This window comes from Chenopodium quinoa, unplaced genomic scaffold, assembly GCF_001683475.1.
Source record: "Chenopodium quinoa cultivar QQ74 unplaced genomic scaffold, ASM168347v1, whole genome shotgun sequence".
Lineage (NCBI taxonomy): Eukaryota > Viridiplantae > Streptophyta > Magnoliopsida > Caryophyllales > Amaranthaceae > Chenopodium > Chenopodium quinoa.
Genome location: NW_018742484.1, coordinates 3,110,466 through 3,182,554, shown reverse-complemented (window position 1 = coordinate 3,182,554; position 72,089 = coordinate 3,110,466). Strand labels below are relative to the sequence as shown.

Here is a 72,089-nt window from a genome sequence, read left to right as displayed (position 1 = left end):
ACCTTCAGCTCATTTAGCAGGTACTTGTCTTCTGTCATGCTTTAATAGAAAATGGACCATTGACAGTGGAACTACAAATCATATGTGTTCTTCCTTTGATTTGTTTGATTCTTACATCATATATACAAAGTTTCCTAATACTATAACAATGGCTAATGGGAAGCAAGTTGTTGTTGAGAATGTTGGGATTGTGAAGTTTCAAAATGGTATAGAACTTAGAAATGTATTACATGTGCCTGGTTTTCAGTTCAAACTGATTTCTACATACAAGCTATGCAGAGACCTTGGTTGTGATATAAAATTCACTCATGACACATGTATAATTCAGGATCTTACCAAGAACACTACCCTAGTTCTTGGTAAATTAGAGTCAGGACTCTATGCAGTAGTAGATTCAGCAGGATCTAGGCAAATAAGCAAGCCAGCAAGGATAGGTAATGTCTGCTTGGCCAGTTCAGATGAAGCCAAATTCTGGCACTTGAACATATACCTTTCAATAAAATGCATCATATCAATGAAGTTTTTTCTTCTAAAATTGATTGTGATAGCATATGTCAAGTTTGTCTCCTAAGAGTAGCATTAAGACTGTTAGAAGCTTTGAATTGTTACATGTTGATACTTGGGGACCTTATAAAGTTCCTACTCATGATGGCTATAGTTGGTTTTTAAGCATGGTTGATGATTTCTCAAGAAATACTTGGACATTCTTGATGAAACACAAAAATGATGCTGTAAAAATAATAGAAAACTTTGCTGTTTTTGTTTAAACTCAGTTCAATGCAAGAATTAAATGTATTAGAATTGATAATGCAAAAGAGTTGTGTGAAGGTGATATAATTATTTTCTATCAGTCTCAAGGCATAGTCCATGAAAAGAGTTGTGTAGATACACCACAGCCAAATGGTGTTGTAGAGAGAAAACATAGGCACTTGCTTGAAACTGCTAGAGCCTTATACTTTCAATCTAAGGTTCCAGTCTATCTTTGGGGTGAGTGTCTTTTGTGTGCTTGAGTAGTATTGACTTCATTTCACCCAATGAGAATGCCCTTGAGTAGTGTTGACTTCATTTCACCCAATGAGAAGCTGATGGGAATTAAACCTAAGCTTGAGCATCTCAGAGTGTTTGGTTGCCTTTGCTATGCCTCTACTTTGAAGACTAACATAAGCAAGTTTGATTCCAGAGCAATTCCTTGTATACTTATTGGTTATCCACCAGATCAAAAAGCTTATAAGCTTTATGATCTAGATAACAAGAAGGTCATCATTTCTAGAGATGTCATATTTAATGAAAAACATCTCCCATTTCACCTTTCTCATTCAAATCCTAAACCATGCCCTATCTTTACACCCTTAACTTTTGATGATTCCTTTGATATTCCAGAACCTCTGATTTTGGATTCTGACAGTACTGATATTAGTATTTCAGAAACTAATTCAACACCTCATTCAGATTTTTCAGCCACCCAAACACCACAAAATTCTCCACTATCCCAAAATTCACAACCCACTCATAATCCTGCACCTGTTAGACACTCAGATAGACCTCATAAACCTCCCTTTTGGATGACTAATTATGTTGGTGTTGCCATTAACTCTCAACATTGGTGCAACATAGTAAAATTTGATGAGATGCCTTTTCCTTTCAGAGCTCTTGTCTGTCATGATAGTCAAATTACAGAACCCAACAGTTACTTGGAAGCTTCATAGGATGAAGCATGGGTTGAGGCTATGAGAAAGGAGATTGATGTCTTAGTCTCAAATGGCACTTGGGAGCTAGTACAGTTTCCTAAATGGAAGAAAGCCATTGGATGCAAATGGGTGTTCAAAGTTAAACTGAAAGCAGATGGTTCAGTTGAGAGGTTCAAGGCCAGATTAGTTGCTAAGGGGTTTACACAAAGATATGGCATAGACTTTGAAGAAACCTTCTCTCCAGTTGTTAAAATGGCAACTGTTAGATGTCTTCTGTCACTTGTAGCAAGTAAGCAATGGCTTCTACATCAACTTGACATTAATAATGCATTTTTTCATGGGAATCTTGTATGCAAGCTTAAGAGATCCTTATAAGGGTTAAAACAGGCTTCAAGACAATGGCTTGCTAAATTGAATGTTGAGTTGCTTGTTAAAGGGTTCTCTCAATCCAAGAATGATTACTCTTTATTCATCAACAAAACTGCACATGACATTACTATTGAAGCAGTTTATGTGGATGATATCATCCTTACTGGTTCAAATACAGACACTATTTTGGATTTGAAAGCTCATTTGCACAAGGCTTTCAGCATAAAGACTTGGGGCAATTACACTTCTTTCTTGGGATTGAAGTCTGTTATATCAGTCAAGGAATTGTTCTGTCTCACAGAAAATTCACTAGAGAGCTCTTGGTTGAATGCAACATGGATCTATCCAAGTAAGCTAAGACTACTTTACCACCTAGTCTCAAATTGTTGAGTGTTAGTGGCATTTTTTTTGTATCCTAATCTTGTATTCTACAGATGTCTAGTTGGGAAGTTGAACTTCCTCACACACATTATGTAATACCCCGTATTTTTAAAACGTATTTTCTAATTAGTTAATTAATTAATATTTTCTAAAAAGGGTATTTTAGTAATTTATTTTACTATTTGATATTTTGGAGCCAAAATGATATTTGAATTTTGGCGCCAAAAGCATTTTAAAACTTAATTATTATTTTTGGATTTTGGATAAGATTTATTATCCATTTATTTTATTTTAAAAACCGGATTATATATACATATATATTTTGGATATTTTAATTAAGAAAAATTATACTTTATTATTTAATTAAAAGAGCCAAATTTCCTAATTAATTAACTAGGAATTTTCTGATTTTCTTAGTGAAATTAATTAGTGAATAATCGGTATTTTCCTAATTAATTTTTTTATACAAAATATATTATTTACACAATTATTTTTAATCCTTAAAATTTAACAAAATAATGCCTAAATACTAAGAGGGAGGTCCAAAAATATGAGCTTAGGAAAGCTCAAATTTTTGGCTACCACATTGTATTTTTGAGCAAATTATTTTGGTAATTTTTGTATTTTAATTATCTTCCTTAATTCTTACTATTTTCCTTAATTCTTATTTCCTATCTCATAGAGATTAAGCCTTCTTATTTATTTACGTTAAACCATTCTTGATTATTCGCCAAATAAAGCCATTTTCCATATGTAGACACCTGATTGTGTCTCCCCAAAAACCAGACTTAGTGATGAGTCCCTTTCACGTCTTTGATTAACGAGTTTGGTGAAGAGTTGAAGAGTCTCGTGAAGACCCCTTTAGCCTCGACCAAATTCCTAACCTTTCTTAAAATGTTTAAACCAAAATCATTTATTTCGTGTCCTTGAAAATCATTCATTTCGTGTCCAATCCATAAAAACGTCCAAGCCAGATTATTTTGGTCCATAATACTGGTTCAATTATTGTTTAGTTGGATGGGGCTTGAAAAGAGCTGTCCAACGATATATTATAATTAAAAATAATAAGTTATGGCCAAAATATTAAATTCAGCCCAAACTGGACTTAGGTCCATCTTACCTACGACCCAATGATCATGTGGAGGGTCCAAAAACCTTAATCCCAATCCTAAACCAATTATGATTCATTAGGAGCTTCTAGAATCCTTTAGACGGTTCTAATTTATCCTTTCCCCGAAATATAAGGATTAAAGAATTCGAAGCTGAATAAAACATCTCTTTTTTAATCCTAATCCCGGTCAAAATAGAATACATACGGGTATTTGATTAAACCAATTCTATTGGAAGTCGGACTCCGTACGGATTCCAATCTTTAGGAAACCATCACAGAACGACAAGACCATCGTGCAGCGATACTCCTATCGCGCCGTGATGGAACCTGTTTTATTCCGTTCCAAATTCTGACTCTAATCTGATGCTTCGACTCTCTTTTTTCCCTATAAATAGAGGTCGTATCACCCCGTTTTCAATCACCAACAATCATCATCAATACCCTTTCTAATATTCTCTCTCCCTTGCTTCTTCATGTTCTAAGCCTAGCCTAAACACATCCTTGATACTTTCCCCAATCAAACACCGTACCTCCTTTGCGAGATTCGAATACTCCTAGCCATCCTCGACGTTGCCTTCAACCTCGACGTGAAAGTTGATAATTATGAAGGTTTGGTCCCAAATCTATATTTAAATTATTATTTAATTTATTTACTTTGTTGATTTAATCTTTCTTGAAGTTACTAACGTGTTATTGTTTTTAATAGCAAGAAGGGAGGAACATCAACATAAGTAATTCAATTACTTAGTCCTTGATTTTTTGGAGTAGAAATCATGTTTAGAATTTTATTTTAATTCCCAGTATCATGTTAGGATGTTCTTATGATTTCTAGTATCATGTTGTGATGGTATTATAATTTCTAGTATCATGTTTAGGATGTTATTTTAATTCCTAGTATCATGTTTAGGTTAAAGGTTTGTTACTAATGTTTAGTGACATGCTAGGATATGTTATTAATCTGTTTAGTGTCATGCCTAGGATCTTACTAATGTTTTGATGATGATTGTTACATCAATTAATTATATGTTGCTTGATTATTCATGATTTATTGTTATTGTTTTATCACGCCCCTTTCTGCAGGTTTAAAGGGAATTTGTACTTGAAATCACGCCTAATAAGATAATTAATAATTTGATTTAGGATAATATGATTTTAATTCAAGTGATCACCAATAATAGATTTGATTGTGCATTAATAATCAACCAACGTAGATTAAACAGGTTTAGGGCTAACTTGATGTATGTATGTTGATCGGAAAGCGCACATGCATGAATATCATAAGAATTAAGTAGAGGCCGAATTAGGGCTGGTTCAATCTCTTTTCGGTTGGATTTGTACCATCATCCTCGAATATCCAGTCATGGTTTCGGACCACTTTGGAGTTAGCGATCTTCGTGATCGTGAATGGGGTGTAACCTTCGCAAACGGTTTACAAGTTCCTAAAACTTGTTGGGGACTCTTCTATCTCTAGCTTCCTTCCCTTGGAGCGCCGCCATGCCTAAAAGCATGAACACAATGGGGCTCAAAAGGTTGAGTTTGAAAAATTCCCAATAGTTTTTGGCGACTTCATTTGGGAGGATTTCTAGATTGATTCCTAAAATTTATTTTGGCAATTGATTTAGAATGAGTGAATGAGACTTGAAAGATTCTAGATATTCATTGTGCATAATTTTTATTAACATTGTGGCATAAGCATAAAAAGGTTCGCATTGGAATGACCATCCGTAATGCGTCAAAAATATAGGATTTTATGCACGTAGGAAAAGCCGGAAATATCTTTCACAACTAGAATCGAAAAAATACTACGAAAAATCGGAAAAATTTCGAACATAGAAACTGCCTCAGAACGTCAGAATCGGCGCAGGATGCCAGGAACCATTGCAAGAAGATAGTTTCATCGCGCCACGATAGAGCTATCGCTGCGGGATGGTTCCTGTCTTCCATCGATGGATCTGGCGATTCTGCGCCAGAATTTTATCTTCCTATTTTGCCCAATTCTAGTACTGTTTCAACGATTCTACTTCCTGATTGTGCTCTCCTGACTTTTCTGAAACCATATGTGTTCCACATATGGTTTTAGCCCTTGGGAATTCACGCTCCATCCACCCTAATGAACGCTCCGTGCAACAATGGGTGCATCCGAGTTTGGGAATTCACTAAACCATGGAAGCGAGTTTAACTTGCGGGGTCCCATCCATCGTGCCAACCCTTCTAAGGTAAGGTTTCCGTGCGATGCATCTAGACTCATAACCGTGGACTCTCTTGGACACCATAATCCTTGACCTTAGAGAACTAGAGCCATGGTTAGGTGGCAAACTCATTGCATCATATTGTGACTACTTGTGCATCTTTTACTCGTGCTTACCTTACTTGTGATTAAACTAACCCTTTGTGCTGACTTGTTTCTTGTAAATAAAGTCTAATGAACTAAGCAAGGACTAAAAGGACTTTGCGTTATTAAATTGGCTAATTAATATGAACTTATTAAGTCTAACTATACTCGACCTAGCAGTCTCTAGGCTTGAACTTTTGAGAGAATCACCGAAAATAGATTTTTTGACAATCCAGTAATGGCGCGTTAATCTGATCTGTGGCACAGAACACTGGAATCCATTGCGTCGCGATAGTCTTGTCGCGCTGCGATGGTTCGACTATTTCTTTCCGAGTCTTCGCGTCGAGTCTAAACTTCATGATTAACCGGTTTAATGAATAAACGAGGTCTTAACTTGGTATTTGTTTGAGTCTAATCACATGTCTAGTCTCATGGTTATCACACGAGTCTTGAACATATCACTCTCACTCACGAGTCTTTGCACACACTTTATACATGTCCCTTTTCACCATGACCATGCTTAGATCTTGTGGGCGTTTTTTCCGTCATTTTTTAAGGGGGGTAAGTCGGATATTATCCTCCCAACATAAACTATGTTGCTTGAAAACTTGTCTCCCATACTTGTTTCCCTTACTCGATCCCCATAAAAATATGCACCCATTTTTTGCTTTTTCAACCCAATAGAAGTACGAGTCGATTTGAGTCTAATCATTAAAAGAGTCAATGGTTTAATTTTACAATGTTTCGTCAAGGAGATAAGGACTTAATCAAAGATAACACTTTCATACAAGTACTTCTTTTCTAAAGCCCAGTTCGAACCAGAAGAAAGAAAACAATGTCGGCCAAACAAGAAGATGTTGACAGAATTCAAAAGACCGTAGAAAATCTTGCTGAAATGCTCAAAGGACTCACCACTCGAATAGAGAAGGCCGAGGACCCTAATAAGCATGTACCAGTTGAGAAAATCAAGCGCATCGAAGACAGCTTAAGTCAAATCTCCAATGACTACAAGTACCTTGGAATAAGCTCTAAGGGGATCTCAGTGGATAAGAACCTTCTTGCACAGAAGTTCATTGCCAATGACATCCCTAAATTCAAGGCTACCGACAATCCTTATTTTCACTTGAAGGCTTTTGAGACAATCATGGAAATCAAGGGCATCGACAAGAAAGTCTTCCCTTCACTTTTCTCTCTTTCACTTGAATCAATATGTCGATAATGTTTCTTTTTCATAGGTGCTTAGAAAATTGCTGATTGGGAAAATATTACACATGCTTTTATTAATAGATACAAATGTAATATTCATGTAGAAACTGATCATAGGGAACTTGAAATTCTTAAGCAAAAAGAAAATGATGGCTTTACTGTATTTTATAATAGATGGAAGGAAACTTCCGCTAGAATGATTGAAGTCCCAAATGAAAGAGAAATATGTGAGAATGTTTATTCGAAACCTTCAAGAAAAATATCAAAAGCATCTAAATTATCAATGCAATCTGAGCACCTTCAAGGCCGTTTATAAAGTAGGCATTGAAATTGAAGATGACCTTATAAAATCAAAAGTCGCTAACAATAATAACAACAGTGGCCGGAAAGGAAAGAAGAATGATCATCCTTATTCTTACAAGAACACCCACTCTAGTAACAATGTTAGTACCTTTAATCTCAACGTTGTCTTAGCCATGGATAATCAAGGGCCAAGAAGGCAATTAAGAAAGGAGTTCACCCCTATTGGGATGAGCTATGATATCGCCTTCGATCGTCTCCATTCCAAAGGATTCATTACTCCCATTGGACCCATTCAAGATCCTGCACATGAAAAGAGGTTATCTAATTGGAATCCTAATGCCTATTGTAAATAACATAAATGCCTATTGTAAATAATAGTTGTTGGAAACTAAAAGAAGCTATTCAGTATTTAATTGATAATAATAAACTTCCCGTGCCTCCTACTGGTAAGAGGTCAAGCATCAACAATTCTCCACTTTCTGATGCCTTGGATATTTCTAATGATCAAATCTTGCTCGATCCATCATCCTTATCAAGCCTATTGAAGATGTTCCCATTAAAGAAGAAGAAGAGGTCTTCTTCGATGCCATGATTGATTTCCAAAGGGAAACTACCAATGAGGGCGCTACCAGTCCCTCCCGAAAGTCTATCAAGGAAGACATTGGTAATCTTTGTGAAGCTCTTCAAACAACTCATCAAATTCTTCTTAGGAGGGTAGATAAACTTGAAAGGAGGCCTATTCTCAAGAGAAAGTGTGACACTTCTTCTTCCTCTCATGGACCAAATACCGTTGGAAGAAAACCATTTATCTTCAACGTTATTGAGCCCTAAGGAAAAAGGAACAAGAAGGCTTACACACCCATAGGCACCACTTATGAAAAAGCCTTTGATATGCTTCTTGACAGGGGTATGGTCAAGCATCTTGAACTAAAACCATTTGAATCCCTTATAAAAGTAGATGGCCTCTATTGCAAATATCATCAATCTGGAGGACACACAATCGAAAGTTGTTTCCGGTTCAAAGATTATGTCCAAGAGCTCATAGATAATGGGGATCTTTTCATCTTAAGAAAGAAGAACACCCCAAAAGAAGATAACACTATCCTAACCTCCAACGATACCATTTTCAATGGAATATGGGACAGTGATGATGAAGATGTATACCTCAAGGACATGATTGAATCACCCCTTGCTGCACTTTACCCATACAATGACGATGACGATATATGGGATGAACGTTCCCCAATTACAGTACTTACAAGGTCCGGAAGGTTACAACAACCAATCACAACTATGCCTCTACCTACAACTCAACAAGCTCCAACATCCATCATAGAAGACAATGATATAGTCAAGCAACTTAAGAAGACTAAAGTAGAAATGAATGTATGGAAGCTTTTAGCTTCATCTCATGAGCATAGAGTTGCAGTGATGGACGCTTTAGAAAAAGTAGGAGTATATTTCGAAACTACTCTAGAAGGGTTGGCCAATTCCTCACAATTGAACTCCCTAGTCCAGATAATTTGATCACTTTCTCTGACAAAGACTTACCGCAGGAGGATGATAAGCACAATAAAGCCTTAAACCTCACAGTGGTATGCAAAAGGATGAACGTGCCAATGACCCTTGTAGACAATGGTTCAACAATTAATGTACCCATTTCGCACTCCTAGAATGTTGGGAATAAAGGATGAGGACTTGACTCCATCCACACAAGGCATAAGGGCTTATGACAACTCTTGTCGCCAAGCCCTTGACACCATTACTATGAATGTCACTGCAGGAGTCATTGAACATAGCACTACTTTTCAAGTAGTGGATATTAAGGCTTCATTCAACTTATTGTTGGGACGCCCATGACTCCATGAACTCTAGGTCGTTCCTTCATCTCACCACCAACAAGTAAAGGATATAGTTGGAGGAATCCCTATCACAATTGACACTTCCCCCATGAGAATCAAAGCGATTGACAGACCAATCATTCATGTGGAGCACGATGAGTATGACGTGGGGCTTTAACGCTGAAGAGGTCTCTTTTATCGAAGAATATGAAAAGACCCATCTTGATTATAACCCCCACTCAAATCTCGTCGTCAATGCTATTCTTAAAAGACAAGAACACTTTCCCGGAATCACTCTAGGAAAGAAGAGAGAAATGGCTAAGCGCATGGGACTACCTAGCCTCCCTAAGAGGGATACTTTTGGACTTGGATTTGACCCAACTCCGGAAGACCTTAGCGAGCCTTGGAAAAGTCCAATACACGAAGAAGAGCTTATATCCAGAAAGATGTGATACCAATAGATCCATATCCCCTCACTTTGAATGGACAATTTATAAAAGATGGAAAAGACTACCCATGCTATGAATTCCCTGAACCACTTTTCAAGAATGGGATACGCCGACCCGGGTTCAAGATCTTCTTGGATTGCAACTTTCTAGATGAAATTCCCAATCTAACCTATAAGGAACAAGCACCTCCATGCTTTGACTTTAATGTCATAGGTCTCCTCTTAGGGTACAAGAAAAACGAGCCTAAGTGTGTCGACGAAAACTCCACACTTATACAGACTGCCTTACAAAATGAAGACTTCGACCCCTCCAAACTCATCACTCCAGCGGAAGGATTACTCCAGGGATGGCGCAAGACCGTGAAAGTGACTACGTCAAGTGGAAGGAAGATATCCATAACTACGGGAATAGGCCCCATGTTTGATGAGTCTGAGTCAGAGTTTAAGTCTTCTTTAGAGTCTTCCACCTCGAGTCTTCTAAGTCTCTTATAGTTGCACCTCATACCATCAAACGTAGCTTAGAATCTACTCCTAGAATAGTTAGTAGCCAGGTCCCCGCAAACCTTTCTCTTTTTGGTGTAATGGTTTAAGAATTTAATAATATGACTTCTTTCGCTTACTCTTCGTGTTATTCCCTTACCCAAGATGACGAGTATTGCTTTCCTAATAATGAAAATGACAAAGAAATAATTAAAGCAATGGAAGCACTTGAGAATAAAACGGCAGTAATTGAAGAAACTGAAACTATTTACATCTCAAAAGATCCCACCATTAAAAGAGAAGTTAAAATTGGACTAACTCTAAATCAAGAGGAAAGAGTTAAATTAATAAATCTACTTGCTGAGTTTATCGATGTCTTTGCTTGGTCAAACGAAGATATGCCAGGTATAAGCAGAGAAATTGATCAACATACTATACCACTAATTCCGAGAATGAAACCTATTAAACAAAAGTTATGTCGAATAAAACCCGACGTAACACTTAAAATTAAAGAAGAAATTCAAAAACAAATAACTGCAGGTTTTATCAAGGTATCCAAGTATCCAAAATGGGTCGCTAATGTGGTACCAGTTCCCAAGAAGGATGGTAGAGTAAGAATGTGTGTCGACTATTGGGATCACAACAAGGCTAGCCCAAAGGACGATTTCCCTCTAACTCACATTGACATTCTAGTAGATAACACGGCAAATCACCCACTTCTTTCATTTATGGATGGATACGCAGGCTACAATCAGATTATCTCAGATTACCATCGCAGAAGAAGAAATGGAAAAGACTACCTTTATAACACCATTGGGCACTTACTGCTATACGGTGATGCCATTGGGTTGAAAAACGCAGGTGCCACATACCAAAGAGCAGCAACTGCTTTACTCCATGACATGATGCATAAAGAAGTCGAGGTGTACGTGGACGACATGATTGTGAAGTCTAAAGATCACTCTGGTCACTAAATAGCCTTGAGAAATTCTTTGGAAGCTTCGCAAGTACAACCCGAGGTAAAATCCAGCCACGTACGCATTTGGGGTCACTTCAGGAAAACTTCTAGGCTATGTCATTAGCTCTAGATGAATTAAAATAGACCCCACCGAGATCAAGGCTATCATGTCCATGCCACCGCCCAAAACCGAGAAACAAATTCGAGGGTTCATTGGCCGGTTGCAATACATAAGTAGGTTCATATCGAAACTCACAACAGTATGTGAACCAATATTCAAGAAACTCAAGAAGAATGTAATGGTAGTATGGGACGATGAGTGCCAAGAAGCCTTTGATAAGATCAAATCCTACCTCGCAAATCCTCCTGTACTGGCATCATAACTACCAGACATTCCTCTTCGTCTATACTTGACAGGCACCAAGGAAACTATGGGGGCTATGCTTGCATAAGAAGTAGAAGGCAAAGAAAATGGCATTTACTATCTAAGTAAAAAGATGCTTAAATATGAAGTTCGCTATACACCACTTGAAAAATTGTGCCTCGCACTTGTGCAGGCCATAAAGAAGCTAAGACATTACATGCTTGTTCACACGGTCCATTTAGGGTATCTCGAATGGATCCTCTCAAGTACCTTTTCGAGAAATCCACACTTAATGAAAGGATATAAAGATAGATAGTCACCTTGGCTCAATTCAATCTAAGGTTCATGCCTCAAATGTCTATCAAAGGATCCGCATTTTCTGACTTCTTGGCTAATTTTCCACTTGAAGACTCGATGCCAGTACAAGAGAATGAGTTCCTAGATGAAGAATTACAAGTCACCAAGGACGACACTTGGGTACTATATTTTGATGGTGCATCCAATCGAAAGGGATGTGGAGTAGGAGTCTTATTAGTATAACCTAATGAAGAGCACATCCCAATCTCAATAAATCTTGACTTCGACATTACCAACAATGCCGCAGAATATGAAGCGTGTGTAGTAGTCCTCGAGACAGCATTAACATTGGAGTAAAAAAGCTTCGAATATTTGGGGACTCATCTCTTATCATCAACCAGATTTCCAAGAGATGGAAGGTGAGGAGTGAAAGTCTAGCTCTATACCAAACTTACTTGGAAACTCTTACAGATCAACTCGAAAAGGTAGAATACACGTACTTACCAAGAGAAGAAAATCAATTCGTCGATGCCTTAGCAAGACTAGCCTCAATGGTTAGGATTCCTAAGGAAATTGAGCAAATGCCTCTAAACATAGAAAAAAGACATGAGCCCGCCTATGTTCAAGCTCTTGAGGATGGAGAAGAAGTCCTAGAGGACGAAGAAGAACCATGGTACACAGACATCCTCAACTATGTCACCAAAGAAGAATATCCACCTAATGCTGACAAAAGAGCGAAACGCGCTTTGAGGCTCTTAGCCTCACGGTTCATACTTATAGATGGTGAACTTCATAAAAGAGTATCTAAAGGTAGAGCTCTCCTATGTGTAGGCATAAAGGAGGCTCGAAAGGCGATGAGAGATATCAACGAAGGAGCTTGTGGAACACACATGAATGGTAAAATGCTAGTTTATAAGGTCATGCGCCAAGGCTATTATTGGACTACCATGGAAAGAGATTGCCATCAATATGTAAAAAGGTGTGCAAAATTCCAAATATATGCCAATTTACAACACGTTCCACCTTCTCTTCTTTACACTTACACATCTGCATGGCCATTCTCAACTTGGGGAGTAGATATCATTGGAAAAATTAACCCACCCGAATTAGGAGGCCATGAGTACATACTCGTTGCCATCGATTATTTTACCAAATGGGTTGAAGCGACATCCTACGCAAAACTCATTTCAAAGCATGTTGCACTCTTCATCCAAAGAAACACCATATGTTGGTATGGAGTCTCACATGAAATGATAAGTGATAATGGTACTCACTTTCAAGCGGAGTGTGAAGACCTACTTAAAAAGTACGGTATTCGGCATCATCACTCTTCTCCATATAGACCTCAAGCAAATGGTGTAGTAGAAGTGGCAAATAAGAATTTAAAGACAATCATCGAAAAGATGACGAAGAATTACAAAGATTGGTAACAAACTCCACTTTGCTCTTTGGGGTTATCGCACATTAATCCGCTCATCCACATGAACTACGCCGTTTTCTCTAGTCTATGGAATGGACGTCGTACAACCTGTAGAGTTAGAAACACCTTCCTTGCGCATAGAGTTGGAAAATAAACTTGATGAGGTTGAATGGACAAGAGCACAATACGAAGAGCTAATTCTACTCGATGAAAGGCGACTATAAGCCTTACATCATGTCCAATGCTACCAAAATCGCATGGCTAGACACTTCAAAAAAAAGGTCAAGACAAGAAACATCAAGGAAGGAGACTTGGTGCTGAAAGCCCATAGAAAGAATGTTCTAGATCCAAGGGGCAAGTTTAGGCCTAATTGTTCTGGACCATACATCGTTAAAACCATTCTATTTGGAGGCGCAGCTGAGTTAACAGATATGGACGACAATGAGTTTTCAAATATGACAAACCTTGACCAACTCAAAACCCATGATCCAATGAGTTCCGTACTCAAAAGAGCTACGTTTGGCCTGATTCCTTGATAAGGATACGTAGGCAACCATTCCGTAGGGTGCGGCCACTTTAAAAAAATTTAAAACTCTGCCTTTGAACGTAATAAATCGATGCAAAATTACAAAATCGAGTCGAAGCTCCAGCATTGCAGCAAATCAGGTTCTAGCGCACCGTGATAGGACCATCGCACCGCATCAGCACCATCGCGCCGCGATGAACCTATCGTGCCACAATGGAATTTTGATTTCCGACGATTAAAACTGCGATTAATTAGGGTGCAAATTATTTCAAATATTTTTCGAATTCCGTACTCGGATTATTTTGAAATTATTCAAATTATTTCCATTGTTTAGGAATTAATTATATGGATAAAGTTAAAATTAAAAGCTAGAAATTGCATTAATAATTAAAATTATAATTACATTATTGATGACTTAAAGCTTTAAAACAAAATTAACTTTTGATTAAAATTTGTCTAATAAAATTAAAGGCAAAGCAATACTCTAAATCTAATCTTCCTTTTCCTTTTGAGCCCTCTTCCCGTTCTTGTCAGCATCTTCCTCATCAGATAATTCCTTTACTAGAAGTGAGCCCTTAGATAAGCGAACTGAAACCTTAGAGAAAGAAGTTTCCCCCTTAGCAAAGACCCCCACCTTTTTCTCAACCCAAGCCTTCTTTTCCTTCTCTATAGGAGTAGCCTTCCTTTTTCCTTTGCCCTCCATGACACCCTTTTTCTTAGGCATGATAGGAGTCTTGAATTCAACTCTTGAACCCAGACGATCTTTAGGAGGAGCCTTCTTGTCCCCTAGGCAGTCTTTTATGTTACTCTTCCCTACACCCTTAGAATTTGAATTTCGAGCCTTGTTCTTGTCCTTTTGATTTTGAGCAAGTAGCCATAGTCTATATTTGCGAGACAATGGAGGAGGAACCCTATCAGATTACAACAGTCCATAATGGTCTACCATACCAATAATCGTCGAACCTCTCAACATTCTTTGATACTGAGTACTCATGAGGACGACGATCATCACCAGAAGGGATAGTTTGAGCAAGTCCATACTGCCTCATCACTCTAGAAGGGAAGTAAAAAGTCAACTTTGATAAGCTTGGGATGCAACAGAAAACTTGAGTATTGACTCCATTCATCTTCTCAATTTTCCACCGGGGTACAACCCACTTGATGGAGAAATCGCGAGTTTTAAATATTTTGCTCCACTCCCGACGTCCCATCTTTATGGAAAAGCGTTTCTTCCTTCTCACAAGGCAATTAGGGGTGTATTTGTCAACATCATCTGGAGGAATAATTAATCGTAGTCTCTCCATTAGCCAGATCTTCAAGCATGAATATTAACTGTTATTACATTACAAAATTAAATATTTTTTATTTCTGTAATTAAAAGTATTAATTTTCTACCTGTAATAATATAGGAGATCCTGAATTGGTGCTTTTGGATCCTTTTTCAATTCATCTAAACTCATCATTGTTTCTCCAATAATTAAAGGCATGGGATTTCTTCCTACATCAATTTGCTTCATAACTGATGCTAGTATAGCTTGACCCGTATGGCTACTACCACTAGTGAGCAAGAATTGACTAAACATGCAGAATAGAAAAGCTCTTCTTCTATATATGTGAAAAGAATTAGACTTAGATCTGTTAAAGAAAAAAGATGCAAATTTTCTTAGATATACTTCTTTTCCATGAACTATAGATTTTAGATCGGTTTCCCTAAGATTATAAAAACGCTCAAAATCCTTATAATAATATTCACATATTGAGGGGATTACGGCAAGATGCAAAGAGGGAAAGCCAAAAATAGCACCAAATTCTTCTGGCAGGGGGCTAATCTCATTGTTTGCTAGCCTAAAACAGTGAGTGTTAGGGTCCCAATATTCTAAGGCAGTATGAATATAATCGTTATTGAAATCTACACCCTTAATACCCAATAGGCCATTCATGTTGAGATATTCAAGCTCTTTTCTCTCACTGTTGGTCAAAGACCAACACCACTCACGAGTGATCTCACAAAAGCTGTTAGACATGATTGCTAGAATATGAAAGCTAGAGAAATATGAAAGCTAATGACACGAATTAAGCCGGATGTAATGAACTCGGAGGTTTTTTATAAGCAAAATTGAAGCAGGAATTGATTTTTATTCGGAGTCGATTTTCCCGAAACCATCGCGTCGCGATAAAGCTATCGCGCTGCGATGGTTCCTGGTGTCTGCAGTATTGTTGTCGCGATTCAGAACTCTTTGATTTGACTTCTAATAAAACTCGTACTTTGATAAATTCGATTAAGCCCCAAATTCGTTTTCCTACCTTAACCAAACAATATTCACCTTTTCCTATGATAATTCAACCTTTTCGATTTAATCCTTTTTTTATTTGGAATTTCTTTGTAGGAATTTTGAATTAATTGATTATACACTTATTTTTTCCTCATTTCATTTTTTCATTTTTCTTTTTTTTTTGGTGAGAAAGTCTGATACCCTTCGATGATAATAAAAATGACGGAATTTTTTCGCAAAATTTATCACAAAATCACACACTCATACGCATATAAAAATAGTGTAAAAATGAATAGAGTCTAAACAGAAAGTACATAATATATACATGAGTCTGAATAATGTACATAAATGTCATAAAATTCGATAAAGTGTATAATACAAAAGCAAGTCCAAATAGTCCAGAATAAAAGGATAATGCAGGAACAGCTAGGGCGCTGGCTGACAAGGCTCCCGAGAAATGCCCATCACATCATTTAAATATGGGGATTGAGGAGTCACCACCTAAGTAGAACCAGCACCACCTGTCGTAGGGATCACGATCGTGGGACTAGTCCACTGAGTAAACTGTGGACCCCCTTGAGGGCCATACTGGTGGAAGCTCCTACCAGCAAAAGGAGAAGGTGCAGGCTGCTGCGACGACGAGCCAACATCGTATGTCCCACCAACAAACTAGGATGATGCACTGGCCTCGAAAAAATCCGGAAGCACGTGAGGTCGTACCACCTCGGGACCATAGCCAGGTGGAAACACCTCAGTCGACGAAGACCCATGACTCCGACTTTCACCATCATCGCCCACCCTCTGGTCTTCCCGGGATCTCCAACGAGGTGCGGCGACGCCTCGCTCCTGTCTCTCTCGAGCACTTTGGCCTCGAACGAGTACGCGACCGAGGACCAGGATGAAACAAAATACAAAGAAATATGAGTTAGTAATCAAAGCGAATAAATAAGAATACATAAATGCATAAACACGTAACGGCTCAACGCCATCCGAACGATGACTGGACATTCGGTGGCTCCACCTCGCCAGCTGATACCGATAAGGCGACAAGAACAACTACCATCCGCACCATGCTCTCTCGAGAGAACTGCAACGACCAAAGAGGGTTAGAAAACAAAGTGATATGCACAGGAAATTAAAGAAAAGATGAACACTCACCCATCCTGTCGACCGAGGGATGGATCGCTCAACCAACTGGCACTCCGTGGGAGTTGTCGGGATCATATCCTCGATGAGGCCATGAAACCCCTGATAACGAATGGGCATACGTAGGGGATCAAACACCACAGGCTACCTCTCCTCCTACAAGATGATCCAATAATTAGCGCCGCTAGGGGCTACGGAAAAGACGAAATGAGTGATAATGATATACAAACCTCTTCGCAATAAGGTGGGCGAGCCAGTCAAGGAAGCAGATCCTCCTCATAAGAGCGATCGAGGTAGACGTGCACCCAAAAATCTGTAGCCACGACCTGATCTATGGCATATACCCTAAGCGTCTCCTGACTCATCATCGAAGAAGGCGGATCCTCGGGAACCAAAGGAACGTCAAAGGAGTGCTGACGGGCCACCTTCTCGCCTAGGTACCACACTGCCTGGGGAGTACCCCAGAAGACGTTTCTCTCAGCAGTCATCTTAGAAGCCTGTCGAAAATCGCCCAAGCCGAGCATGGACGGTAGAGGACTTCTAGGCGCTGAAATAATAGAGAAAGATATGTCAAAACTTATGAAGAAACCTAGAGAAATAAGAAGAAAGAAATATCTTCACCTCAAGAATAGCTGCTCTAACAGCTGGCAGCCAAGCCCTCTGGCCATAGGTCTCCTTGGAGCCAGTGAAGGAAAGTACACGTAGAGCCAGACCTGCGAAGAATCCAAGAACTCTAAGAAATGATAAACATCGGGACTTGAGTTAAAATCATAAGTTTGAAAGAAGTTATACCTCTACGACCTTCTAAAGACCGCAGATGGAGATCTCCACTCCACCATGCTGCTGACGGCATCCCTGCCGTAAACTTGTAAGAAGGTCAGTGTAACCGAGACTCACCCAATCAAAAGTGCCGACTCGTGCAAGATCGTGCAAGGCGGGAAAATAACGCAGCAAAGCACGACTCCCCCTGTCAGGAGAGATGGTCCCCACCAGGAGGACGAGAACAAAAATGCGAACCCGCTACTCTGGTGTAGTCGCATCGTCGTCGAAAGCGCGAGCTAGCAGTCGAGTACCAACAAATCTCATACTCGAGTTCTTCTCCCTCGCATCAGCAGCGGCCCTATGTACGATAGGACCCAAAAGAACTGTCGTCTCTGGAGACATCAGTGATAGTGGCTTAGTCAAAGGAACCAGAGTCAGGCGGAACTCGAGTCCGCTGATAACTAAAAAGTCGAGTGGGGTGATAGTTATCCCACCCCACAAAAAATGAAAAAAGTTCGTGGTATCCCAGAAGAACTCCAAGGCACCACGAACAATGAAACAGCTCTCCCAGAAAGTCTGGAAGGCCTCAGCGGTGCGTAGTAAGGAAGTCAGTCCACATGACTCCCAGAGAGATCTCACCACATCATTCCTAACAATTTGGTGGTGGTACAAAGACAAGATCGTATTGCTGCCCGAGCCATGGCAACGCATGTTCTCCTCAGTCGAACCCAGCAAAACTGCTTAGAAATGTGGTGAACAGGCTTAAAGACCAGAGTGTGCTCAACCCAAGCTAGAAAGGACCACGTCCGGCTAGTAGAGGCATGTCCCTCAACACCTTCCCCATCTCGAATAGGCTCGTCCTCTCAGTGGGAAGATCGAGAACGTTAATCGAAACCGCGACGTCGAGGCATGCTATTTTTGGCAAAAACAGTAAATTAATTGTTCTGAAGTATCTAAGTTCGCCTAGCCGCATGATACTATGTTCGTCAAAAACAGAGTACAAAAATGCAAAACAGAGCATGATTTTGATTCGCACAACAACAAAGATTTTGAGTACCAAAACAATTTCTTGCAAGTCTATGACAAGATATTGCAACAAATTAAACACAAAGAGCAAGAGAATTCGTGCAGAACAAGCTACATTGTACTCGCAAACTTAGAGTGTTCAACAATGGCAGATTGTTCGTTTCATCACCAAATCAAGCAATTATAGTCTCAAATTGCTTACAAACTAACATACAAACATATACAAGCAAATTCATGACAAGAATTTCAACAAAAATGGAGCAAACAAGGAAAACCCGTTTCGGATTTTTGAAAAATTCACAAAAGACATGCTCAAAATTCAGCAAAATTGAGAAGTGATTGAGGGAAACTTACATAGATCGTTGTAGGTTATTGTAAATGCGAAAATTTGAAGCAAATTTGAGAGGATTTGGTCAAGAAACGAAGGAGATTGAACGATTTGAAGTTTTGGCGGCGAACAAACGAAAACAAGGAGCAATGAAATGAGGAAGAAGAACTTAAAAAGCCATATTCACAATTTCATTATCATGGCGCGACAGATTTATCACGGCGCAATACTTCTGTCGTCGTACAATGACCTTGACTTTGCCTGCGTCAGCACTTTGAGGCTCCCACAAGTCAAAATGTTGGACCCTAATATCCACTCGAGCCTCTTGATGAGCAATTGGTCCTTTTGAGCCTCGTGATGAGCAATTAATAGATAAATAAATTGATTTGATTGATAATTAGCCCAATTACGGTCACATTTGATTGATGATTGGCCTGATAGCGATTACTTTATTGATTGATTGAGCGCATTTGAGTATAGATTGAGCGTATTGATCGAGAAGTGATTGATTATGGTCACAATTTCCAAAGATGGTTTGATAGGACTTTCTAGGAGAGATATAACCATTAGAGGAAGATTTCTACAAAAATCAATTTGAATTCGGTAAGATCTTGAAGAGTAAGGTTTTACTATAGATTTTCTGAAGCATGAGAAGCTATCTCTTCCAAGGCATAAAGACGAGAAGATTTTGAAGACAGCTCAAGGCGTAGTGGTCTTTGACGGTGCTCCCTGAGAATGAGGAGATTGTCACCCAATTTTCGAAGACGGCTCGAAGCGAAGTGGTATTCGACAACGCTCCCTGAGAATGTGGAGGTTGTCCCTCTTGATTTTTGAGAAGATGGCTCGAAGCGTAGCGGTCTTCGACAGTTTCCCTGAGAATGTGGAGGTTGTCAAACAACACAACTTTGATTCGACAAGATGTCACCCTAAGACGTGTGCTCGGCAAATCCAGATACGCGTTTCTTAACTCCTTTATTTGAAGAACCGACGCTTTCTGCAGATATCAGCGTAGAAAAGGATGGTTTAGGATCGCAAAACGCTCTGAATCGTTCTCTGTCCCTATCGATCTACTTTTAATTTTGTTTTCGAAACTTGCGTTTCTCCAAACTCAGTCAAAGTGGGGGCTTCTGTAGACACCTGATTGTGTCTCCCCAAAAACCAGACCCGGTGATAAGTACCTTTCACGTCTTTGATTAACGAGTTTGGTGAAGAGTTGAAGAGTCTAGTGAAGTTCCCTTTAGCCTCGACCATATTCCTAACCTTTTCTAAAATGTTTTAAACCAAAATCATTAATTTCGTGTCTTTAAACCCTAAATCATTCATTTCGTGTCCTTAAAAAGATGTTTAGTTGGATGGGGCTTGAAAAGAGTTTTCCAACGATGTATTATAAGCTCAAATCCGACTTAAAACAAATAAGTTATGGCCAAAATACTAAACTAAGCCCAAACCGGACTTAGGTCCATCTTACCTACGACCCAAATGATCATGTGGAGGGTCCAAATACCTAAATCCCAATCCTAAACCAATTAGGATTCATTAGGAGCTTCTAGAATCCTTTAGAAGGTTCTAATTAATCCTTTCCCCGAAAGATAAGGACTAAAGAATTCGAAGCCAAATAAAACATTCATTTTTTTTAATCCTAATCTCGGTTAAAATAGAATACGTATGGGTATTTGATTAACCCAATTTTATTAGAAGTCGTACTCCGTACGGATTCCAATTTTTAGAAAACCATCGTAGAACGACAGGACCATCGCGCCGCGATGGAACCTGTTTTTATTCCGTTCCAAATTCTGACTCTTTTCTGATGCTTCGACTCACTTTTTTCCCCATAAATAGAGGTCGTATCACCTCGTTTTCAATCACCAACAATCATCATCAATACCCTTTCTAATATTCACTCTCTCTCTCTCTTGATTCTTCATGTTCTTAGCCTAGCCTAAACACATCATTAATACTTTCCTCAACCAAACACCATACCTCTTTTGCGATATTCAAATACTCCTAGCCATCCTCGACGTTGCTTTCGCCCTCGACGTGAAAGGTTAATAGTTCTGAGGGTTTGGTCCCAAATCTATATTTCAATTATTATTTGATTTATTTACTTTGTTGATTTAATCTTTCTTGAAGTTACTAACGTGTTTATTGTTTTTAGTAGAAATCATGTTTAGAATTTTATTTTAATTCCTAGTATCATGTTAGGATGTTCTTATGATTTCTAGTATCATGTTAGGATGATATTATAATTTCTAGTATCATTTTTAGGATGTTATTTTAATTCCTAGTATCATGTTTAGGTTAAATCTTTGATCTTGATTATTAGTGACCTGCTAGGATTTGTTATTAATCCGTTTAGTATCATGCCCAGGATCTTACTCATGTATTTGATGATTTTGATTATGATGATGATTGTTGTGTCAATTAATTATATGTTGCTTGATTATTCAAGATTTATTGTTATTGCTTGATCACGCCCCTTTTTGCAGGTTTAAAGGGAATTTGTACTTGAAATCACGCCTAATAAGATAATTAATAATTTGATTTTGGATAATATGATTTCAATTCAAGTGATCACCAATAATAGATTTGATTGTGCATTAATAATCAACCAAAGTAGATTAAACAGGTTTAGGGCTAATTTGATATATGTATGTTGATCGAAAAGCGCACATGAATATCATAAGAATTTAGTAGAGGCCGATTTAGGGCAGGTTCAATCTCTTTTAGATTGGATTCGTACCATCATCCCCGAATATCCAGTCATGATTTCGGACCACTATGGAGTTAGCGATCTCCGTGATCGTGAATGGGGTGTAACCTTCACACCTGGGAACGGTTTACAAGTTTCTAAAACTTGTTGGAGACTCTTCTATCTCTAGCTTCCTTCCCTTGGAGTGCCGCCATGCCTAAAAGCATGAACACAGTGGAGCTCAAAAGGTTGAGTTTGAAAAATTCCTTACACCATATTATTTTTCATGACAACATAATTTCCATAATTAATTATTCCTATATCACCATAAAACTAAACTTTCCTTAATTCTTTAGCTCACCTTTCCAAGTAATTCCTTAAACCAAATTTGCCATAATTATTCCTACATTTTCTTACCATAATTCTTGCATGAGCTAGCCTATAAATACCCCTTGAATCATAGATAAAAACTCACACCAAAACTCTCTTCTTTCTTTCTTATTCTCTTCTCTCTTTTTCTTCTCTTCTTGCGCAAACCACCACAAATCACCACCTTCCTTCGACCAGCCCCCACGCTGACCACCAGCAGCAGCACAGCAGCCACCTGCCGGCGTGCTGCTGCTCCTTGTCGTGCCCCTCGTTCCTCTACTTCCTTGTTTTCTACATTTGCTTTTCTTCTCCTAATTAATTCTATTATTATTATTATTAGGGGGGTTTATAAAAAAATTATTATGAGTGTTTTTAATTAAATAAAATCAGTTTATTATTCAAGTTTATGAAAAAGAATTTTATAAGGTTCATGTACATATAGTTGGGGGTTTTATTTTAATTGTTGTGATTATTTGATGAACTTATATTGATTAAGGTTATATTTAATTGTAGGGTGTTTTTGACAAGAGTTCTTGAGGTTCCTTTTTGTGTGTTTCTAAGCAAGGATCAAGGTACGTTTAGGTGCTAGATACCTTCGAAATTGATTGAATGAATAAGCATGTTTGTGTGATATTAATTAAATTGATTTGAATTATGATTTATTAAATAAAGTATGTTTTAAAGAAATTGGTTTTAATAAATAAATTGAAGGATTGATTTTAACATCATGTTTTGAATTAGTTATCATGTTTTAAAAGGTTTGATTTTGAAAGCATGTTGAATTAAATAAAAAGGGGTTTTGAATTGTTTTATTATAAAGATTGGAATTATTGATTTTAAAAGGATTTATTGAATTATTTATTAAAAGCTTTACAAGCATGATTATTATATTACTCTCGCTATACGGATTCATTGAAAACTATGGACTTTGTATGACCTAGTCTTTCCTCAAAGATAGTCTTTCAACATAAAAATACTAGCTTGGGGGGTGTGCACACTTAGAGAGGAATTGAGTTTTTGAAAAGAATTGATTTTAATAATCACTATTATTGAATTATTGAGTTATTGGAATTATTTTTGAGAATCTTGAGAATTGGTTTTGAACCATCAGTTTGGAATTATTGAATTAATTATTGGAATTGGTTTAAAAGCATGTTTGCTAATAAATTGAATTTATTTATCTTGCACTTATCGTACTTAGCATATTTTGCTAATCCGTATTTCCTATTTGTTTTGGTTCGCCTTGTTTACCTTAATGGTAAGCAGTGTTAACTATTTTCAGGTGGAATCAATAAATGAGCATTTGGTAGTGCCGGGATATTCTTCACCTAGTTTAGGAGTATTGGCTGTTGTTTCTATTTTTGAGTACTCATGACATTGGTTATTAATTTATATTAAGTATTAATAAAGAAAGAGTTGAGTCTCTGCTGCGAAGTTGTGGTTTTAATTAGTAGTTTGAGTAGCCTTGCGTAATCACGCGGCTGTAATACACCTAATTCTATCTCTACGATATAATTGTACGTATTATACTGGTATTTCCGTAGAGGGAGATTTGGGGGTGTTACACACTAGACTAGATATTTCTTTTGCTATTCAAACCCTCAGTCAGTTTTTACAGCAACCTCGAGTCCCTCACTTTCAAGCCCTTCAACATGTATTGAGATACATTGCTCGCACTATAGGTCATGGTATTCTACTTCATGCTATAGACCAGTTGATTCTCCAAGCCTACTCAAACTCAGATTGGGCATCCTGTCCTAATTCTAGAAGATCTGTAACTGGATATGCAATGTTATGTTGCTTGGTCATTCTCCCATTTCTTGGAAGTCAAAGATCGAAACAAAGCACTGTTTCTAAGTCTTCATCTGAGGCTAAGTACAGAGCCATGGCAGCTGCAACATCAGAGATAACATGGCTTGTTAGATTATTGCAGGAACTTGGTGTTCAGAATTTAAATCCTGTCAAGCTTAATTGTGATAATCAGGATGTAATTCATATAGGGAAGAATCTTGTCTTCCATGAACATACAAAACATATTGAGTTGGGCTGCCATTTCACCAGAGAAAGAGTCTTGGAAGGTCTCATTGAACTCAGTTTTGTGCCAAGCAACAACCAGCTAGCTAATATTTTCACTAAGTCTTTGTGCTCTCCTCAGCATATTGAACTCAGTTCCAAGCTAGGACTGATTGATGCTCAATCACCCTCTAGCTTGAGGGGGGTATTGGTGATTGTTCTGCTTCCAGCTCAGCAAAGCAATGCAAGCAGCTCACATCAACAGCTTTGGCTGATTTAGCAAAATCAGTATTTGAAGATTCTGATGACTCAGATGCTAAGAATGAGAAGCTTCTGGAATAATCTGGATAGAAGTTAGTTATAACTAACTTCTTGAAATTACAGAATGACGTGGCAAAGAGTTTGTTATTAGTTCTTTTGTAATAACAGACTATATATAGCTGTAATATAGCTTATGCTCAATGTATTGAATCACAACTTTTGTGTGATCAATCTTAGTCTCATTTTCTCTCTAATTTTTCATCATCTTTCTCCCTCTAAATCTTCTTCTATAATTCTCACAAAATGTACAAAAAAGTTTGATTCAATGAATGAAATACTGCTGAAGTTCAAATTACTGTTTGATTGAAGTTCTTCACCAATTTCTTTACAACCCAACCCCAAAACCCCCTTCGAAAAATCGAAACCCCACCAAACCAGATCCCAAAAAACGGGGTGGGGAGATCAGCGCGGACAAAATCGGGGGGCAGGGGAGGTCGGCGCGGCCGGAATCGGAGGGCAGGGGAGGTCGGTGCGGTCAGAATCGGGGGGCAGGGGGGGTCGGCGCGGTGAGGTTGGTGGTTTGGCGGGTGGTTGGTTTTTTATATTAATTAATTTTTTTTTAAGAAATTAATTGATAACTTTTAAATTTTTCTTTAAAAATATTTTTTTTACTTTCTTAATTTTATTTGAACCAATCGGGTTTTGACACGTGTCAAGTAACTTGCTATAACAAGTTAGCTGATCGGTTGGGACCATTTGAAGCGGATTGGCATTAAAGGTGGAATTATTTTGGACGGATGAGGCAAAGGTCGGATTATTGCGGACAATTTTTCCTAAAAAAAAAACTGTTTTTAATACAAATTTATTTTCATTATCATCATTTATTACAGAGTATGGTGTATCATTACTAGATGAGTCGTTTACATTAATGACACCCAATAAATTATTGTCTACGTGACGCAACACTTACATAGTTGTGGCCTTGTGGGCATTGTAGTATAATGGCGCCCATTATTATATTTTGAGAATTAAAGAATTAATGGTTGGTCGAGAGACTTTGGTTCTTGGATTTGGCTGCGCTGATTTTTGTGGTGAGACAGAAAAACTTCCAAAAAGGAAGAAAGCTGTAAATTTTGTCTTCAATTGTCTAATAATATTAGAGTGAATTCCCAAGTTGCCTTTGATTTGAGGCTTCTCTTATCTTTAATTTTCTAGTTTGTGGATACTCTTCTAAGTTCTAATATGATTATGTAAATAAACGTGAAGGAACCTATAAATGAATGAGTATTTTGTCTGTGCACATGCATATACCAAGCATGGACAATAATATAAGGTGTCAACGACAGTGACAAATACAAGCAATTAGTACTACGGAGTACTCCGTAGTTATTTTATTTTTAGTTTTTTTTTTCAACTTTTTAAATGATTAAAGACTTCTCTCAATAACTTTTAAGAAAATGATGAATCTAGCAGGCTACATATAAGATTTTTTTTTTTAAAAAGTTAACAATAAAGAAAAATTAATTACACTAGTTCACATATATTCATGAATTCTCAAATTTATACAATTTTAAAAAATCCATTTAATAATTAGAAATAAAAACAATATAGAGATCAATTAAGGGACTATTAATGATTTTTTCATATTTGTCCTTAATTCACAACTAGTTTAGCTCTCCAGCACGTTTTATGTGCGGTTGGCCACACCATGTGATTGCTTATAAAAGAACAAAGTAACCCTTATAACACTGACCGAGTAACCATTGTAATACTAACCGAATAACTAAAACACTAATCAAGTAACCCCTATAACACTAACGAAGTAACCTTTGTAACACTAACCAATCGAGTAATTAACCCCTAAAACACTAACGAAATAACCCCATGATGGCGGTGTATGTGGCCAGTTTTAGTCATTGTTAGTTCATTACCTTCATATTCATAAATATTTAACACAATTTGGCTACATACACTTTAAAAGACAACGACATGATAATTAATTTGTTTCTTGTTTAATACAAGTAGGTGATCTCATGATAGAGCGAGTGTGATTATGTGTGTTATCTTCTTCCTGTTATGAATATGACATGTTCCTTGCAAATAAAATTATGATGACATATGATACCACTAAAAGGATTGATTCCTTAGATTACATATATACAAGAGCCGTGAATTTTCATTACTAATCTATTAACTATTTCTAAAATAAAACGTGTTGATATCACCAATTCCTTAAATTGTTTTATGTGTCAAACTCTCAATAATAATTTTCCCTCCAAACTTCAATATGATGTCAATTTTTTTATTTTTTTTTGCCCTTTCATTTTACTTACTAGAAATTAGGACAAAGTAGGTATGAAACTAAAAATCTGAAACTTGAATTTTGTATCAATATTGTATTATTGTTGTATACTCTGTACTAATTTAGGATATTCCTAATACAACAATTATAAGCTCAATAGATAATGCAACATTAAATATATTTTGTCTAACCATCATTTTAATATATTTTGAAGAACATAGTAAATATTATGATGTAGCATAAACAAAATAACCACTAAAAAAAGGATTATGTACATGTTTTTTTATATTTATAAAAAACATCTTTATATAAAATTTTTTTTAAAAAATAAAAAGTTATCAACAACAAAAGGTATAAAAAAAATATGGATTAATTACTTATCACCACCGTGTAATACGCGAGTACTAATCTAGTGAATAGCCTAAAATATAAAAACTGTTTTCATTACATCTTATTAGGTACGAAGTATATTGAAGTTTTGTGTCACGTTAGGAATTTCAATCACAAGGGGTATTTCCTAAATACTATAATTAATCACAAGGGGTATATTCTATCGTTTCCAAAAAAAAAAAAAAAAAATAAATAAATTTATGATGGATAGAATGCATCCTTAAGTTGAACTAATGTGAGAAGCTTTTGAGCTAAACTATATCAAACTTATTGCAAACATGGTTTTATTAATGAACTCAAAATTGAGCCCAATTCCTAAAATGGTATCTAGCAAAGCCATTTTATAAAGGCATGGATCTATTTAGAGCCATAAAAGACAATAATGTAGATATGTATGTGTTAATTCGTCTAATTGTAGCTCTTAAATCTTAAATATACTCCGTATTTCCTCTACTTTAATAACACAATTAATAAAATTCATTAATTCCACAATCGATGTCTTTTGAGTATGTTTAGAAATATTGTATATATGAAATATGTGCATACTATAGTTGCTTTATACATTGTACTTTTAATTGAGTTGTTTTCAATTATTTATATATATCCTTCATTATTACGGAATATCAAACAATTAAGACCCACCACTTACATTGATCAACAACTAACGGAAACTGATAGTATGTCTCATCCACAATACAAACCACAAAAACAAACCCAAATATTGAGGCTGCACTTAGTAGGGAGGACCGTGTGTTCGATCCCCCGCATTAATATTTGGAAGGGCACTAAAACCTAATCACACAAAATTAAGCCCCAAATCCAAATTAGCCCAAAGGGTGATTCAGGTGGGAATCCCAAATTTTAAAAATAGTGTCGCTATAGTTTCAACGAGCTTTACGCCTAACCCGTGCTCAGATTCGACCATTACCAACCTAAGTCCGAGCCGAGACGAGTTGGTTTAGACTACACTTAACCACATATGACATGCCTAGGTCCTATAACCAAGCTTGTCACATCCAAAATATCCCTAAGAATTGGATCTTGCATCTTGACACTCAGAAAATTCAATTTCCCTAAGTTTCTCTCTCCTCACCATTCGTCCAAATAAGCACATCCTCCTTTCACCCCCCGCAATCCAAGACACATACTACGTAACATACACGATTCACTCCTAAAAAAATGATTTATTTCATAATAAAATTCATAAATACACACAAACTTTACTCAAATATTTGCTTACACATACAACTTGTATAAACAATCCAAAAATTCCTCCCTCTTTTTCTCTCTCCTTTCTCACGCTAACTCTCAAACCACCACAAAATACCATGATTTCTCCTCCTCATCATCATCACTATAAACTATGACCCTTTTCTCCGCCACCGAAGAACCCACCGTAAAACCCAAACCCGCTGGAAAATCCGCCGGCTCCGGCGGAGGGACAGCGATGAGGATAATCGTCCCTTTACAAGGGGTTGCTCAAGGAAGAGGGGGTCTCTTCTTTGGCTCTGTAATACCCTGTGCTCTGTTTTTCTTTCTTCAGCTTTATCTTCGTAGAAATCGTTCTGATAACAAAGATACTACTAGTGATGATACTGATAATAATTCTTCTCCATCGCCGGAGATTGTGCCTCCGGCGCCGGTGTTGGAGAGGTCTCTGTCGCGGTCACTTCTCTCTCCTCGAAGCCCGGCTGGCCCGGCCCATTTATCTTCGAGAGCGGTTAAATCGGTTGACAGTTCGCCGTATTTTGTTGGGTTGAGTCGGGTTGATGATGACCCGTTTGATCGGTTGGGTAATCCTGATGGTGTTATTCAGCTTGGCTTGCCCAAAAATCATGTGGGTTAATATTTTACTTAAGGTTATGAATTATGATGCGTGTGTATAAGCATTAAATACATTTTCGTCGGAACAATGTGATTGGTGTTTGATTTAATTTTGTATGTCAAAGGTTAAGACTATTATTTTGCTCATTTGGATTGTCCGTGCCTCTAGGGTGCACGCGGAAAGTGTTTTTGAATTAATGAAAATTAATCGTGATGTTTTATTTTAATGTTGCAGGTGTGTGTAGATTTGGTGAGAGAGTGGATGGTGGAAAATGGGAGGAATTCAATAATGTTAAGTACAAGAAATGAGTACTGTGGTGGAGCAAAAGAAATGAGTATAAGTGGGACTGCAACTTACCAACCTTTTGATGGAATCATGGAATTGAAAATGGTATATACTTTACTACTTATCAGTACTTTACTAGCTTCAAACCTAGTTTATGAAATGATTTCTAACTTTTCAGCTTCTAAAAAAGGACAATCTACATTTGCTTATGATTGATTTTTTCTTTTTGCTGAGCTTTTTGTGATTTTGTTTTCATGTTTATATTTCCTCATTTAGTCATTATCCTAATCACAATTCTGAATTGCTAATGGGTCTGAGTATCTGAGAATACGCGGGTTCATCCCTATATACGAAATTTCAAGACATTACTCAGATTGTTGCTCCAGATCCCATAATGCTATCTTTAACCTTGTTGTCACCTTTTGAAGAATTTTGTAGGTTGTGTTTGTATGGTGGTGGTTAGAGCGTTTCTAAAAGTTTGCGTGAATGAAAATACTGCATATGTACTCAAAATTTTCATCTTTTCCAACTGGTGCATTATGCTACTGGACATTGTTCTAGATATATCGTGCACACTAGTCATCTACCGAATTGAATGAGTGGCCTTTTGGCATCCTTAAGGTCATCATTGGGGAAGGTGTTATTTATATAGCTCATCAGTCCTAGATATTCTACTTTCTCGCAATTGAACTTGTAATAAAATTAGCCTACTATTGTAGCAAATCATTTTTGGCATGGCATTAATCACTGACACTACTGCTCAAGCACGCTTTGAATCACAATTTCTTAAGCTATGCTTACTAGTGAGTTAATATATCATAACAGGCAGTAGCTGGATTCATGTCTGAAAACACAGAAAGAAAGGTTCATTTTAATCCGTCCCAAATAGTTTTGACAGCCAGTGCAGCCTCAGCGATTGAGATCCTCTGCTTCTGCTTGGCAGATCCTGGAAACGCATTTCTTGTTCCTTCCCCATACTATCCTGGGTATTATGCTTTCTCTCTCAGTAGTCAGTACTCCAAACCCTCTTTTTTTTTTTTTTTTTTGTGCATGTCGAAATTTCAGAGGATTTGACTTAAATGCCTGCAGATTTGATAGGGATGTAAAGTGGCGAACTGGGGTTGAAATAATTCCTGTTCCTTGCCGTAGTGCTGATAATTTCAATCCAAGCATTACAGCCCTTGATCGTGCTTTTCACCTGGCAAAGAAGCGAGGCATGAAAGTTCGTGGAGTGATCATTTCGAATCCCTCAAATTCTGTTGGCAATCTGCTTGGTAGAGAAGCACTCTATAATCTTATAGATTTTGCTACAGAGAAAAACATCCACATAATATCCAATGAAATTTTTGTGGGATCTACTCATGACGGAGAAGAATTCATCAGCATGGCTGAAATGATCGAATCAGAAGATCTTGAGCGCAATAGGGTTCATGTAGTCTACAGTCTATCAGAAGATCTTTCTCTTTACAGTTTTAGAGCAGGAGTAATTTATTCTTTTAACCATAATCTTTTGGCTGCTGCCACAAAAATGGTGCGGTTTTCTCCATTATCATCTATAATCCAACGATTGCTATTCTCAATGCTTTCCGATACAAGATTCATTCAGACGTTGATACAGACTAATAGAGAGAGACTACAAAGATTATGTACAAAATTTGTGTCAGGGCTGAAAGAATTGGGCATTGAATCCACAAAAAGCAGCGGAGGTTTCTGCTGTTGGGTTGATATGAGCGGATTAATTCGGTCTTACAGCGAGAAAGGAGAACTTGAGCTTTGGGATAAGTTGTTAAATGTCGCCAAGATCAACGTAATTCCTGGATCTTCATGCCATTGCATAGAGCCTGGATGGTTTCAATGCTGCTTTGCAACTTTAGGCGAAAAGGATATTCCTGTAGTTATGGGCAGAATACAAAGAGTAATGGAAACTTGTAAATCTCGTAGTTAAGTTGCTATTCATTTATTATATTTAAAGTGTATAGTCTAGTTCAAAAAGAAATTATATTGGTAGGATAAGCTCCTGAAAAGAAGATGAAATTGCAGTTGCAGATTAATTTGTTTAATCTCCTAGTACTGGCATCTGGATATCATGTTGGAGATGAAAGAATTTAAATTCTGAAAGATTACTTCATATGAAATGAATGATGAATGATGAATGATACTGATTACTGGAAGATTGCAGTACCGAAACTGAAAGAAGTCTGGTATGTGTAATGTCTGAGATGGTGATTCTCTGACCTGATGGTGCCTTCTGAGTTAGAAAATGCTGTAACAAATGCTTTCACGGTCAAATAACTCTAAACCGAGGCCATCGAGCAGAGGCAAACGGATTGTATGGGATATACAAAAAATCAATGAATTTATTTCATAATATAGGGTGTGTACAACAATGGGAGAGATTGAAAACAAAGAAAAAGAATACAAAAGAATCACTGCTGTTTCCCCTAAAGCCCTACCTTTTCCTTCGGAAAGTATCTCAACTTCCCTCTCTGCTAAACTACGTTACTTCACTGCACAATGAACATACACAAAAAGATCCCACATTAAAAAGAACCACCCTTTGCTTCAATTTCAAGTATTGTGATTCCTAATTGACTCAAGAAATTGGACAACTTCAGCCATACTAGGTCTCTTGGAAGGAACCTGAGAAGTACAATAAAGCCCCAGTTTCATAACTTGAATCAGCTCATCTTCAGCAAAATTCCTCAGCCTTCTATCAAAGCAATCGGATGCTGATCCTCTCTCCAACAGTTCTCTTACATAATCACACAAAACAACAATCTCGCTTGATGAAGGGCTCTCCACAGGCTTCCTCCCTGTGACCAGCTCCAGCAACACAACCCCATAGCTATATACATCACACTTGTCACTTCTTTTTGAAGTTTGAGCTAACTCAGGAGCAATATACCCAACTGCATTGTGATACTTTGTCAGGCCATAATTATCAAACATAGGAAGCAGCTTTGACAACCCATAATCAGATAACCTGGGCTCATAATTTTCATCCAGGAGTATATTTGTGGACTTTATGTTAAGATGAAGAATTGCAGGTCTACAATCATGATGAAGATAAGCTAGTGCTCTAGCAGTTCCCAGGGCAATCTGAAACCTTCGTCCCCAATACAATTCACTATATCCACCACGACTACTGGAGCTAGCAAGGTTTAAGCCATGCAGATTTTCGTACAGGTTACCATTAGGAATAAACTCTGAAAGAATCAGCTGCATTGTTGAAGACCAGTAATAACCTTGAAATGTTGCCAAATGGGGGTGCTGAATATTTCCTAATTTTCCAATTTCTTGCTCAAATTCATCTTGACTTTTGATCCTTCCCAAAGTCTCGAGCTTCTTCACAGCTATTGAGATCCCACCTTCAAAACTGGTTCTGTAGACTGTACCTAGGGACCCTCCACCGACAAGACGCTCTTTGTCAAGCAAAGCTCGGGTACCAGCTTCCCAATCTTCATATTTGGACGGCAAACTTTTGCTGAACAAAACCAACTTCCCAATGATGATATTTGTTTCAGTGGAAGCCAAAGGAGTGCTTTCTAGAACCATGGTCTCCACTTCTTCCCTACTCTTGCGTGCCCCTTTATTTAATATGGTAACTATGCAAACCCCAAAAAGAATAAGAGCAGCAGCAACAATTGCAACAATGGCAGAAACTGTAAGTGCCTTTGCCCTTTTTGACATTGCCCCTGAGCAGCTGTCCAGAGGATGGCCACACAGCCGAGGGTTATGATAAAATGATGTATACCCGAAGTTTGTGATAGTTGAAAGTTGAGGTATTTCCCCAGAGAGAGAATTGTATGAAACATTAAAATGGGTTCGCTTTCCTAGATTACCTAATGAAGTAGGGATTGATCCAGATAGTAAATTTTCCGAAAGATCAAGATACTTAATCCCTGAGAGGTCTCCAATATTTATCGGGATGTTACCCCAGAGTTTGTTCCTATGGAGATCGAGAATTAAAAGGTATGTCATGTTATATATGGTCTGAGGTATTTCCCCTTCTAATACATTGCCAGAAACATCCCTGCAGGAGCAAAACATCATAGAATATGTTTCAACTTTCATGTTCAAATCAAAAGAAAGCTTAAGTTAAAACTATAAAGCAGTTGTGAATACTTGTAATAAGGTGACTCACAGCTCAAGGAGAAATCGACAACGAGCAAGTTCGTCAGGAATTGGTCCGTGAAGATTGAGGTTGTGTAAATTGAGAACTTGCAACAGCTCAATATCTCCAATCTCTCCAGGGATTGTCCCGTCTATCGAGTTATTCCCCAACCTTACGCTTGAAAGGATCTTCAAAGTCCCAATGCCCTTTGGGATATTCCCAGTTAGCCTATTGCTCTCCAAGTCCAAATTTTTCAGGTTTGCACAGTTTGTGATCCATGAAGGAATCACCCCATCAAAGTTGTTCCATGAAGCATCAAAATACCTCATCCTCTGGCTGCATGTAATCGTATCTGGAATCTGCCCTTGGAATCCATTATTAGAAACATTGAAATAAGTCATATTTACCAATCCTAATCGATCAAATGGCGCCTTCCCATTGAACATATTGCTACTAAGATCCAAAAACTCTAAGCTGTTGCAACCTGCTAGCTTCCCTTCAATACTCCCAGCAAACACATTTCTCCTCAATGACAAGAAAGACAAACTAGGCAACTCGCAAAGTCGAGAAGATACACTACCACCAAGCACATTGTAAGAAACATCAAAACCCATAAGACTTGTGCAATTGATCACAGAATCAGGAATTGAACCAGTAAGATTGTTGCTAGATAAAGAAACAAACTTCATTTTCTCACAATTTGCAAACAAATTGGGTGGAATTTCCCCTGAAAACCCATTTTTAGACAAATCCAAAAGCCTCATATTCTCCAATTTCCCAATAAATTCTGGGATTGGCCCAGAAAGAGCATTGGAACTCAAATTCAACTTCCACAATGACTTAATGCTTCCATATTCTTCCGGGATGTTCCCAGTAAACCTATTGCCAAACAAAGTGATTGACCGAAGCGATGGCAACCCAGATAATACAGGTGCCAAAACCCCAGAAAGGCTAGTATTCCACAATACAATTCTAGCAACATTTTGGTTAGCATCACAAACAATACCAGTATAATTTCTGCACGGATCGGCCGCCGCAACCCAGGAACTTAACACATTAAGCGGGTCATTCGACACATTGCCCTTAAACTGCAGCAAAATCTGCTTCTCTTTCTCAGTAGCTGGGCAAACAAAAACAAATTCCAGAAACAAGAAAAACAGTAACACAAGAACCAGTTTAAATTTCTGCTTCTGGAATTTTCTCATGCTCACAATGCTAGTAATACACAAAACCTAGCTCCTCTAATCCACATTATAGTCGCTAATCATCAAATTAACCTAGAAAAAAAATTAAATTTCTGGGATATTAGGAATCTGCAAAAAGAAAGAGCAAGACAAATATGACAACCATATAATAGCAACATAACAAATACTGACATTCTTTCTTTTAATAAAGAAAAGAGTATTTACTAGTCAATTTGAAGGTGGTCCTAATATCATTAAGAATTAACAGCAACAACAGCAACTGCACAATAATGTGTACCTAGTTGGGTACATTAATGAGATACACAAATTGGGTATTGAGCTTAAACTTGTTTAGTGGGGTCGAATCAAGTCGGGTCGCATGAACCAAGAATTTATCTCCTATATTCGTCTACAAAGATCGAACTTAAATTAGGGTGATAACAAAAAAGATAGGAGCTTTATTAAGAACAAGAAGTGGGATTTGTGTGAGAAATGGCTGGAAAGTGAAGTGAAGCATAAAAAGCTCAAAAATACAACAATGGTGGCCACAAGCTGATGAATGCCCACGTGCCCTCCTCAAATTCTCTCTCTTACTCTGTCACTTTCTCTCTCTAGAATACTGTGAAAACGAAGTACAGTAGTAATAATAAAGAAAGAAAAGAGTCAAGCTGTAAAATTTGGTGCTTTTGCTCACTTTCATAGTTGTTTTAGTGAGTGAGGAAGATAAGAGTAGCATTTATTTAAATGGGAACAATATTGCCAACAACTATGCCAAACGCATTTATATTTTGATAGGAACTGGGTAACTCACTGTCACATTAACTGCTTCACCACCAACCACTTTTATTCATTGTGACTGTGAAATTGAGTGAAGAAGATCTAATCCCTCCATCCCATGATAGTCCCTTTTGGTTAAATTTTATTTTCAAAATATTTACCTTATTTGCTTTTTTTCAACCATCATTAATGTTAATTTTTTATCAAAATTTCCTCCAATTTACAATAATATTTATGCAAATTTAGTGTTTTTTATGTAAATTTTGCTTTTCCATATACTTTTATTTTCTCTCTCTACTGTTTTGCATATCCCTAAATTTACTTTTCCAATGTACATTTACTAAGGCTGAGCAAAATTATTCGAAAACCCGAAAATCCGAACCGTAACCGAACCGAAAATTGGGGTACCCGTTCCGATAACCATAATGGTTCGAGTACCCGATCCGATAACTTGTTATCGATTACGGTTATTGAGTATTATTTAGAATTAACGGTTACTCGATCCGATCCGATAAGCAAATTTTTCTTAATCTATTTATCCAAAATCTAAACTCTTACTATACTTCATAATCACTTCATAATTTAAATGATTAGTAATATTATTAGTAATTTAGTCATAATCATGTGGTATTATTGTTAATTAGTGTTGAATAATATCATAATTACTAAATTATAAAGTCTAAATTTTCATTATTGGATATCATATTGGATACCCAATAACCGATCCGAAAATCCAGGTACTCGAACTTATCCGTTCGGTTAATGGATATTATTTTTAGTGTTATTGGTTATCGGGTACCCGAACCGATAGTGTTAACGGTACAGGTACCCGACTCATGCTCACCCATGTCATTTACTACTTCTTATTTATGTTTATTATTTTTTTTGTGAAAATTGCCCATAAGGAGCAATCATTAAGGGACGGAGGGAGTATATTACTTGAGGGGAAAAAAAATGGAGTGGAATTGGACTTTTGATTCTAAAACAGTGATTTTCTTGTTTGATTTTTACTCCCTTTACTTTCTCTAGCTCTGTCAAAGGTGGGACAAAGACATAGGGGTTTTAACTTTTATATGACACTTTGTGTTTTGTTGAATCTTCAATTCATGTAAAATTATGTATTGAATATTGATGAGAATTCGTTTGCTGACATATCTCATGACAAACTTGTAAATAAGCTAACTTTTTTTTGTTAACTAAAACTCAAGCATTACAATATCAGCTTTTATATTTGCCAAAAGGGGAGAAAAAGTGGTGCTTGCTTACCCTTGGGGTTTTATTAAAATGTGAAGAAATATCAAAAAAATGTACCTAATAAGATTTTTGGATCAATAATAGGCCTAACAATCCTTACTACTACTTAGACAAAGTTTTCACCACAGGTTATTATACTAAAGAATAGAATCTGTTAGCACAAGGGACTTCTAGATTCTATTGGATTATCCCTGGGATAAAGAGTCATAGCTTTAGATTGCCACTATTATTTGTAATATTATTGATGAAACATACTTTATACTACCTCTATTACATATTATGTGCAAATTTGGAATTTTTTTATCTCTCACAAATAATACCCAAAAGTTGCACATAACATTAGGCCTGTACAAAACTATCCAAAAATCCGATCCGCAACCGATTCGAATTTCTGGATATCCGATCCGAAAAAGCGGATATCAGATGCGGATTTGGATAATGATTTTCAAACTTTCGGATATCCGATATCCAAAATATAAAAGCTGAAATAGTGAAATATATATATATATATAAATTTAAATTGTTCATATAAAACTGACCCTGTATTATTAACTTATTATAATATTCTTAATATATTTGATGATAATTTTTATTGCAAATAGGCTACTATTTTGTTAAAATATGTTGTACAACTTAGCGATAAAAAAGCGGTAAAATTAGTGAAATTTAGAAAGTAATCGTAATCAATTTTACTTAATATTGGATAATGGATATTTGAAGCATCCGATCCGAAAATTTTGGATATCCGAAATTTTTGGATCGCATTTGGATATCAGTTTCTGATATCCGAGTATTCAGATATCCGATCTGTGAACAGGCCTACATAACATGTAATGGAGGTAGTTTATGAAAAATATTTCTCCAATTTAGAACATACTTCATATTTTGTAAACAGAATATATATATATATATATATATGTATATATATATATATGTATATATATATATATGTATATATATATATGTATGTATGTATATGTATATATATATATGTATATGTATATATATTCCGTTCCAATAATATTGCAACAAGGAGGAAATTACGCATCCTAAAATATATTTTATATGTTAATTACCTATAATTATATAAGAGTAAAAATTATAAAAAGTTGATATTGTGAAAGTATTTTATGAGACGAATCTAACAAGATCCCACATGACTATATTTTACTTAATGTATGAATCATATTTACACGGTCAAACAAGAGTAATAAATAGTGCAAAAATCAAGTTGTTGCAATATTATTAAAACGGATGAAGTTTATCTTTTGTGATTAGCCTCTTAAAATAATTAGAACTTTCACGATTAATCAAATTAAATACAATAAAATTACTTTAATCACAATTCTTTATCAAATATTTATATACTACAGAGTTTTTATATAAAAAATACAATTAAAGCTGAGTTAAACTTTAATCAGTAAACCAAATTTTCGATTATAGTACGTATTGATTGACTACTCAATATATACAAGCTTCTATCTATATTCTTTATAAAATGATATTCTTTTTGTCCATAATTATCCATAAATACGGAGTACAATTCAAAATTAATGAATGAGTTTCATTAATATTATTCTTCATTTCTTCATTTATGTTTATTGTTATTACTAGCTCTTAGCTTAGTTAAGATCAATTTTGTTTTTGGACCATCTTAGAGGACATCTAATAAATCTTATCAATTTATTTTTTGTAAGGAAAAATAAAAGTCGGTCAATGTCCTTCCTCAGATCCACTTCAATTCAATAAGGGTATCTTCCTAATCACCTAAAATGTGCTCCAACTGACTTTCATTAATTTAATCATTTTTAAAAGAGAGAGAGAGATTTTATGTTTGTATTTGTCGCTGACTTGGTTTGGATGATTCTGATTTCATATACTCTGAGTCTCTGATCATTTCTCAAATTATTTTATTACATATACTCGTACTTTTTCCTTTTTATTTTCAGTTTTTCTATAAAGCCAGGAAGTTTCTCCGTTACTATACGACGATGACATAAATTGTGTAGGTCATCTTGAAACTAACGTATTGCTGTTTTGACGATTATGAGTTAAGGCTTACGCGTAATAATAATTGTAATATTACGTATGTCTGAAGTAGCTAGGTGCAAGTTTATTTAGTTTGGTTAACAAGTTTTGAGGTGATACACAAAATTTAGAATTGAGTTTATGAATCCCATTTACCTCAAGTGACAATCATCATTTGGTTGTCGGTTGTACTATTTGGCTAGTTTGATCAATAATTTTTAGGCCAAATGAGAAAATAACACCTGCTAAAAACCCCGATTTTGTTTTTAACACCTGTTAAAAAAAAAAAAATTATTATAACACCTCTAAAAATCCCAAAATTTTGGTTTCACCACCTACTAACGGATTTTTGGATGGAAACCGTTAGTGAGGACCACCATGTACACGTGTCAGTTGTTAATTGGTTTTTAAAAAAAATTAAAAAAAAAAAAAAAAAAAATCTAACCCCCTAACCCAGCTAGCCACCGCACCGGCACCACCTGCGGCCAGCCACAAACGGTGGCCTTCTCCCCTGCCTACCCCAGAATCAACCAACCACCGACCACCAGCCATCGATTTTCGCTGTCGAACCACCTCCAACACCGGAAATCGGCTCCCCCACCCTTAACCCACCTCGAAAACCGCCATCATCCTTCACAAAGCCGCCAAAGTACCGTTCCCCTCCCCAACGCAACCCCCTTAAATGGACCTCCTCCCTTCCCGCACCGCCGAAACCGGCGCCCCCTCCCTTCCCACACCACTGAAACCGCCCCCCCCCCCCCCTCCTTTCCCTCAACCCAGAAACCGACCTCTTCCCTTCCCACCTTCGAAAACGGTCCCAAGCTCCCGACGACTAAGGTTTCTGGGCTAGGTTGGGGTGGGGGAAGCAAGGGAGGTGTCGGAAATTGGTGATTGGTGCCGGAAATTGGGAATCAGGGTAGGAAATAGGGAAGAGGCGGCTGGCCGCAGGTGGTGCCGGTGCGGTGGCTGGCTGGGTTAGGGGGTTAGTTTTTTTTTTTAAAATTTTCTTTTTTTCTTAAGCCAATAAACAACTGACACGTGTACATGGCGGGCCCCACTAACGGTTTCCATCCAAAAATCCGTTAGTGGGTGGTGAAACCAAAATGGGATTTTTGGAGGTGTTATAATAAAACTTTTTTTAACAGGTGTTAAAAACAAAATCGGGGTGTTTAGCAAGTGTTATTTTCTAATTTGGCCTAATTTTTATTTACTTTTTGAACAGCTCGTGACAGAAGTTATTTGTAAATGTTATGTATGTTAAAACTTAAAAGTAGTTGTTGCAAGAGAAATTAAAACCATATTTGTAAAAGACAGTAGGCTAACCTGTTGGGTTTGAGAAGTGTGGAGAACGGTTCAAGAAGGCTAAAGGGGTGTATAGATTAGGAGTTTAAGCTATGGGCTATTGCTTGGTGTTAAGCAATGGTAAATATCAAAGGGGTGACTTCAAATGAGCATATCTCAAGATATAGAAATGATATTGAGATAATTCAAGTTGCAAGTGATAGCTCTTTTCAAGAGCTTTCCAACGACTGGTCATAAGCTTGATTTGGTCAAGAATCAAGGGAGTTATGCCTGTTTAAGGAAGAGATGTCCGCGCAGTGCAGGGGTTCGATCGAACTATTTAAAAGTTCGGTCAAACCATGTTTTTTGAGGCAGACCCTGCAGCTCTTTGATTTCTAAATCAGGTTCGGTCGGACCAAGTAAGAAGTTCGACCAAACCACCCCAGCTTCCGACCGAACTCTGGGTAGGTTCGGTCGAACCTTCGAGCCCCTATTTCAGTGAAACGATTTTTTTTATTTCACTCGAGATGTAATCTTAGCTATTGATCTTCCTTGTACTTTTGCACTATATATACTCTTGGTTTGTCATTGTTAGGAGTAATAAAATGAAGGGAAAGATGTCGAGAGAGAAAGCCTTATGTAAAACCCAAAACACTTAGGGTTTGAGTGTTTGAGAGGGTGAGTTTGGGGTGGGAGCTTTCATAGTGATTGAAAGCTTGTAATTCACATTGTTCTTCATCAAATTGTTACTTCATAGTGGATTGGTGGGTTTTTTTTCCCGTTTCTCGGGATTTCCACAATAAATTCTCTTTATCTCGTTTATTGCTTGTTTTTCCGTCTTCGTTATTGTTAATTGTCGTTAATCGCAAACTTAGATAGCACATTTGTTAATCCCTTTCATAACCCCTTTGATAGGACCAACCTAACTCATCCTTCGGGTGGTCAGAGGCAGGAAGGGTCAGTCGAAAATCAGAATAGCATAGTAGGAGCTCACTTTTGCAGCCAAGAAATATGTCCTTGGTTATTAGCCTTCTGAAAGCAAGGATTGATCAAGAATTATCAAATTTTACACTTGACTTTGTATTGTCAAGTGTTAAAAGCACAGAACTTGTTAGTGAACACTACTTCCTCTGTTCTAAATAGTTTACACGTTTTAACTTTTGACACTATTCATAAACTTTACTTTGATTAACATTTGTAATTTATAAATGTGAAAACACATAGTTAGTGTGGATCTTCTTAGATTGATTTCAATGTGTACTTTATTAAAATTCAAATTTTAATATTTTTTTATAATAGTTAATTAAAGATATTTGCATTGGCAAATATGATACTCCGTAAAAGAAATGTGTCAACTAATTTGGAGCGGTGAAAGTATATTACGTAGTAAATTTACAAATTTAAATCATGTTTGAACTTGGTTGGGAACATATTGGAGATATTCTAGCATATTATTATTATACTAGAATATTATTGTGACATATTTTGGGGGAATATCTTACGTGAAAATATGGTAGGGTAATGTCAACCGTATTGTTATATATACTTGTATGGTGGCCATGAAGTGGAAGGAGAAATGATAGTGAATATTATGCAGAGTTTTTGATTAGTTTAACATGGTATCAAGTAGAGGTGTTCAAAAATTGGTTCGGACCGAAAAAATGGACCGGCCCAGACCAAATTAATCGGTCCGGTCTTTGGGTCGAGAATTTTATTTTTCCGATCTTCGGTTCGGTTCAGTCCAAAATCCTATAAAAATCGGGCTTGGACCAAACCGGTTTTTTGATTAAAATTACATATAAAACCTTTAATAATGATTAAGATTATCCTTAACAAGGTTGGAAAACTTTAGTCGTATGAGTTTTTTGTACTAAACATACAAAAAAAAGACGTTAAAATATTGTTTTTCCTTTATTTTTTTGAGTTTTCCATAAATTATTTAAAATTTAGAAAAAAATTTATAAATATTCTAAAATTGGTCCAAACCGGTCCGGTTCGAGTTTTAGACCGAATTTTTCAGTCCAGTCCGGGTTCAGTCCTAGCTTAATCGGTCCAGTCTTCGATTCTTGAAATTCAAATTTTCGGTCTACGGTCCGGTCTTGGACCGATGAACAGCCCTAATATCAAGAGCCTAGTTAAGATCTAAATTTTTTTTCGTCCGTTAATTTTCATAATTTGTGTACGTATTTTGTGAGTTTCTGAAAAAAAAAAAAATAAAAAAAAAAAAATCCTTGCTTGAGTTTCTGAGAGATGACCGGTGGCTCAGGTGGTGATGGAGGAAAACCTAAAATCGACATGACCTATCACCTAGGATCAAGCGATGGTTCTAGGAATATCATTACTCTAATTCCACTTCGGGGTGAGAATTATGATGAGTGGGCGAGGGCTATTCAGACCTCGTTAAAGGCTAAGCACAAATACGGCTTCATTGATGGATCTGTTAAGAAGCCGACGAATGATGACAAATTAGAAGATTGGGTGGTCGTTCATGCGATGTTGGTTATTGCTTGGATTACTAACACCTTGGACCCATCTATGAGGGCTACCATTGGCGAATAAGATAATGCTCAATTATTGTGGAATAACCTTAAAAATCGTTTATGCATAGTTAGCGGAACACGTATTTGTCAATTGAAACTGTCTTTGGGTGAATGCAAGCAAGCCAAAACCGATACTGTAGCTACATACTTTGGTCGAATTTCCAGAATATGGGGTGAGTTGAACACCTACATTAACGTACCTGCTTGTTCTTGTGGTGCGTGTAAATGTAACATTCTGGCGCAAGTGGAAGGTTGCGTAAAAAAGACTTCGTTCATCGTTTTTTTATTAGAATTAATGGTGCATATGGCTCGATCAGGGGTCAACTTTTGGCCCAAGACCCCTTACCAACTGTTGATAAGGCATACCAACAACTTATTCAAGCAGAACGCTTGCGGGGAGGAGTTGAAACGCCTCAAAAAAATGGGCGTGTAGAGCATAAGCATCAACATATCCTAAATGTGGCTCGTGCTTTGAGATTTCAAGCAAATTTGCCACTTAAATTTTAGGGGGAATGTGTGCAAACGGCTTGTCATTTGATAAACTGTACTCCATCTAGATTGCTTGAATTTAAGACTCCGTTTGAGGTTTTGTTTGGAAAACAACCTTCGTATGAATAGATAAAGGTGTTTGGGTGCTTGTGTTATGCTCACAATCAACAAAGTAAGAGTGATAAATTCGCTAGTAAAAGCTGAAAGTATGTTTTTTTGGGATATCCATTCGGGAAGAAAGGATGGTGAGTGTATGACTTGGAGACTAAGGAGAGCTTTGTATCTCGTGACGTGAATTTTGTGGAATATGAATTGTCGTTTAATACTCTAGCTATTGGTGTGGTTCGGAGTTCTAAATATGTGCAGTCTTTGTGTGATGATGGGAGTGATGATGAGTGGAGTATTGATGAAGAGAGTGGAGATAGGCGGCTTGAGGATGTGAATGTGGGGAGTGAAGAGAAACACCTGGAAGTAGGTGTCACGGGCAGCCCGTGGCAAGAGGCAGAACACCACGATCAGCCCGTGGTTGGGACTGGCAGCAGCACTGATCAACTCACCAAGTCCCCAGCGCGCGCTGGTGCAGCGGCATTCGAGGCTAGCGAGACTGATTAGTCCGCTGGTTCTTCACCAGGTGCTGGTTTCCCACATACCAGCATCAACCAGGGGGATGTGCAGCAGCCTCAGAACGCGCTTGGAGACCGTGAACAAACTGAAAATGCTAGCGACATGGGTAAAGGGAAACGACCAAAAATTCCCTCCGTCAAACTTCGTGATTATGTGACTCATACTATTCAGAATAAAAGTCCATCCACGCCTCAACGTTCATCCGCGACATCTTCCTCAAGTCCTGTTTACCCCATAACACATTTTGTTGATTCTCACCGTTGTTCTGTGAAACATAGAAAATACATTGCAGCAATTACAGGTGGTAATGAGCCGAAATTTTTTAAAGAAGCTATGAAGCATGAAGGTTGGAGAAAGGCAATGGTCGATGAAATTCAAGCACTCGAAGAACAAGGTACGTGGGTGCTAGAAGATTTACCACCAGGCAAAAAGGCGCTCGGGAGTAAGTGGGTCTATAAAGAGAAGTACGATGAGCATGGAAACTTGCATAGATTGAAAGCTAGACTAGTGATTTTTGGCCATCATCAAGTCGAAGTTCTAGACTACAATGAGACATTTGCTGCTGTGGCAAAGATGATGACAGTTCGGACATTCCTTGCAGTCGCAGCAGTGAAGAATTGGGAAGTCCATCAAATGAATGTTCACAATGCATTTCTATATGGGTATTTGGAGGAAGAGGTATACATAAAATTTCCCCCTGGCTTTGACAAAATTAATTCTGGAAAAGTGTGCAGGATGAAGAAATCATTGTATGGCTTGAAACAAGCTCCTCGTTGTTAGTTTGCTAAATTGGCAACGGCATTGAAGAATTATGGTTTTAAACAATCATACTCCGACTATTCCCTATTCACTCTGATGAAAGGGAAAATGCAGTTAAATGTGCTAGTTTATGTTGATGATTTAATTGTTGCAGCCTTGCAGGTAATGATAAGTCTGCTATGATTAATTTTAAGGCATATTTGGGGAATTGTTTTAAGATGAAAGACTTGGGAGTCCTAAAATATTCTTTGGGGCTAGAGGTAGACCGAAACAAACAGGGATTTTCATGTGTCGGAAAAAGTATGCATTGGATATTATTACAGAAACAGGTTTGCTTGATGCGAAACCCACAGACTAGCCCATGGAGCAGAATCATAGGTTGGCTCTTGCGGATGGTGCTTTTTTCGTTGATGTGGAGAAGTATCGACGTCTTATAGGGCGTCAGATATATTTGTCTGTCACTAGGCCTGACTTGGCTTATTATGTTCATATTTTATCATAATTTATGCAGAGTCCGAGAGTTGAGCATCGAGATGCCGCATTGAGGGATGTCAGATATTTGAAGAAAAATCCAGGTTAGGGGATCTTGTTCAGATCAGATAGTGCTTTGCAGCTGGAGGGGTGGTGTGACTCTGATTGGGCGAATTACCTGATAAGGATCACAAGCCAACAAAATAATATGATATTATCCTTCCATAATATGATATAGTTGCTGCCTACATTCTAGGAATAAGCTACGCCTCTTGCTTCTATCCTCTGCTATTTATGCGTGTATAGCTATATCTTAGTCATGTTTATCTTTGTGTAGTTTACGTACTCTGTTGCTAGCTATGTGTATAAATATATTGTACAGCATACTTTATTAATTAATTAAATACATTTACCTTAGAAACCTCCATCTCTCCGCTAGTATCCCGTGCTACCACCACCAAGGAGGCTTGGGATATTCTTGCACACACCTTTGCCCGTCACACTCGTGGTCATACCAAGCTCCTGAAAACTAACCTCCGTTCTATTACCAAAGGTACCCAAACCATAACCGAATACATGAACGTTATTCGTGTTTGTGTTGATCAATTGGCCGTCTTAGGTGACCCTTGTAAACCTGATGATCTCATTGAAAAGGTCTTGGAAGGCCTTCAGGATCCCGAATACCAATCTGTTATCGATGCCACAAACAACCGAGATACACTCATCTCGTTTGATGAACTTCACAAAAAACTCCTTATTAAGGAGGTCAGTCTTCGCAATGCCTCCACTACCTCCCCCTTACCTATCTCGGCTCACGCAACAACCACACGCCAATCCTCCAATCAGTCCACACACACTCCAACCCATTACCGTAAGCCTTACAATGCACCTCATCCTACCATTTCATCTCGCAAATCCTACTCCAATGACAAACCCTCTGGTTACAAAGGAAAATGTCAGTGGTGTCACACAATTGGTCACTCCCTATATCGTTGCCCCTCCTTTCATCAAATGTATCCTGACGCCAAACCCACGTTAACCCCACTGCCTAGCTCTACGCCTCCGCCTCAAGCCCATGTCGCAACTACTTCCCCCTTCACTACGCCCCCTTCCTGGCTCTTAGACACAGGAGCTTCTTACCATGTTACTCATGATTTGTCTACCCTTTCACTTCACCATCCGTATGATGGAACTGAAGAAGTTGTCATAGGTAATGGTTTAGGTGTTCCAATCACTCATATTGACTCTCTTTCTCTTCCTCTTTCCCCCTCCAAATCTATTAATTTATCCAATATTTTATGTGCCCCTAATATGACTCGTAATATTATTTCCATTTCTCGTTTATGTTCTGAAAATAATCTTCTAATAGAATTCTCATCTGATTCTTTTCTTTTGAAGGATCGCCTCACGGGGGCACATCTCCTAAAGGGTCCAGTTAAGCATGGGATTTATGAAATGCCCTCCCCTTCGGCAATTTTAGCTCTTTCCACCACCAAAGCTCTGGCAATAAATTGGCACCATAGACTTGGCCATCCCTCCCTTTCTACTTTCAAATACATTGTTTCGGATTTTCGTCTTAATCTCTCTAGTTCATTTAACTTCAATTGTAATGCTTGTCATTGTAATAAAAGTCATAAATTATCGTTTGCTCAGTCTACACTAGTCTCTCATGCACCTCTAGAAATTATTTATACAGATTTATGGACATCTCCCGTTTATTCCCTCGATGGCTTAAAATACTATGTCATATTTGTAGATCACTTCACCAAGTATATCTGGTTCTACCCTCTCAAACATAAATCTGATACTAAGTCTGTTTTTATTCGTTACAAGGCTCTAATCGAGAAATTTTTCTCCAAACCCATTAAAATATTGTATTCAGATAATGGGGGTGAATATGACGCCCTGCAAGCCTTTCTAACCATTGACGGGGTTTCTCATCTCACAACCCCCCCCCCCCACACACCTGAACACAATGGCTATGCCGAACGTCGGCATCTCCACATTGTCGAAACCGGCTTATCTCTACTCACTCATGCAAATTTACCAATCACGTACTGGTCATTTGCCTTTTCCACCGCTTCTTACCTCATTAATCGTCTACCCACTCCTACTTTATCCATGAAGTCCCCGTATCATTGTCTCTTTCAATCACCCCCCAATTACCTCAAGCTACGTTGCTTTGGTTTCTTGTTCTACCCTTGGTTAAAACCATACACCTCACATAAATTACAACCCAAATCCAAGCCCTGTATCTTTATTGGGTATTCTAAAACCCAAAGTGCATACCACTGTATTGATCCCATCACAAAGCGCATCTATACCTCGCGCCATGTACGCTTTGTGGAAACTGAATTCCCGTACTCCTCCTTGCTGCCACCTAACCCCGCCACATCTCAACATAATCCTAGTGCCCGGTGCAACCTATCATTACAAATTGTCCAACCTCCTACAAATCCTATACCCACTGCCACTCACGACTCCTACACTCCTACCTCCATTTCTACTACTTCCTCGCCCATGCCTTCACCTACTGCGTCTCCTACTGCCTCACCATCCCCATCCCAAGAGCCTACCGTTCTACACACCCTCAACCACCTTCTGGTATCATTACACGCTCCAAGAACAATATTTCCAAACCTAACCTAAAATATGCCAACCTCACCACAACACAGCCCAAGCCAGAAGTACCGCGAACTGTTGTCCAAGCCTTGAAAGACCCCAACTGGAAGCATGCGATGGAAGAGGAGCTTGCTTCTCTACATCGCCTAGGCACCTGGGTGCTCACTCCATCCATTGCGGCATCCAACATTGTCACATGCAAATGGGTCTTCAGAATAAAATACCGTAAGGATGGCACTCTAGACAGATACAAAGCTAGGCTCGTTGCAAAAGGCTTGGAAATATTAAGTCTTGCTGTCTCTAATGGTTGGTATCTTCGCCAACTTGACATCAATAACGCTTTTCTTCAAGGATCACTTAATGAAGAGGTCTACATGACCCACCCTCCAGGGTTTACGGATGTTCAGCATCCCACCCATGTTTGCAAATTAAAGAAGGCCATTTATGGCCTCAAGCAAGCCCCATGGGCCTGGTACACAGAACTAGCAAACTACCTCCTTGGAGTCGATTTTCGTCGTTATGTTACCGACACCTCCCTTTTTATTTATCATCACTCCAGTACACCTATTTATCTAATTGTGTATGTTGATGACATTATAGTCAGCTGCCCAAATGATGACTTTCTTAATGTCTTTGTTCAGAAATTTTCTCGCAGGTTCTCCTTGAAAGATTTAGGTGACCTCTCATACTTCCTTGGTGTGGAAGTCATGCCTACACCTCACGGCTTATTCCTGAACCAAAGGCGTTATATACTTGATATGCTGGAAAAGATGGGAATGCTAAACTCGAAGCCAGCTTCTACGCCCATGGTCCTAACTGAGCACCTCACCGCTACAACTGGCACGCCACTAGCAGCTCCCAAAGACTACAGGGCAGCTCTTGGTAGTTTACAGTACCTCACTCTCACAAGACCAAATGTTGCCTTCGCCGTCAACAAATTATCCCAGTTCATGCATTGCCCAACAACAGCCCATTGGACTGCTCTTAAGCGTCTACTTCGGTATTTGAGTGGGACAATTGACAAGGGTTTTACAATCTTTCGTGATGCATCACCTGTTCTCCACGCCTTCTCAGATGCTGATTGGGCTGGAAACCATGATGATTACACATCCACCATGGGTCATGTCATCTTCCTCGGCCGCACTCCCATCACTTGGTGCTCCAAGAAGCAACGCTCCCTAACTACTTCCTCAACTGAAGCCAAGTACAGGTCAGTTGCTGCAACAACAATGGAGATTATGTGGGTTCATAATTTGCTCACTGAATTGGGTATCAAACTACCCTGCACTCCTGTGATTTTCTATGATAATCTCAGTGCTACCTATCTTAGTGCCAATCCAGTATTCAAATCGAAGATGAAGCATCTAGCTGTGTCATATCATTTTATTCGGGAACAGGTGCAACAAGGTTCCTTGCGAGTGGTTCATGTTCCGACAAGAGATCAGCTTGCAGATTTCTAACAAAGCCTCTGTCACGGCCGCGCCTAGACATCCTCCTCACCAAGATTGGACTCACTGATCTGCCGTCAATCTTGCGGGGGCATGATAAGGATCACAAGCCAACAAAATAATCTAATATTATCCTTCCATAATATGATATAGTTGCTGCCTACATTCTAGGAATAAGCTACGCCTCTTGCTTCTATCCTCTGCTATTTATGCGTGTATAGCTGTATCTTAGTCATGTTTATTTTTGTGTAGTTTACGTACTCTGTTGCTAGCTATGTATATAAATATATTGTACAGCATACTTTATTAATTAATTAAATACATTTACCCTTACATTACCCTCTTTCGAGACGCTCTTTGAGTGGTTGGTTCGTGCTTCTAGGTTTGTCCCAGTGTCGTGGAAAACCAAAAGGCAACACACAGTTTCTCAATCCTCTGTAGAGGCGGAGTATCGTTAGATGGCAACAGTGACTTATGAATTGAAGTGGCTGAAGTAGCTTCTGGGAGACTTAGGTGTGCGACATGAGAGTGGCATGCACCTATATTGTGATAGTTAGTCGGCATTGTATATTGCGCAGAACCCCGTTTTTCATGAACAAACGAAGCACATTGAAGCTGACTGTCACTTTGTGAGAGATGCGATTACAACAGGCACCGTCAAACCTTCCTATGTGTCTGCAACAGTTCAGTTGGCCGACATTTTCACCAAGGCTTTGGGAAAAGTCAAGTTTGAATTTTTACTCTGCAAATTGGGCATCTATAACCCGTATGCTCCAACTTGAGGGGGGTATTGGAGATGTTCTAGGATATTATTGTTATACTAGGATATTATTGTGATATATTTTGGGGGAATATCTTATGTAAAAATATGGTAGAATATTGTGGAATATTAGGGTAATGTCAACCCTATTGTTATATATACTTGTATTGTGGTCATGAAGTGGAAGGAGAAATGACAGTGAATATTTTGCAGAGTTTGTGATTAATTTAACAGAAAACCGTCTATGTTCTGCCTTACATCTGAGGAAGAATAGAATCGGCTTGATTTGGCTCATTTACATCTTTGTACCATCTCCCGCAATAATCCATGACAATTGTAAATTACAATAGTAAGTCATATTATAAAAATCTCAGACTTTACTGATCAAGGCCATCAAGCACTATTAAATTTTTATATTCATACACTGTGAAAGCCTATACTGTATCTTTTTGGCCGTTATGCTGTGTTTGACATTTTATATAACATGAAGGATAATAGTAATTTTATCAGCTGTAGTACATTTAAAAGGGGTTGTTCACTTGTTCCTTCTTTTAACAATAGATTTATAAGGGGTAGGAAACTAGAAATACATATAACATATTCAACCATTCTACCCTGGAAAACGTTTCCCAACATCAACAAATCAAGAAAACTAGACAATTTCTAATCACTTTTTAACGGATAGAACTGAAAAGTTTGTGTAGTTGGAGCAATTTTTTTATTTTAACGTTAGAGCATGTTGTGTCTGATGAATGACATGTTTGCTTAGGTTTGGGTTCGGACTTTTTCTAGTGATGATAATGGTTCGTGATCCAACCCATTCGAGCATCATGCCAAATGAAAGAACAGTAGGGTTTGCAACGTCTGCTAAAATCTGACTGCTTAAAAATCATTTCTAAGCTCACGCTGAAGTCTATCTACTCCTTATGGCACGTTTAGCCACCGCGTCTTTGGATTTGTAGCTTATATTGCAGTCTTTGGATTAGAATTATATTGTTCATGTCTTTATTCTTTCATTTTAATATAAACTCACCATCCTTGGAATAAATCACTAGATTTATGCCATGACTTGCATATAGTACGTCAATAATATTCATATCCCCTTGTTTTTTTACCTGTCGCAGAATCTCTTATATAGCTTTGCTGCTACCACAAACGGCTACAAATATAAGGCTAAGCAGCGCATGATCTGCCTTTGACATGTCATTGCAAAACCTGCAACATGGGAAATGTTTATTTGTACCATACATCAAATCCAAATTATATAACCCAGAATTATACTTGGTACCATTTTAGTGTTTGTTGTACCAATATACGCACATCAAGCTATACTTGGATTTATACACACTGCCTCCCATCCCCACCAGCTTTGGATCGAAATCCAGGTCTAAGTCGATCAGTGACTAATCACACCGCATTTCATGAATGTGATGCCACCTACATCACTAAAAAGTCACACAAGTTGCTTAAAAGGCTAACCAACATATTAAGTAACCCGAGTCTTATCATACAGCCATACAGTCATAAATTCATAATAAACATCACTGTTGTAGTTTCTCAGAAAACTCGTATTTTATATATACCTTCTTCCGATAGTAATATTAGATTTTTAACAACATATGAGCAGCTGCAAACAAAGATGGGCTCCAAACCTTGGACACGTGATAAAAAAATATATAGAATTGACAAGGAGTGGTTGATACAGAAGATAGAAACATGATCAATATGCTGCAACTCCATAGCAGAGGTGCTGTTATGTACAATATTAGTTTTTGAGGTGCAGCATACGAAGATCAAAACACAAAGACACTGGCAGAACAACAAAGAATACCATCTCCGGCAAAAGAATCTATAACAGATAGTGTAGTTGGTCAACTATGTTGTTCAGAGTCTTCTCTTTCGTGACTCCATCCTCTGTATGTCATCCTCCAGAATCAAATCTCCCTCGACTGTACAATACCAATTAAATGCTGGCACATGGAATCTCTCAAACCCTTTGTTAGAATAAGTTAATTACTGCAGAAGCGGCTCATCTTCAATTGGCATTGTCTTGAGCCGTCTCTTTGCAAGAATCGTGCAGATGATTGTGGTAGCAACTGTGGCAGCAAACCCAACAACGTTCATAATAATTTCTTGTGCTGAGAGTGAATGTTTTGTGTCAGATGCATCTGCCAATGTCTTGATCAAGATACCGCTGCAAAAATATAAAGAAATACAAGTCTCATTAGTCTCATTCTGCTACTTGGTGCATGAACTGACCTGGAATAATCGAATAAAGACTATAAAGAAAAAAAGAATTCAGGACAAAGAAAAACAGAAGGTCAAAGAAGGCATAAGATGACATTCACCAAATCGGCAGCAAGCTCATCTGTAAAGCTGGATTTAGCAGAGTCAAAAGGCTGTAAAACTAAAATCTACCCATCAATTTCAAAATCCTCTAGACAATTTCTTTTCTATCAATCTGATAAGAACTTCACATCTCCCTTCATTCCCAGACCCATCTTCATGAGATGATAGAAGTCCTTTTTAACAAACAGGTAAAAGCTGAATTTACTATTTCTTTCACTGGAAGACTGTGAAACCAATTACAAGAAGATGAGTCACTCAAAGACTATGAAACCATTTCTAGACTATGAAACCAATTCCAGCCTTTGAGAGTGACTCATCTTCTTGAGCATTGTCTATTTTATCCAGCCTTTTAGCAGTGTCTATTATAATTCCAGTGTCTATTAAATCGCACACCACATTTAATAATTCCAGCCTTGAGCAGTCTTGCAAGCTATAATATCCACATGATTGCTACACTGAAGTACATATATGCAGCAGTGTCTAAGCCCACAATAAACATATGCTGAGCTCACATAAGATAATGGTGAACTCATGACAACCTCACAATAAAAAGTAGGCTTATTTTGCATACTGGTTCATGGACTTAAAGGGCCATATAGCCTGGCCACCTTAGAGGATAAAGATCACCAACAATATCTCAATCAGATCATTTGGACATGGAGTAGAGTTTGAAAGATCTACTTTCCTCTGGAGTGGACTCGTTCGAAAGATATGAATATTAGACTCTATACAAGTGTTGCCAAGTGCCAACACCACATACGCTAGCATTCAAATACATCTGACTAAAATATTCTGCAATCTTACTTTAAAAAAGAGAAATGTAACTAAAAAAGAGCAAGCATAACATATTGTTTATGCACCTAAACACATGACAACAAGCACCTAGATAATCAATGTGTTCCTCCTAAAGTACACCCCCACTCAACTCTTACCCTCATAAAATCAGGGCAAAGTAACACCTTGAATATAATCTCACCCATGTGACACACAAATCATCTTTTTAACAATCTGACACAGTATAGTGAATCTATTGATGTTTGTTTACAGTAAAATCATTTTTTCCTACAAGAATTTCCATATAAAGGTTTTAACATAAAAGGTAACAGTAGGTTTAAACATAAAATTACTACAATTGAAGATAACAGGTAATGATAACCATAAAAGGTTAAACATAAAATTACTGCATGACATAAATCATCTAATAATAGTCAATAAATTTGCAAGTTAGTGTCTTAAATACTACAAGTATCTCAAACACATTTAACATCAGTCAAAAAGCCAGATGTAAGTAAGATCAACCATGCCCTTTTGTTTAATGAATAGCTTGAGGATAGACTTTCCCATGGATACAGTACACCATCCCAAACACTTTTATGCTTTATGCATTCAAACATACATGACAGTAATTCCAATCAAATCTGTTGAGATTGGAGCAATACACAATAAGAATTATCTCTGCATCAAAGGGACTAAATATGTTTGTATGCTGGCATTAAAAATGGCAAACCATTCAATAAATGAACATTGGCATCAAAATTAAGCAGACGGCTATGCCAGATAGCCATATACTGGCCTGGTATTGGTACCAAAACATTATTCACGTAAGGAAGCCATTAATTTGCACTTCTATTCATACGGGTTACAAACCACAATATAGTGGTCTAAAATGGTTACTAGTAAGGTTGCCTACATCATGACCTCCCTAAACTGTGACAGCAGAACCATTGTTATTAACCCCAAATTTTCTGACTTGGTACTTGCTACCATGGAATCATCATCAAATTCTAAAAAATGCTGAAAGCTATTCTAGGGCAAGTTTGCAAGGAGATAAATGATTGAAAATTATCATGTTTTCGGAAGAGTAGTTCCTTAAATTTTGACGGCCCACAATAGACTTATTATGAGTACTACATTCCTGTAACATGACAGCCGAAATTGATACAAACCTTAAAAACCTTCCCACTTAACTTGAGACTTGGGGAATAACTAGTCCAATGTTAAGTATGCTAGTTAGTCATCAAAGTGTTGGATCTGTTAGCAACTGAAGCAAGTGTCATGATATCAGCTAAGGTTACTATTACCCCAAAAAAAAAACACACACACACGCAAATTGTGTCCCTTAGCTCTCTTTGCCAAATGCACTGAGGTTTACCATTTTTCTATACAATCATTTATTTGAAAATCCAATAACTGAAACAAATAGAAAGAAGTCCTGCAAATAGAGAGACATAATTCATGGAGATGAAGCAGCATACAAAAACATAATACAGTGAAACAAAGATGCAAGAATGATTTCCAAGGAAAATGACCTCTTTATACAACCAAAACAAAGCAAAATTCCTAGACAGCCAAAGAAATAACTTACGTGTAGATTGCAACCAAAACATCAGGCACCATTCCCAGCACTGACCCCAAAATATATGGCCCATATTTGACATTTGTTGCTACAGCACAGTAATTGTATATGATGTAGGGAAAAGGAGAAATTCTTATCAACGACACAGCACGAAATTGATCAAGCCATTCTCCTTCACCAGCTAGTCTTATGATAGAAGCTCTCTTTGGATACTTTTCCATCCAACTCTGTTCAAGCATGAGAAAGCATTAGATACAAAAATGACATACAATGATACAAGAAAAGTTCCATTTTTAAGTATATTTTGGATTTATATCCAATGTTACAGCCAATACTTACTTGAATTTTGTGGTAGAAGAGGGAACCAATAAGGTATGGCAGAGAAACACCAATGAACACAGCTGGCATAATTAATAGGAAGCCGAATCCATAACCAAAAGTCATCCCAGCCACCCACATGGAAGGGGATGATGGCAAGAGAATGGTAGGAAACAATGCTACAGAAGTAAAGATTATAAGTGCCAGAACAGGGGTACTGAATGAAGTTCTCTCCCAGTTTAGAATAGGAATTATTCCCTGCAGAGGAAAATATTTATCTTTGTGAGAACATAAGGTGCAAGAACTCAAACAATAAGGAATGTACAGTAATTTCCACATCAATGATCGAAAACATGTTGTAACGCTACTAGGAAAAAGAATGTCACCAAGGCTTTTCCTAATTGTAACATTTTTTATAATTATTATCACCAAGTTTATGCAATTATTGTAAATGTTCAATACACATACCAGAGAATATCTGTTCAAAAAGAAAAAAAAACTATAGCTGAAGAATATGAAAGCAGCCCTTCTTGTTCCTTATTTTTCCAGCCTGTGGTGCTGTCTCCCCCCCCCCCCCCCCTCTCTCTCTCTCTTTTCAGCCGTAAACACCAACCAACATGATCGATATCCAAATTCATTCCAAACACTGTAGCGCCTTGAGTATGTATCTTGTATCTTATCAACTACTTACTTCCAGGGGCCTCTTCTCCTACTGCAAGCCCTGACACTTCACTTGCTAATAAAATTGACGATTCATCAACATGATCATGGAACAAACAACATTCAAAATCGCAGCTATGGCACTATGCTGCTATCTTTGTATTTAACTCACACACGTAATTATTATTCCTTTCGTACAAATCCTAGTCTGAATCTCCTTTCCAGTTCTATACTTCTAGAACCTCTCCCCAAAATCAATTCATCATCTTGTTTACACGCTCTTCGGTTTGCAGATCAAAAAGTTATGAACAATCAGTCACACACTAGTGCGAGAACAAATCACAACACTACCCAATATAAATCCACCTCTTTTGTTCATCCATTACCTTTCGAAACCGCCTCTCTACTATGATTGAGCTGACTAAGCCGCTAAGGTTAAGTTTGTGTACATATAGACCCATAAACTCGAATTCAGGTTGTTTTCTTCCTTTTGAAACCGCCTCTCTACTATTGTTGAGCTGACTAAGCCGCTAAGGTTAAGTTTGTGTACATATAGACCTCATAAACTCGGATTAAGGTTTTTTTCTTTCCAACAATTAAAGAACAAAACTCCAAAGTACGGATATAATTAAACTATAATTGCAACAATAATCATACCACATAAAAAGTACGGAGTAATATAATAATCTTAGCACATAAAAAATTATAAAAATTACACCCAGAATTCCCAGAGATGAAAATCTTATCTTAAAGAAAAGGAGCAAAGAAAGAAAAAAGTAAATCAGCTAAATCTTCTGTTGAGCTGACAAATTTAGCAACAAATCGAATCAAACAACAACAATAAATTGTAAGCAAATTCTTACACAGAATTCCAATAATCTAATAAAAAATACCCAATTTGACATATAAAATAAAAAATAAAAAAAAATAAAAAAAAAAAAACAAAAATCAGAGGAAAAAATAAAAGAAAAATCGTATACCTTATCCATTGCAAAGGGTCCAAGCCATTTGAAAACAACAAGAGCAAGACCACCCAAAAAAACGAACAATAAGAAAAATTTAATCCATTTACAGATGAAACAACACCGTATTCTGGGTGTTGAAGGCTCCGACAAACAATGATCCTCCACCATTGAATCACCCTCTTCTTCCTCCTCCTCGTACTGAACTAAATTAACGTAAAACTCATCCTTGTCGGAGACTCTTAACGTTGTCAGCTCCGGTACTGCGATGACGTCGTTGTTGTCATCATTGCCGACAAAAGTCATCACCTCTGCCGGCGATCGTCCGGTTAATTCGGTTTCCACTTGTAATCAATTGAAGAATCTCCGATGAATTTGAAACCCTAATTGAGGAGAGAAATTGATTGAGATTGGAATTGAATTGGGGAAAATCAGCCGTTGGGTGAATGAAGGAGGAGAGAGAATCAATGAATATTGAGGAAATACTTTTGGGATGAATGAAAGAATTCGTTAAAACAAAAAATTTAGCAATTTATGCCCCCACCTTTTCTCCCTCTTCTTTTTGTTGCAATTTGCATTTTTGTATATTTGTGAAATTTTGTGTTTGTTTTTTTCTTTTTAATTGAAGAGAAAAAAAAAGTGAATTTGTGTTTATTATAAAATTAATGATTTTTTTTTTTTTGATAAAAATTATTATTTAGTGATGTTGATAATAAGGAGAATAATATTCAACCTTTTAGTTTTATTTTTATTTTTTGAATGGTGAGAGAAAAGAAAAACGTTAAAAAGATAGTTTTTGCAAGTGAAACTCCTTTTTAATAGGGGTAAATGTGAATGAATCCGAGTTTTACTCAGATTTTCTCTTTTTTTTGGTTAAGGAATTGCTTAGATTTTATATTGATTTAGTTTTTTGCTACTCCTTTATCATTATTAGATAGTTCTAGAATACTCTTTTGTCATATTGTGATATTGGGGCTAATGATAGATTGATTGCTTTTTTGCACAAATTACAAGAATAGAGTCGAATATTATACAATTTTAAAATGTGGAAAGAACACTTGATAAAATTATATGAGAGTAAATTTTATTTGGATTGACCTAAATAAAGATTGTGAATCTAACAAGGGGTAGATGAAATATGCATAGCTACATGCAATCAATAAGTGTTTTTATTGAAAACAAAATTAGAATAATCAAATCATTTCATCTTTGTTAGTTATATGCTTAATTTAATTCACCTTTAGATTGGATAATTTTGTTTCGAGTTATCAAGGTTTTCATGTTAAATTGTATGGTTGTGACATGAACTTTTAAATTTAAGGCAATACATTCATTGAAGGTAGTTATTTTGTTCGTTTATGCTCAATAATGCTTGTGATATGAGTGGAGAGAGGTGTTTGATATGTATTATTTTGTTGTGAATTTATAAACTTATATTGTATGTATATATGTTCTTAAATTTTTGAAATATTTGACTCTCTTCTATCCATTTATGAATATAATTTGAAATCACTATTAGTTTTATTAACTCCATTTGTATTAATTTCAATCGATCTTTTTTGTCTCACATGCAAACAAAAGTACATCAATTTATCAACTTATTAATTTTCATTCACTACCCATAAATTTTCTAAATTAAATTCAAACCTACATGTTACAAGTAATTAAAAATGAAGGTCGCTAAGTGGCGGAACCAGAAATAATACATTAGGGAGGCCAAGATCAACTTTACTTACTTTAATCTCTATATAATTAAAAAAAAAATCATTAATAAATAAAAAATTGGACCCTCTACAAAAACAAATAAAAACAATGCAGTGTTTGCAAAAGAAAGTTTGAAAAAAGTAAAAGTAAGTTTAACATTCTACTTTAATAAGACTATAGGAGTCATGTGGCTTAAGCATATGTGAAATACTAGTAAATGTGAAATGCAGGAGTAAAATTTATTATAAATAACAAAAAGCGGTAAAAAATGAATACAGTAAGCTTCAAACCTTGCCAAGAATGCAGAGAAATGATCTCACTTGCAAGTTTGACCACCTGATCTAGCTAACAAGCATCGTCTCTATTACATACAAATATGTATTATACAAAATCAAGGGGGTGGTCATGGCCTACCCAAGCCCCCCCCCCCCCCCGATTCCGCCTCTGAGGCCGCTTAAAATTTTTCTTTTGAGATTTACAAATACATCATCATATATAACCAACTTTTTAAGGGAAAACCATTATGAATTTAATTCAATCAAGGATTCAAGGTCGTCTATTACAAGGTTTAATTAAAGCTACATAAACAATTTCATTGTCTAAGTAAAAAAATAATTCTCCCGTTCTTCGTAATGCAATCAATAAGTACAATAAGTTAGCAACCTTTATTTTCATATTGTCACTGCTTTTAATTTCTTATTTAATGTAATTATTTTCTAATCAAGCTTTAGTTGTATATATGTCTTCCTTAAGATGTTTTTAACTTACAGTATGAGGATATAATTGGTGATTTTAATTTGCTGAGAAAATGTTAGAAAGATGTTATTCTCTCCGTTTCTATTTGTGTTTTACGTTTCCATTTTGAGTGTCTCTTTTTATTCTTTACATTTAGTATCTTTTCTTTTTTAGTCATAAATTTTGGATAAAATTACCCTTGTATTACAATTTTAATAACTGCGCATAATTCCAAACGTGAAAAACATAAGAAATTGAAGGAGTAATTTTTTTAAATTTAAAAGTCAATGTACAAAGTGTTAAACAATCATAACAATGTCATAGTAGTAATATTTTTTTTACAATTAAAATTAGACGGCCTTGTTTTCTTTATTAACAAAAGTCAAAAAAATATCAAAACCAATCCTCGTCAAAATAAATAAATAAATAAATAAATAAATCTAGGAATATCCAATTATTCCTATCGTATTTCATTCGAATGAAAACGAATTTCCCAAATTGGCACAATAGAAAAAAAAATGAAGAAAACGACGTCGCAAGTATTGTGTTTTATATCCTATTATTACGTGACACGTGGATATAGACTCAGACAGAAGACACGTGTACAGTAAAGGTGAAGTGGGACCCATGGAAGTGAGCTAAGTGGACCGTCCCTTAAACGGTACGAATGGAAAGCTCCAAAATGAACTGTGATTGAGTTGGGTTGATTCCTGTCATCCACTACCACTCCCATTATTGACTTTTTGCCCAATGGAGTTTTCATCCATTTTGTACATTTGACATCCCTCAAAAAAAAAAAAAAAAAAAAAAATGCAATAATTACACTAAGCTTTGTTTACTTCAGCTTATTTTATTGAATTAAATTTTTTTTTGCTGAATTGAAAATCATTTTAACAGTATTGAAATTAATTTTACTGAACTGAAATTATTTATACTACGCTGAAATTATTTTTTGTTGAATTGAAATTATTTTTTAATGATTCTCTATTACATTTCTTTTTTAAAGTTACTTATAGTTTTTGGATTGCAATTATTTTTACTAAAATGAATAATTTTGCTAAATATTATAGAGTATTACTACGTATTCAAGGTGAAGTGAGCAAGGCTTAAATTTTAGTAGTAGTGCAGCTCCATTCTAAAAACACTGCAATTATTTCACCGACATATGTGTCAAAAAGTCTCAAAACACAAGTTTACCAAAAAAGGAATGAATATAATCTTTAAGAGAATAGTGGGAGTAAGTGTTTACATATTTGTGAAACATGGGTAGTAATAAATAGGAATAATATGATTTAAACAAACTTTGTTAAGATTCTGGAGTAGAGTAGTAGAAATGCAAGAAACAAAATTGATAGCTTTAAACTGTGTAATTTTAAAATAAAATATGGAGTTCAATGGCAAAATAAAATAAAAAATAAAATTTAAGATGCTTGTAATAAAAATATACTCCCTCCGTCTCATATTACAGTTCCTGCTTTTCTATTTTGGAGTCACATTGTTTCTGTTTCTATTTTTAGATGGTATGTAAATCTCATTATACCCTCATATTTTTAACTTTATTTATTGAACTTTCTAATTTATCCTTAAATTATCCACTTGTTTTGTATTTTTTCTACTTTCTCTCTCTAACTTTTGTCTATGATTATACTTTTCACTTTTTTCCTCTTAAATTATCCACTGTCTTGTACTTTTGTCTAACTTTTATCTAGCTTTTTTCCACATTTAATATACTTCATCTTACTTTCTCATTCCATTTTTTAAATACGGTGAAAAAATACAAACAAAAACTATATATTGGACGGAGTGAGTATAATAATATAAAACATCACAATCATGACTCATCCTCTCTCCATTAAAAAAAAATCTTTATAAAAATCATCCAGAGTCCTATCTCAACTTTTCAAGATCAGATCACTATCTTCAACCTTCATCTCTAAATTATGATATGTACGTCTCAACTTGCTTTTCACTGTCCTATCCAACTTCAATTTTTATTGTGAATTGCTAAATCGCATTTGGTATTTATCGGGTAACGTTCGTATTTTAACTCGACATTACAAACATACCCCCTTTTAATTTTACCCTAATTTACTCTTACCCTTATTTACTTTTACCCCTTATAAATTTACCCTATTTTATTTTTACCCCACCAGCCACCAATCATCCACCGCCACCAGACAACCACCAGCCACCATCCACCACTCCACGTCATTATTTCAAAAAAAGAAAAAAAAACCTTTATTCAAAAACGATTTACACAAGCGGTGAATGGACGAGTTAGCGGAATTGATGACGCCACCGGAGTGGTCGCCTGTACATATGGATGAGTTTTTGTCGTTTTTTTTTTATTTCGTAATCGCCAGAGAAACGCCTGAAAATTTAGACTCTACCATGGAACATTCTCAAATTTCAGGCGTTCCTACCATGGATCGCCTGATATATTAGTATGTCCCATGGTAGATTCAAAAATAGCAGTCGTTCCTCACATTGTATTTTCAAATGTTCATGGGAACGCCTGAAAATTTAGAATCTACCTTGGGACATACTAAAATATCAGGCGAACCATGGTAGGAACACCTAAAATTTTAGAATGTTCCACGGTAGATTCTAAATTTTCAGGTGTTTCTTCCATGGTACATTCAAACATTTCAGGCGTTTCTACTTATTATTATTATTATTATTATTATTATTATTATTATTATTATTATTATTATTATTATTATTATTATTACTACTATTATTATTATTATTATTATTACTATTATTATTATTACTATTATTATTATTATTATTGTATTTATGTTGTTTATTATTATTAAATAAGTTATTATTATATTATTTAATTATTATTAATATTTAATTATTATTAATATTTAATTATTGTTGTTGTTGTTGTTATTATTATTATTATTATTATTATTATTATATGGGTTCTTAAGTAGTTTGTTTTGTGGTTTTTTATATAGGATACGGAACCAGAAAACTGTGGTGATGGTGTGAATTATAGTGGCCACTTTCAAACCGATACAGTGTTTCCTAGTTATGATGTTGCTGTTGAATGGGCGAAAGAAATTGCCTGGCCAATTTGAATTCTATTCGTCTCATCATCGTACAAAAAAACCACCGATGGTCGGCCGTATCGATATTTGGCTTGCGATCATGGTCGGAAGAAAAGGCCAAGAGAATTGGAGAATGTGATTCGCTAGGACACTAAAACCAAGTCCGTTGGGTGTCCTTTCTACATCAATATTTATTACGAGAGAAGCACTAATGGTTGGAGGATCCGTGCTAAAAACGATGTAACCGACACCCACAAATCATCCATTCATTGTGTATCCTGAAGGTCGTCGACAAATCAGCGGTCTTAGTCCAGGTGCGAAACAGGTTGTGCGTAACTTGACGAGGTCAAAGGTTGCACTTCGTAATATCATGGCAACCATTATAGAGCAATTTCCTGAAAATCATCCAAACATCAGGCATATATAAAATTGTAGAAGTGACATCAGAATGGAGGAGTCTGAAGGAAGAGGAGTGGTTCAACAATTTCTGCATTTGGCTAGACAGAGTCACTACATTCACTGGGTTATGGCTGATGACATCGATGTTTTACAGCATGCATTCATGGTGCATCCGATCACGTGCAACTTGTTAAGCACATATCCGTACGTGATTGGTATGGACTCTACGTACAAGACAAACAAATACGACATGCCATTCTTTGAGATAGTTGGGGTTACACCGACCAATCAGAATTTCCTTGTTGGCTATGTGTTCATGAGAAACGAGACACAGGCCAGTTATCGATGGGTGCTTTAGAGATTGAGGGATTTGATAGGATACCAACGGGAGCCATCAGTGTTCTTAACTGACCGTGAGCTTAGACTTTGTGCAGCATTGAAAGCCGAGTTTTCTCACACTACGCATTTACTTTGTAGGTGGCACATTAATAAGGATGTTGAAGCTTATGTGACTGGATTGTTCAAGGACAAGATTGTGGGTGCAAAGTTCAAAAATGGTAGATGGAAACGAGTCATGGATGCTACATCTGAGCCGGAATATGAGTTAGCCTTGCAGAGATTGAAAAAAAGTTGGGGTCGGTATCCGAAAGTTGTGGATTACGTTGAGACTACTTGGCTCCACTAGAAAGAGAAATTTTTGACGTGTTGGACGAATAGAGTTATGCACTATGGTAACGTTTGTACATGTAGGGTTGAGAGTCAGCACTCGGCGGTCAAGAGTTGTATGGAATCATCAACTGGTTCTTTGGATACGATATAGGCTCGAGTGCATTGCCAGATTGGAAATCAAATCGTTTGAATACGTAACGCTTTAGAGGCTAGTAGATCTAAAGCGAGTGAGAAGTACAGGCACATGTCGTTGCAGCGACTAAATGGAAAAGTTTCTCATCATTATCTGTCTATTCTTTACGATGAGACAGAAAAAATGAGAGAATTGAGTTACGAGGTACATGTGCACTGCGGTTGTGCTCTACGGATTACCCATGGGATACCATTTGCTTGCCAGATTTATGATTCAATGCGTGATAAGAAGGGGTTGTATTGCAGCCAAATTCATCCATTTTGGCAGATCCTTGTCATTGGTGATGGTGTTGATATACCGGAGTTCGTCGACGAGTCATCAGAAGAAGCAACACATTTTCGTTCCCTTGTCAATGAGGTTTTGGCTAGTGACCATGTTACGGTTCGAAATGTTTCTCGCATCATTGAAGATGAGCTGCATCCGAATCATTCAGATCTTGAGGAGCCGAAAGTGAATCACTCAACACAATGTCAACCTCGAGATCGTTCTACTAGGCGTGATCGTAGCCATTTCAAGAATGTTGAGTCTAACACTAGTGGTCGTGGAGGGAGAAGGTCGAGCCAACATGATTCAAGGCAAAACTGTCAAACTGAATCCGGTATGTTTTATAATTGGGAAATTCTACATGGTGGCCTCATGGTTTTGAGTTTTCTACGTGGAAAACGAACTTTTTTCCAGCTCTCTTCAGTGGCACCAAGGTTTAGAAAAATCTATATAGTGACCTTTTTTATGTTTATGGATAACCTTTTTAGTTAAAATGGTTAACCTTTTATTTTTTTTATTAAAAAATTAGTTAAATTATATTTTTAAATAATAAATTTTTTTTAAAAAAAAAAACAAAAAACCACCCCAACCCAGCCAGCCACCCCATGGACCTCCTCTACCTCCACATCCACTACGAACTCCCCGAAAACCACCCCAACCCAGCCAGCCACACCGGAAACAACCCCTCTCCCCAGCACCACCCTCAAAACCGCCTTCCTTCCCATCCTCATACTTGAAACAAACCCACAAATCCCTACCCATCACCTTCGAATCCGCCGCGAAACCACCGCCCTCCCTCTCTATCACCGTGAAACCGCACGCCGATCCACCCTCAAAACCCAATCAAACCCTAGCCTATGGGAAAAGAGAGAGCTTGCGTGAAGGAAAAGAGGTGCTAGCATCTGAATTTAGGGTTTCGCGGTGGGGATGGCGGTGGTTTCGTTGGACTTTGTAGCTATTTTGGGGATCGGGGTGGCGGTTATAGGGGTCGGGGATAGGTCAGGTGGGGTTTTGGAAGGTCGGCCGGCCAGTTTTGGTGGTTTTGATGGTCGGGGGTTGGGCTAGAAGGTGGTTTCGGTGGTCGGGGGTGGCCGGATTCCGGCAAGTATAGGTGGCTGGGAATTTTTTTGTTTTTTTTTAAATTTTTTTTTTTATTATTTTAAAATATAATTTAAATAATTTTTTAATAAAAAAAATTAAAAGGTTAGCCATAAACCTAAAAAAGGTCACTATGTATATTTTTCTAAACCTTGGTGCCACTGAAGAGAGCTGGAAAAAAGTTCGTCTTACACGTAGAAAACTCAAAACCATGAGGCCACCATGTAGAATTTCCCTTTATTTTTTTGTAATAATTTTTTTTTATAACATACATATCTATGAATTGATGGTTTATTTTCTACCAATTACGAATGTGTATTTTCTTAGGAGGAAATGGATTCCACATTGAACAACATAGGTATGCTCACTTGCTCCCCAGACCTATATTGCCTTACATAACCGGGTGGAATGATGTCATTGGTGATGGTAATTGCGGCTTTCGTTGTGTTCCCGCCTTCTTCATGGGTGATCAAGAGCAATGAAGATTAGCTCGACAATTCATGGCTACTGAGATCACCGGTTATCCACACTTATACAGGAGGATTTATTATGAGTCAGGTGGTTTGAATTTTGAGATACAACGTATTTGTTGAAGCGGTGGCCCATGTGGGGAAGGACATTGGATGGTAGCCTTTCAGGATTTGTATGTAATTGCTCCTTGTACAATGCAACTGTGATTTGTTATGGCATTGGATTGACATCGACGAGCTACTATCCTTGCATCACTGTGTTACCGTTGCGGGCCCCCAACAATGCTACTGCACCAGCTCAAGAGTTTGTTATAGGTAATGTGGGTGGGGTCGCATTTATTCATTTACAACTTGATCAAGACCATCCGATTCCCCCGATTGCAGATGTTTGGTATCGGGCTCGTGTACCTAGAGTTATTGGACGGGAGCAACGATACCAATGTAGAATTAGTTTGTGGGAAATATTAGTTGCGTCATGATAGATGTAATGCGTTATTCAAAACTTAAATAATGATGTTTGAACTTTGTTTATTATTATTATTATTATTATTATTATTAAAAATGCCATAAAAAAACACAAGTAACAATTGCAATAATTTAAATCAAAGTGCTCATGTCCATACGAATAATAAAAGTGTCCCATTACAATTACAAAAACAAAATAATAAAAGTGTCCAACCAATAATTAAAGTGTTCAACTAAGAATAAAGGTGTCTAGCTAAACACAAATCATAACCCTCACATAACATCCTAATCATGAAGGCCTGTGCAGCCATGGCCTTAGTTTCACGGGACACGGGCCCATGCGACTCGGCAAGTGCACGCTGTGTGAACTCAACGAAGTGACCAACCCACAACAAACATTGTATAATGTTAAAAAATCAATAAAATTTCCAGATAATAAATACAAAACTAAAGGAAAATATACTTACATAATCAGTGTTGGTCTTCTCGGGGAGACCGTTGACCTGAGGTACGTCAGGGGGTGATACACAAGGGTGAGAGTATCTTACCAACCATGGAATGAAATCGTCCGTGTATTTAGGACTACTGCGACTGAGTCTAGTGTAGTGAGCCACTGGTAGACAATACACAGCAAATGGAATAAAGCTCTCCCACATGTGTACGAACGTCTTAGTCGGGAACTCAACACTATACATCTTGACCTTCTTCGGTCTCTTAGCCTTCTCAGGCCTAATAGGGTACTTAGGTATACTTCGTATGAACCCAAGCTGTATGACAACTCGATCGGGCATGTACGGCTCGATGATGTTGCGGTACCGTATAAATCCCGAGAACAAAGTCGTAGGAACAACACTAGCTGGGTTAGGTCCATAAGGCAGCCAGTTAACCTGCATAATCAAACAATATATTAGTCACATAAGAGTAAGGCGGTACAAAACACAATAAATTAATGAATTTCATATTTATCTCAATGTCAGTCAACACGTCAAGTCGAGCACGGAAAGCAAAAAGCCAATATGAGGTCTTCAGTGGCGAACTAACATCCCATAGCAATGCACGCACACGTCCAGGCTCCCTGGTCAGAGTGCCCTGCTGAGAGCGAAAGCATGGAAAATACTCATAAATCTACGCTTGAAGAAGCGTGAGACAACCAGAGATGGAATCAAAATCTGCTCGCGAGGCTTGCCCCAACTGACGGTATAAAAATGCTAAAGTAGCAAAGCCCCATGAGTAGGAACTAGTGACAAATGTACCATCGACAAGCTGAAGCTCATGAATGAGGGAGGGATGAAGTCTGTTACCACTCTTGTCCACAAAGAGTGATGAACCCAATAAAATCCACATAAATGCCACCACGGAAATCTCAGGGGGCCTCTCAACATTGAAGGTCGTCTTGAGGACCCTCGAAGAAAGCGCGCCACTAGGCGCGTAAGTGGGTTTACGTAACTCCTCAACAGGCAAATCTATCATGAACAAGCAATATTGTCGTAACTGTAGGGGGTCCATAACAGTAGAAACCATAGTACCATCTACAGAGATCCCAAAGATATGATACACGTTATGTAACATGATCGTCATCTCACCGAACGACAAATGAAAACTGTTATTATCTGGCTGCCATCTCTCCACGAACGCTGAAATCAACGACTAGTTAAGGTGCTGATACATAATACCAGGAAGATGTGATAGCCCGCTCTAATCTATTGGGGCTAATGTCTCTGGTAATAATGACTGTCACAACTGATTCAGTGCAGTGCACATCTTTCTCCTACTCATACATCTCAAAACACCTCGCTCCACACCACCCCAAATCACAGCTGCGACATGACCACCATAGTTAGGAATGACGCTTCCATCCTTTGGACCACCGGCCATCGGCGTAGTCACTAACCAGCTGTCCTATACCGGAGTCCGACTAGGACCTGTCTCTTGAGTACTAACAAATCTCCCACCGGCACCCCTATACGTATGAACAATGTTATCAGGCTCCTCCTCGTCATCGTCGTCATTGCCTGATAAACCCTGTCCTCCTCTGTACGAGTACTCGGGGCCCGGTGACTCAATCTCCTCATGCTTAGACTCGAAACTCGACCTAACCCCCTGAGACCCCGAATGATGATCCTGTGCCTCAGAGGTCAAACTCGCCATGCAACCATCGAGGACTGGTATCGTCTCGGTACGAGGCTGAAGACGATAATGGTCTCTCTCCCTCCTAACCGACGCGTTCAAGCGCCGTGATAAAGCGTGTCGTGTTCCCGAACCCTCAATCTTAATATTTTTCAAAAGAAAATTAAAATAAGCCTAACTTTAGTTCAAAATAATGATAATAATAATAATAATAATAATTATAACAATAACAATAACAATAACAACAATAATAATAATAATATAACAACAACAATAATAATTTCATTGGATCAAACTACCCCTCTCTTAACAACTAAATTTCAATCAATCAATTCATTAGATTAGAGAAAGAAACAAAAAGGCAAAAAAAAGGGGGGGGGGTAAAAAGGAAACAAAAAACAGTAAAATAAAATAAATAAATAAATAAAAATTTACCACTAAAAATATATAATATGTCGCATGCCACATGTTTATATTTTAGGCTAACAAACTTTCATCATTGTCTGACCGCTTCAATAAGTTTATCTGTGGGGGCTTAAAGTATCTAAGGTTTGGATACTCTCTTATTAAATTATGTTTACTCCAGTTCTTAAATTAGCTTATAATTAAGGTTTTATAACTACTTAAACCCAAATTGCATAACAGAGCCTTCATGATAAATAAGCAGGCAATTGAAAATTGAACTCTCAAAACTTTCATGATAAATCTGAATGTCTTGAGTTAAATAAAAATAATAACTAAATCAACTTACTTTAAATTCCATGAACCATATTAAATAATAACAACTACAATTTATAACATCAAATAAAAACAATCAAGATTATTAATAATAATAATAATAATAATAATAATAATAATAATAATAATAATAATAATAATAATAACAACAACAACAATAAGGTAGGCTTTGCTATAGCTAGAGGAGTGGGGGCCCAGATTGTATCTCGGCTTCCCACTAATTCGTTGTAGGTTGTATGACTTTATCTGTTTTTGAGATAATAATAATAATAATAATAATAATAATAATAATAATAATAATAATAATAATAACAACAACATTTACAACAACAACATCAAGAAAAACAGTACATTTAAATTAAAAAAAAAAAGCAGGAACACTTGGAGATCTGGAATCTCCAGGCTACGAACGCCAGGAAGTTTCGGATCTCCGGGGGTTCATTCGAAAATTCCAAGCATTCGTGGTTCGCCTGGGATTTTCGAATGAACCCCCGGAGATCCAAAACTTCCGGGCGTTCGTAGCGTGGAGATTCCAGATCTCCAGGCGTTTCCTCAAAATTGAAGGAAAGTTAAAAAAAAAAAAGTCGACTCAGCTGCTTGCCGGTGATGACTCCCTTGTTTTAGCGATTTCCCGACATTTGCGCCTCCCTTGCAGCGTCGACGCCAAGATTAAAAAAAAAAATTGTTGGTGGTTGAATTTGGTGGTAACCGGTGGTGGTGGTTGATTTTGGGGGTTGAATTTGGGTGAAAGAGAAAGGTAGGTGAAAAGGGTGAAGAGAGAGAAAGGTAAAAGTAAAAAAAAAAGTTATGATGGGTTATTTAAGGGAAGGTATATTGGTATGTTTATTTTAATATACGGGCGTTACCCGGTAAATATCAGACGTGATTTATCTTGGTGATTTTATTTTTCCTATAAGAAGGGTGTTTAGAGTACAAACCATATTGCACCAAACTGCAAAACAAATTAGTCCATATATTTTACAATTTTTCAATTTGATATGTTGATCAGACCACAATATACAGCTTAATAGGTGTGCTATCCTTTTTATTTTATTTTGTCAAAATAACCACGAAACACATTTGATTTTAAATAATTTCAACTATAAGTTAGTAAAATAATATGAAATTGATATCAATTTATCTATCTAAAACTATACTAAAACAGAGAGCACTCAAGCAGAAACTCCACGTGTCACCTTGATATTAAAAATTTTCCCACTATTTTCGCTATCCTAAATAAAGCAATTATTCACTAAATTGTTAAGACCTTCTATTTCCCATAAGTATTATGCATAATATAGTTTTTATATGCTACAATAGTATTAATTGATCTTATATAATATGTTTTGCCAAAAAATAAAAATTTTATAACTTAATAGTGCATATAGGCATATAGCAGCAGCATTTTTATACGAAGAAATTCAAAGAAAATCTGACCATGCATACTTTTTGTTAATATTATCAACCTAAAATAGTTGAAATGAATATCAAGCATTACTACCAAATTTTACACATAAATTCAAAATTAAAGCAATGCAACTTGAATTAGCATTCTAATTTTATTTATTTATTTATTTTCTGAATAGGAATTAGCATTCCAAATTTAAACATTATTATACATCTCTTCATTTTTTTCAGCAAATTTCAATGAACAAAAACCAAAAAACGCAAATATCTTTCAATAAAAAACAAACAAAATCAATTTAAGAAAAAATGTCAAAATCGATCAACTCCATCAAAATTAAAAAAAAATTACTAAAAGTCAAAGGACAGAGAGAGAAAGTAACCTAAAGCTATCCTAAATAAAGCAATTATTCACTATCATATAATTCACGGATTGTACTGTTTAGTAGAATATAGAATTTATTTAGTAAAAAGTTACATGTTACCATAATTGTGATGATCTTTTTAGTAAATCTCTAAATTCCAATATCATATATAATTGACGTATGTTTTATATACATGATGGATTGTTAGTAGAATATAGTAAACATGACGGATTGTTACCAATCTTACTATACTTACGATGAACTTTTTAGTAAAATCTTTATATTGCGTTCTTTTTATTACGCATATAATAATTACTACATTTTTTATCACATGGATCAAAGATAATAACTTTGGAGTAGGGAAATCTTTTTTAAAGTATAGGGCGACTGATCATATTTACAAAATCAATTTTTGTTTTATAAGAATTCAATCAAAGATTGCGAAGAATTTGGACACTCCTTACACGGATTGGATTTAGTCCATTTTTACAAAATACTTGAAAAACAGTTAAATGACATTTATTTAGTCAGTAAATTTCAAAGTTACAACCTGAAATTTCATAGTTACATTCATATATTATACCATGCAATTGCACTTTATCATTATTATTAAAAATTGTGCTTTGATAAGTAAATAATACATATAAACTTATTATACCATGCAATTGCACGGGTACTATACTAGTTATGAAACTATATAATATTATGATGAAACCAACATGAACCATCAAAATAAGTTTTTCTTTGACTTTTAGATAGGAAATAGAGCAACGAAAAAAATTGGACGAGTCGGACTCACGGTGAGTCCAGTATATCTGACGATAATAATCTAATATCTGACATTAATATTCTAATATTTGACATTAGATTATTAATGTCATATACAAAGTATTAGAATATTATTGTCAGATATATTGGACTTACGGTAAATCTAGTCTCACGCAAAAGCTACTTATAGAGCAAATATTGAGGGGACAATGGAATACTCAATAACAAAGAATAAGGCTGCAAAAGACTAAGGTCATGGTTGAAACACTTGTAATTGGTAAATTTGTCAAAAGATTCACTCATCTAGTTCCTCGAATCAATCCCTTTTTTTTTGTGAAACGCTAAACATCGCCCGCAATTTACCATATAAAGCCCACAAATATGATATGATTTGACCATTATGCCCTTTTTCTAAAATTGAAATAATCTCGGTGTAAAAAATGTGGAGCCGTACTGGCTCGACGGGGGAGACCGGAGGGCAGGCCGGAGATGCGGGGGACGCCGGAGGTACGTCGTCGTCGACGGAAAACGAGGTAAGTCACCGTTAAAATTCACGGTTTACCGTCGGAGTGGCTCCGGCGCCTAGGGTGGACGCCCAAACCGTAACCTGGACGTCCAAGCCAGACGCCAGAACCACCAGAGTGGCGTCCAGCCCAGACGCCCAGACCACCAGACTGGCGTCCTGGGCAGACGCCACTCCACTGGGTGAGGCGGCCCTGCCAGGCGCCAGTCCAGTGGCTGTGGCAGCCCTGGCAGACGCCACCTTTAATAATTAATTTTTTTTTCTTTTTTGATTTTGTTGTTGTTTTTTATTTAATTTTTTTGTAAAAAAAAATCGAAAATGATTTTTTAAAAAAATTCGAAATGGGTTTTTTGTAAATTAAATTTGAAAATTCGAAATAGGTTTTTTTAAAATTAAATTTGAAAATTCGAAATGGTATATTTTTAAATTTAGTTTGAAAATTCGAATTGGGTTTTTATAAAAATTAAGTTTGATTATATATAATTATGTTTTTTTTTTGTGTTAATTCTGTGTAAATATAGAAATTAAATGTATTATCCGTTAAATGTATTTATTGTAATATATAATTGATGCAGGAATATGGTGGAGACGGAAATGATTACAGTGGGATATTTGGACATGATGGTCCATTCGAAGAAGCTCAACAGACGATTGATTGGGCAAAACAGGTTGCAATTGCAGCTGGATTTTGCTTGGTAGTAGCAACTCATAAATCTCAA

General features: G+C 37.0%; 4 protein-coding genes across 4 annotated transcripts; 2 read left to right on the top strand and 2 right to left on the bottom strand.

The window, feature by feature from the left end:
- The first annotated feature begins 28,459 nt into the window (after positions 1 to 28,459).
- On the top strand, positions 28,460 to 31,477 carry LOC110719398 (probable aminotransferase ACS10). Its single transcript, XM_021898330.1, has 4 exons — positions 28,460 to 29,120; positions 29,343 to 29,498; positions 30,219 to 30,379; positions 30,483 to 31,477. The coding sequence occupies exons 1-4, from the start codon at positions 28,647 to 28,649 to the stop codon at positions 31,336 to 31,338; spliced, it is 1,647 nt and encodes a 548-aa protein (XP_021754022.1). The 5' UTR covers positions 28,460 to 28,646; the 3' UTR covers positions 31,339 to 31,477.
- A 192-nt stretch (positions 31,478 to 31,669) lies between these two features.
- LOC110719397 (probable LRR receptor-like serine/threonine-protein kinase At1g12460) lies at positions 31,670 to 35,435 on the bottom strand. The gene is made up of 2 exons (XM_021898329.1): positions 33,538 to 35,435; positions 31,670 to 33,426 (listed from the first exon to the last, which is right to left on the bottom strand). Exons 1-2 carry the CDS (start codon positions 34,710 to 34,712, stop codon positions 31,962 to 31,964), a joined length of 2,640 nt encoding a protein of 879 aa, XP_021754021.1. The 5' UTR covers positions 34,713 to 35,435; the 3' UTR covers positions 31,670 to 31,961.
- Positions 35,436 to 45,317: 9,882 nt separating this feature from the next.
- Positions 45,318 to 46,622, top strand: LOC110719261. The gene is made up of 2 exons (XM_021898156.1): positions 45,318 to 46,124; positions 46,313 to 46,622. Exons 1-2 carry the CDS (start codon positions 45,491 to 45,493, stop codon positions 46,351 to 46,353), a joined length of 675 nt encoding a protein of 224 aa, XP_021753848.1. The 5' UTR covers positions 45,318 to 45,490; the 3' UTR covers positions 46,354 to 46,622.
- A 4,693-nt stretch (positions 46,623 to 51,315) lies between these two features.
- LOC110719396 lies at positions 51,316 to 57,026 on the bottom strand. Its single transcript, XM_021898328.1, has 4 exons — positions 56,408 to 57,026; positions 54,789 to 55,025; positions 54,459 to 54,676; positions 51,316 to 51,938 (listed from the first exon to the last, which is right to left on the bottom strand). The coding sequence occupies exons 1-4, from the start codon at positions 56,693 to 56,695 to the stop codon at positions 51,758 to 51,760; spliced, it is 924 nt and encodes a 307-aa protein (XP_021754020.1). The 5' UTR covers positions 56,696 to 57,026; the 3' UTR covers positions 51,316 to 51,757.
- Positions 57,027 to 72,089: the final 15,063 nt, after the last annotated feature.

Excerpts from the sequence above, each read along its gene's own strand:
- LOC110719261 (XM_021898156.1), top strand. The coding sequence starts at position 45,491 with ATGAACGTTATTCGTGTTTGTGTTGATCAATTGGCCGTCTTAGGTGAC. Across the intron at positions 46,125-46,312 it reads AACTGAAGAAGTTGTCATAG|GATCGCCTCACGGGGGCACA; the intron begins GTAATGGTTTAG and ends TTTCTTTTGAAG.
- LOC110719398 (XM_021898330.1), top strand. The coding sequence starts at position 28,647 with ATGACCCTTTTCTCCGCCACCGAAGAACCCACCGTAAAACCCAAACCC. Across the intron at positions 29,499-30,218 it reads GAATCATGGAATTGAAAATG|GCAGTAGCTGGATTCATGTC; the intron begins GTATATACTTTA and ends ATATCATAACAG. Across the intron at positions 30,380-30,482 it reads CCTTCCCCATACTATCCTGG|ATTTGATAGGGATGTAAAGT; the intron begins GTATTATGCTTT and ends AAATGCCTGCAG.
- LOC110719397 (XM_021898329.1), bottom strand. The coding sequence starts at position 34,712 with ATGAGAAAATTCCAGAAGCAGAAATTTAAACTGGTTCTTGTGTTACTG. Across the intron at positions 33,427-33,537 it reads TGTCGATTTCTCCTTGAGCT|GGATGTTTCTGGCAATGTAT; the intron begins GTGAGTCACCTT and ends TTGCTCCTGCAG.
- LOC110719396 (XM_021898328.1), bottom strand. The coding sequence starts at position 56,695 with ATGACTTTTGTCGGCAATGATGACAACAACGACGTCATCGCAGTACCG. Across the intron at positions 55,026-56,407 it reads GACCCTTTGCAATGGATAAG|GGAATAATTCCTATTCTAAA; the intron begins GTATACGATTTT and ends TTTCCTCTGCAG. Across the intron at positions 54,677-54,788 it reads TCTTCTACCACAAAATTCAA|AGTTGGATGGAAAAGTATCC; the intron begins GTAAGTATTGGC and ends ATGCTTGAACAG.